General features: G+C 43.3%; 2 protein-coding genes across 2 annotated transcripts in view; both read left to right on the top strand.

Annotated features, from left to right (window-relative positions):
- Positions 1–19,528, top strand: part of Il2ra (interleukin 2 receptor subunit alpha) — a 23,208-nt gene extending 3,680 nt beyond the window's left edge. Inside the window, exons 2-8 of the mRNA XM_036188874.1 lie at positions 7,159–7,335; positions 9,166–9,276; positions 11,872–12,087; positions 13,946–14,023; positions 14,721–14,792; positions 16,036–16,102; positions 19,504–19,528. Coding sequence (XP_036044767.1) covers positions 7,159–7,335; positions 9,166–9,276; positions 11,872–12,087; positions 13,946–14,023; positions 14,721–14,792; positions 16,036–16,102; positions 19,504–19,528 — 746 coding nt within the window. The remainder of the gene's footprint in view (positions 1–7,158; positions 7,336–9,165; positions 9,277–11,871; positions 12,088–13,945; positions 14,024–14,720; positions 14,793–16,035; positions 16,103–19,503) is intronic.
- A 25,530-nt stretch (positions 19,529–45,058) lies between these two features.
- On the top strand, positions 45,059–71,438 carry Il15ra (interleukin 15 receptor subunit alpha). Its single transcript, XM_036189103.1, has 7 exons — positions 45,059–45,152; positions 57,490–57,684; positions 59,768–59,869; positions 63,495–63,692; positions 64,161–64,193; positions 70,520–70,598; positions 71,342–71,438. Exons 1-7 carry the CDS (start codon positions 45,059–45,061, stop codon positions 71,436–71,438), a joined length of 798 nt encoding a protein of 265 aa, XP_036044996.1.
- The last annotated feature ends 651 nt before the right edge of the window (positions 71,439–72,089 follow it).

Below are 72,089 nucleotides of genomic sequence, written 5' to 3'. Positions count from 1 at the left end.
TAAGTAGCCCAGGCTGGTGCCTTAGCTTCTTGAGGTCTGGGATTATAGGTATTTACCATCATGCCCCACACTGGGAGGTTGTTAATCAGGCTGCTAGAAGTCATCATGGAAACCCCCCATGTGCCCATCACTTCACTGCCCTTAGACAAAGACCTTGGGGTAAAGTTGCCAGACCACAGCATAGGTCTATACTTCATTCTATTTGAGATATTTTCTTTAAATGTTTTAATATTTATTTTATGTTTTGAGTATTTTGCCTACATGAATGTATGTGTACCATATCCATCTCTGGTTTCACAGGGGTTAGAAGGCAGCATCATTTCCCCCTGGGAATGGAATTACAGAGAGTTGTGAACCACAGTATGTGTCCTAGAAATCAAATGTGGATGCTCTGCAAGAATACCAGCTCTTAATTGCTGAGCCATCTCTTCAGCCCGTTTTAAGTACCTTAATCCAGTGGTTTCTCAACCTTCCTAATGCTGCGACCCTTTAATACAGTTCCTCATGTTGTGGTGACCCCCAACCATAAAATTATTTTTGTTTCTACTTAGTAACTGTAATTCTGCTGCTGTTGTGACTCATAATGAAAATATTTTTGGAGATAAAGGTTTGCCCTGTAGTCAAAAGATTTCCTATGTCCTGCCTAGCCCATGGTCAGAATAAATCCAATTGGCTTATAAAATAATCACTCAGAGGCTTAATATTAATTACAAATTGTATGGCCTATGGCTAAGAATTCTCGCTAGCTAACTCTTTTTCATCTTAAATTAACCCATTTCTATTAATCTATGTTTTACCACATGGCTGTGGCATTACCAGTCTGTTGGCATGTTGCTCCTTGGGAGGTGGGCTGGCGTCTCCTCTGCCTTTCATCTTCCTGTCTCTCTCTTGGATTTCCTGCCTGGCTATAACCTGACTCATCATAGTCCAGAGAAGCTTCTTTATTAACCAATCATAGCAACACATATTCACAGCATACAGAAAGACCCCTCCATAGCATTGCCCAAAGGGTCGAGACCCACAGGTTGAGAACCACTGCCTTAAATAGTTTTTCCCAAATAATTTTATTTTGTGCCCTCACTGATATGTAAGAGAATACCAGCAGCTCTGGTCCTCCTCACATTTCTTGGGGTTTCTTCTTTTGATCCATCTCACCCATTCTAATGGGCAAATTATGATGGTTTTCAATTTGTGATTTATTTCTTTAAAAATATGTTTTATTTGTGTATCAAGTGCACAAGACCACATGAGTGGAGGCCAGGGAACAACTCAGGAGTGGGTTTTCTCCTTCCTCCACGGGTTCCATTGGACTGAATTCAGGTCATCAGGTTTAGGCATAAAACACACTTAACCTGCTGAGCTCTCTCAAGTGCCTTTATTATCTCCATAGCTTGTTGAGTGCCATAAGCATTTGTGATAATCATGTATTTTCTTCAGAAACTTGACTATTCAAGTGTTTGTTCATTTATTGGATCATTTGTCTCTTAGTGTTGTTATATAGGTCTTTATGTATTCTGGAAAGAAATATTGTCATATAAACATTATAAATATTTTTTCCTCACAGTTTACTGTTTCTTTTCCATTTTCTCATGGTCTTTGGATTAGCCAAAGGCATTTTGTTTTTCTTTTTCTTTTTAAAAATTTTAATTTGTGTGTTGGTGTGGGAGGGTGGAGTCATATCTTCTGGAGTGGGAGTTCCAAGTGGTTGTGAGTATTTGGTTCAGGGACTGGGAACAGATCATCGGTGCTCTGCAAGAGCAGCAAGCATTCTTAACTGCTGAGCCATCTTCCCAGCCCTATTTTTCTTTTATATTAGCACATGCTATGTCCTCAGAAACCTGTACCTACCGCCAACTTCTGAAGCTATTTTCCTTTTTTTCCTTTTAGAAGTATCACCGCTTTAATTTTATGGTTGCATGTGTGATAAATAAAGCTAGTATACAGTTCTTTATACATAAGAAAAAAATTAATTTTATCTGTGGAAGGAAGTTCTTTTCTCTCTACACATTTATCCACAGGACTTAAGAGTATTTTCCTTTCTTCATGAAATTGCTTTGGCAAATTGGGGATGGGGGGGGCAATTAAATGTGCATGAGTTTCCAGAACTTCTGTTGTATTGTGGTACTCATTCTCAACTTATAGCTTGCTGTCTTTACGACTAGTTTATTGATGGTCTGAGTCTCCAAACATACACTTCATTTTAGCATTATCCTAGACATTTGCAAGGAAATTTGAAAAACAACTTGCCAATTTTACTAAAAAGTCCGTTGGATGTTTTGATTGTAATTACACTGAACTGAAGGTAGACTGACATGGGTCTTTAAAAATCAGTATTCTGAGCCGGGCAGTGGTGGCGCACACCTTTAATCCCTGTACTCGGGAGGCAGAGGCAGGTGGATCTCTGTGAGTTCGAGGCCAGCCTGGTCTACAAAGTGAGTTCCAGGACAGCCTCCAAAGCTACAGAGAAACCCTGTCTCGAAAAAACAAAACAAACAAAACAAAAATCAGTATTGTAAGCCAGGCAGTGGTGATGCACACCTTTAATCCAGCACTCAGGAGCCAGAGGCAGGTGGTTCTGAGTTTGAGGTCAGCCTAGTCTACAAATCCAGTTCCAAGACAGCCAGGACTACACAGAGAAACCCTGCCTCAAAAAACCGAAGCCGGGATAATAATCAATCTTCCAATTTATAAACATTGTATGTTCCTCTATTTACTTCTCTTGAAATTTGTCTCAGCAATGTTACAGTTTCCAAGTCTGGTCTTAGAGGTTTGGGTGAAATTTTTTCATGAATATTTTATGGTTTTGATGTGTAAATTCAATTTATTATAGATTTTTGTCTACTTGATGACAAGTGGTTGGAGATCACCATGCCTGATGCCTCAAATGCCATTGTGTAGAATCCTTGGTACTTTCATGGGAAGAGGCATTTCAGCTGTGACTCATGCCCTTTCTCATGGGACTACTTTCTGGTAGTAACATAGTCACATCAGCTTTATTATGCTCATCTCTGTGTACATGTTCTTACTCTTTTACTCCCAGTTTCTTGTGGGTTTTATAGTTAAGACTGTTCCTGGATGGATAGCATGTAGTTGGGCACTGCTGTTTGCTGTAGTCTGAAAGTTCCTGTTTTAGAAACTTGTTGTTTTTGTTTAATAGCTGATAACAGCTTGACTTCACATTTGCCTTCTTGCTCTTTCCTGGTTGCCCCATTTGTATTTTTATTTCTTTATTCTTCATCTTAGCTACTCAAATACATATTTAATACATATTGGAGTATTCTGTTTAATTTAGTCTATTACCTTTTTATATATGCCCCCTGTAGTGTTTCGTTATTTGGTCGCTTTCCTAGGGTAGTAACTATGCATTCTTAATTTTCCATGCTCTGTTCAGTTCATATTGTACCATTTCGGACATACTTAAGAATAACTTAAAAAGCTAAAGGCCCATTAACCTCAACCTTCTTTCGACAGTTGTCATGTTTTACATTTACATAGGTGGTAAGATCTACCATGTAGGGACTAGCAAGATGCCTCAGTGATTAAGAATGAATACTGCTTTTCCAGAAGACCTGAGTTCAGTTCCTGGCACTCCATTATGCCACTCATAATCCACCTGTGACTCTAGATATCTGATACCCTCTTCTGGTCTCTAGGGGTATTGCACCCATGAGTGCTCCACCACCCCCAACAGACATAATTAAAATAAAGACCTACCACACAATATTATATATATATTGGTTTTTTGAGACAGGGTTTCTCTGTGTAGCTTTGTGCCTTTCCCGGAACTCACTCTGTAGCCCAGGCTGGCCTCGAACTCACAGAGATCCGCCTGGCTCTGCCTCCCGAGTGCTGGGATTAAAGGCGTGCGCCACCACCACCCGGCCTCAAAATTATATTTTTAAACCAATTCTTTCAAGGAAAAAGGCGGCATTTTCACATGCATATTTAGTTACTCATATCCTTCATTATTCCCGGTAGATTTCTATTTCTGGCTAGTGTAATTTCCCTGTGACTCGAAGTTTTGTCTTTAGCTTTTTTTTTTGTTTGTTTTGTTTTTTTCTCACTTTAATATGCAATGCAAGTGTGCTAGTGGGATTCTGTAAACTTTCTTTTACCTGAAAATGTGCTAATCCCACCTTCATTTTTAAGGGCGTCATGTCTAATCAGGATTCCGAGCTGATAAGACTGTCTGAAGGCTGGCTTTGTTAAACTGTTCTTTTCTGGCTCCTTTTGTTTCTGTGGCAAAGTCGGCCATCACCCATCACTCTTTCCACTTATATGTGTAACCTTTTCCTCTAGCTGCTTTAATACATTAGGGTTTTGGTGGCTTCACAATGAATGCACACTGATCTGCTTTTCTTGGGGTAGAGAGCATCTTGGATCTGTCTTTGGATTTCAGAAATGGGCATGCAAGATGGCTCTGCCTGTAAAGCTGCTTACCACTAAGCTGCCATCCACCGCATGTTTCATCCTTCCCAAACAGTTCTACCAAATGAGACCAAGCTTTCAAATATATGAACCTATGGGGGCCATTCTCATTCAAACCTCCATAAAAAGAGGACAGGGAAAGAGGGGGGGGTGGAGAAGAGGGAGAGAGAGAAGGAGACCAGGAAGGGGAGGGTGATAGAGAGGACACACTTCATTGCCTTCTACTTCCTGTCCTAGCCACATCCCTGGCTGACTGGCTGACTGTTGGGTGCTCTCACAGAGGGTGGTCTTTTCTCTGTTACTTTGCTGACCCACAGTCAATCTTCTCTGGTAATATGCTTACAGATATACCCAGAATTATGCTTTGAATTCTCTAGGCATCCATAAAAGCATCCAAACTGACACCTTGAACCAACCATCACGATAGACGGCAGTCTGGTATATACAGCAGGTGCTGGGATCAGCCTCAGTGCTCCCCCTCGATGGAGTGGCTCACCACTAGGACAGTCTCCTGCTTTCCCCACATTTCCTCTCCTTATTGTTACCCCATCTCTTGTGCTGTCTGTGGCATTTTCCTAGTCACCAAATCTCTTCAAGCGGAAGAACGTGTTGCAATGAAATGATTTTCTTAGATCGAGACCACATTTCCTCCTCAAGAGTTGGGTGTTGAGAGTTAGCTGTGGTGGTATGCACCTATAATCCCAGCACTTGGGAGTGGAAGCAGGATGATAGGAGTTCAAGGTCACCCTCAGCTACATAATGAACTTGAGGCCAGTTTTGGGCTACAAGAGAAGACCCTGTCTCAAAAACATTACATGTGGAAACACTGTCTCTGGTGTTCATGCTGGGACAGTAGGTCTGTCTCCAGAGCTTTGACTTCCTGTGGCCCACCCTCTCTTCTGTGTTTGCTAGGCATGCAGTATCTTCAGAGCAGAACTCTACTTACTTCTACTTCTTCCTCCTATGATGTGCATTCTATACTGAAGAAGAATGTGAGTGACCACTGCTATGGCATCTCTGACACAAAGTTATCTTTTTAGTTTTATTAGTATATATAAACACACATAATGGGTTTCATTAAGTCATTTCCACACCTGCATATAATGTATGCCATCATATTCACATGCATACCCACCACCCTCTGTGGTCCCACTTCCACTGCTCCTCTGCCTCTTCCCAGCTATTTATTTGCTCTTCTATGTTCTTCTCTTTCTTCGTGGTGAACCAATGAATTTAATTAGAGATACTTATAGGAAAATGGTCACAGGGTTATTTATAGGAATATAAGCAATGTATCAGTGGCTATATCACTCAGAAAAATGCCTCTCCTTCTATCAGCAATCATCAATTGCCTATATATCTTCAGTGGTGGGGCCTCACTGTGGAAGTCTATGGGAGTCCAGCTCCAACCTGCTCCCACCTTATGAAGGGTTCTTGGGTGGAGGAGAGAGAAATGAGGAAATATTAGGTAGAAAGATACACCTAGACAAATGAGGAGAAAGACAGAGACACAGAATAGCTTCAGGAGGGCCCTGGGTCAATACCCAGCTACCCAGAGGTTTGTTCAAAGGGCTTTTTATAATATGCCAAGGGGAGAGGCAAAAGACCTCCTCCTTGCAAGATCAAAGCACACCAAACAGCCAAGTGTAGACCTTTCCAAACACCTGGTAAACATCCCTGTGGCCAAATCATCCCCTTATGCAGCCCTGCTGGGTAAAGCAAGCTCAGATTCTCTTACCCTGAGTAAGGTCTCACTAGATAGCCTCTGTGAGCTCCCACATCTCATGAAGTCCCCCTACCCAGCAACTGTTAACTGCCTATAAATCATCGGGAAGGGGTGGAACTCCATGAGCCCCTCCCCTTTTTATGATGAAATGTTGACAGACACAATCTTGTGCAGGTAATGAGAGTTGCTGGGAGTTCAAGAGTGTACACCCAAGTCATACCGTGTTCTTCCCCACCCCCACCCTTTCCTCTCACTCTTACTTTGTTCCCTTCCACTTTTCAGCAACATTCCCAAGCCTAGGAGGGAGTGATCCAGATGTCACATTTAGAAACTGAGCATTCAACAGTATTTTATTCTCAGCACGTAGATCATTTATACATCTGGGCAGTGACCAACACCCACTTCAAGTGGAAGCATCTCTGTTACAAAGATTTCTAAGAAACTGTCTTAGTTAGGTTTGAAACACTGTGACTAAAAGCAATTTGGGGAGGAAAGGGTTTATTTGGCTTACGGCGTAGACTTCATCACTGAAGGAAGTCAGGGCAGGAGCTCAAACAGAATTCTGGAGACAGGAGCTGATGCAGAGGCCATGGAAGAGTGCTGCTTACTGGCTTGCTCCTCATGGCTCACTCAGCTTACTTACTTACAGCACCCAGAATCACCAGCCCAGGGGGCATCACCCATAATGGGCTGTGCCCTCCCTTATCAATCATCAATTAAGAAAGTGCCCTACAGGCCTGTATATGGTCTGATCTTAGCCTGATCTTATGGAGGCATTTTCTCAGTTGGGGTTCTCTCCTCTCAAATGACTCTATCCTGTGTCAAGTTGACATAAAAACCAGCCAGGACAGGAACCACTGTGTGAGCCTCGGTTCCTTTCCTGAGAAAGTGGCATGCATACCAATCCTTTAAATAGAAGGAAGAAATGTGTGAGCAAGCCACTGCAAGATCAAACTCACATCTCACTAGGGCCTGCTCCACTAACATTCTTCTTGTCTTTGCAGAGATGTGTGGGCATAACCCACCAGAGGTCGCCAATGCCACATTCAAAGCCCTTGCCTACAAGAATGGCACCATCCTCAACTGTGAATGCAAGAGAGGTTTCCGACGAACAAAGGAGTTGGTCTATATGGCTTGTTCAGAGAACTCCTGGAGCAGCAGCTGTCAATGTACAAGCAACTGTAAGTGTCCCTTTGTAGCCTCAAAGGGACAGGAACCAGGGCAGGAGGAGACAGTCAAGCTTCCATGAACTCAGACCAACATAAAGTAGTGGTAGACAAATCTGTGAGTAACTGATTTTAGAGGCTTCTGTGACAGTCACTCACTTAACATTATTTCAGGAGTGTCTACTCATTCTGAGAACGAGGCTTGCTAAGCCCAAGTCAATCTGATTGAGCCCATGACTTTGTTGTTGGTCTCTATCCTTTTATCCTTGAGTTCAGCATGCTCCTTCACACAGCCTGTCTCTGTACTCAGTTTCTTCCCCATTCTGGGGGGGTGAGACTGTAGAAAAGTGTCAGTTTTACATAACATATATAATATAAAATATATTATATGTATTTATAAAAATATAAAATTTATATATGGTATATTATATATCTAAAAAATTTTCATTGCATATATCCATTGCACATAGTAACTGTATTACATAACCCCTCTCTCTCCTCTATTCCCCTCTCATTAGACACTTTTGGTTTCCTTGGACAATTTTCTTGTACTTTTGGGTCATATAGACATACTTAATTTTAGGTACCTATTGAAAATAGTAACTACAAATGAAAGGAAACAAGATATTTCTCTTTCTGAGGCTAGCTTAATTTGCTTAATATTATTATCTCTAGTTACACCCATTTTCCTCTTTATGGCTGGAAACTTCCCATCATGCAACTGAGCTCAGAGTGGTGGCACATGCCTTTAATCCCAGCACTCAGCAGTCAGAAGCAGGTGGGTCTCTGTGACTTTGAAGACAGCCTGGTCTATATATAGTGAGCTCCAGGCCAATCGGGACTGCATAGTGAGACCTTGACTGTAATGTGTGTGTATGTGTTTATGTATGAATATAGGCATGTATTAAAGAAAAATTCCATATATGCCACATTTGCTTTAATTATTCCTCTGTTGTTGGACACCTAGGTGGGTCCCATAATTTATCTTTTCTGTCATTTATCTTTATTTATTTATTTAGTTAGTTATTTAGTTATTTATTTAGAGGCGGGGTTTCTCTGTTTAGCTTTGGAGCCTTTCCTGGAACTCACTCTGTAGCATAGGCTGGCCTTGAACTCAGAGATCCGCTTGCCTCTGCCTCCCAAGTGCTGGGATTAAAGGCGTGAGCCACCACCACCCGGCTTGTCTTTATTTCTTAACCCTAAGGATGGAGTGGGTCATGAGCCCAACCATGTGTGGAGGGCTGAGTTTAAAGATGGCTGCTCTATTGAAGTGCCTGGTTAACTCACTTTGCGGCAGATCTCCCCTTGTGCTAAGCTGGAGTTCTGATGCCTTCTCACTGAGGTGCTCATCTGCAACTTCTCGTCATAGCTGGTGTCTTCTTACCATTGCCTTAAAAGCACATTTCTCCCGTTTGAATAGCTTTGAACTACTGCAGGGGAATGAAGGAATTAGTGCGGGCTGTGGAGTTAGACCACTCCCACCTGCAGTGTGCAACGCTAGCAGCACTGATAACAAGGAGAGACCCATTTTGATCATGTTCCAGTCACGTGTACACAAGGGATTTTCCAGTAGGAGAATCTCACGTTTCTTCTAGGAATGTGTTGAATCCATTGTCCATCTGCACATGAATGTGAATGTGCGTCTGAGAGGTCAGTGCTAAGGAGAGGGGTGCAGGACCCATCCAAGGGAGGGCTTGTTTGTTCAGCATCACAAACCCAGCACTCAGCTATTCATTCCTGGACGCCAGAGAGACGACCTGGGTTGTGAACGGATGCATGAACAGCTTTTTTTCTATTCTGAGCATTTTGCAAACTTATTTGCCTCATTCCTCCCATATTCTCTAGCCCATCGCAACTCAAGAAAGCAAGTTACACCTAAACCTGAAGACCAGAAAGAGCGATCAACCACAGAAATGCAGAATTCAACACCATCTGTGCACCAAGGGAACCTTCCAGGTAACAGATGCACATCTCAACACCCTTCCTCTAGCTGGCTCCTGGGAGCTGACCTTTGGTTACACGGAAAGGAGGAGCCAAAGGAGGGAGATCAGTCCTGTTCTCCACAGGCAGGAGCAGCTCCTCCTCCTTCTCTCAGAACACCATGCAGATGACAACATTGCCTAATGTTGGCAGACTCACTGCTCAGCATTTCAAACTCTCTTTCTGAAGGTAACAGACTATGGCATGGGAGCATAAAATTCAAGTGCAGTTCAGTTCAGTTCAGAAGCATGTGTTGGTAATAACTGTGAGCCAGGCAATGCCCACAGAAGTAACACATTGAAAAAGCAATAGTCCCTGCCCTCAAAAAGTCCTCCTATTTTCTCTTAAGTGCAAGACAACTAACTTCAAGCAAAACCATTGATAACAATTTGTTTCTTATAGAACAGGGTTATAAAATAGAAGCCACAGTGAGGTGTGGGTGAGTGGGCATTATGTCTGCCCATACCTTTCCCAAATGAAATAATAATACACAAATTAAGCCACCATGCAGGAACAGAGTATGCTGGGGTCACTTGAGAGTTGCAGGGACCGGTTGGCCATATGAAGACCCCATAATCTTATGAGAAAGCTATAACTTTACAAAGAACGTCCTTGGATCATGTATAATCTCATTTGGACCCCACAACCAAGTGAATCACCTGAGACACAGGGAAGTTGAGCAATTTAGCTAAAGTCACATCATAGGATGAAAGTAAGACCTCTGGTCTCCTAGATTAGATAAGGGATCTTTCTAACGAGGGCTTTTTTTTTTTAAACTATTTAAAAACTATTCATAGTATCCAATAATGGGAGGCATTATTGCGATTTGATGTTTTTAGTCCCTTTCCTCCTCCAGCTCCATCCTGAAATTCTGTTTCCAAATACCTTTAATGTTTGCTCTCCTGTTAACCAGTGCCAACCTCTACAGTTATTGGAAGGTCAATGTTTGTTGTTACTCAAGATACAGTCAGCTGAACTGGACATTATTGTACATGCCTGTTATCCTGGCATTTGGGGACCAGAAGCAGGAGGATCAGAAGTTCAAAGCCAACCTGAACTGTATGATACCCTCCTCACCCCCAAACAACAAAGAGAGAGAACCAGCTGTTTCTAGCTGAGGGATGTTTCATAAATTGTCATAGTTTTGTATTTCTGTCTTAAAGAAACAAATTAAATTCAAACAGGTTCTGTCAATTATGAGGTTTCCTGACCTTCAAATAATATTTTGTTCTGAGACTAAAACATAGTTCCAGTTCTGTTATGCAAAGTGCAATATTGTTAGGAACACTCAGCTTCCTACTGGGGTGGAAGGCTTGTAAGTGTTTCTGTTGGAGATCGTTTTGAAAATCTGGCAAGTTCCAAACCTATGAGTAATTTCATGATCCAGAGTTAGACAGTCTATATAGTTCCATCTGATCAGACCGAGGGTAGTGGGTAGGGAGTTCCAGACTAAATTAGAACAGGCCATGATCTCGGAGGCCAAAGTTCAGCCAAGCCTCAGTCAGTCCAGTGAATGTAAAGTTGCTGGGCACAGGGGATCTTTAGAAGGCCTGACATGGTCAGTGTGGCTCAAGTTTCAGATGTGGTTTAATTAAGATCATGATTCATTTCTCTGAGATTCTCTCAGTGTCTTCCTTCCTCCAGACATAAGTCTTATCCTCAGTCAGCTCAGCAAAGTCCAAGAATGATTGCCAACTGCCACTCAAATTTCTGCCTCCTCACTTATTCCGTGGACAGTGCCCTGTCCTGTTGCTACCTCCAGCGGAGCCCCCTCTTACACCTGTCTACTTCTCAAAACCCTCAGTGTCTTTACAGCATCAATCAAATGAAGATCCCATTTCCCTGCGCCCCTGGCAAGCATCCACTCTTCACCTGCAATAGCCACTTTCTGTCCACCTATGTCTTTCTCACCTAATCAACTATCTGACCCTTGCAGGAGTGACAGAGCACTGTGTGACTTTTCCTGGGGAGACATGAACAAGCATCTGTTCACCAGATGTTGCCAGAGCACTGACAACAACCAAAGAAACTTTTCTATCCAAGTGTCACGAAATAAACAATCAATTTATTGGGCTTACTCTTGGGAGCATGGATGACGCAAACATAGCTGCATCACCAAAAACCCACGCCAGTATGGATGACAACCCATGAAAGCTGCATCCTGGAGATCCCTGCAGGACGGGGAAAGAGCTCCAACAATTTGAGAGTCCCCTAAGTCATTGTTACTACTTATGTAACTTTGCACAGGGGGGTTGGTGAGTTTCAGGAACTTCCTGAGACCTGTGTGTTTTGTTTATTTTTATGAGTCCTAAGGAGCCTCCTTCCAAGAGGGAATATTTCAACTCACAGGAAATAGTTGCACAACACTGGGTTCTATGCCTTCTTACAATGCCTACATTCCTGCCTCCAGGACGCTCTCAAGAGTTGCAGCTTCAGCTAGAGAGTGGAACAAAAGAATAAGAACCAAGGTCCAATTTCTAGCGACTAGAGTCACTCTGGGTACAAGAAGCAACCTAGAGGTACTCACTACGCCGTCCCAAACTTGCCTTCAGAATTATTTTCCTCTTCCAGGTCACTGTGGGGAGCCCCCTCCATGGGAACACGAAGATACCAAGAGAATCTATCATTTCGTGGTAGGACAGAGAGTTCACTATGAGTGTATTCAAGGATACAAGGCCCTACAGAGAGGTCCCGCCACAAGCATCTGCAAACTGATCTGTGGGAAGAAGGGGTGGACTCAGCCCCAGCTCACATGTGTACATGAAAGAGAATACCATCAGTTTCTGGGTAGGTTATTCCTTTCTTATGCCCATCCCATTCTTTTCTCCATCTGGACCAAAGACTCCTCTCTGCCATGGGACCTTGGGAAAGCCACTTGACCCTCTAGGTCTCATCTTTTAAAACAGAACAGACCAACACTGAGGTCCCCTCATCTCTGCTCTACACATAGGTATTTAGAGGCAGAGAAATAGTAATCTGTCTAGTGTTGCAATGCAGCACACAGGATGCTTTCTTATTGTAATAATGCCATCCTGTGTCTAGCTGATCCTGAACTTCCACAGTTTCTGCCCAACTACCAAGACATCCCATAGTTCATGAGGACAAGTCCAGCTCTTCGCCTGCATGCTTCTTCCTTTCACTTGTGTTTAATGTAGGTGTGTCATTGTACAGTGCTCCATTGTCATTACACTCCCTGTAAAGGTCCTCCCTGATCTTTGATTAAAAAAAAAATATATATATATATGTGTGTGTGTGTGTGTGTGTGTGTGTGTGTGTGTGTGTGTGAAGTGGTTTGCTTTAGCATGTATGCTCACATACACACTCCTGCTCACATACAACCTGCCTGTGTTGAGATCTTCTGCCATATTTGTTTGAAATCTTACTACTTCCATAATCAAAAGTTACTCACATTCATTCATGAATTTTCCTAGTTTCTTTACCATTTGTCTACTACCATCTGTCACATTCTGTGACTTCCTCCAGGGTCTTCTTGGGATGTGATGTCTTTCTCATCACTCACTTCCAATGAGTCACCCTCATGGCCAGGGCATGCCAATAGTTTTCTTTGTAGGAGATGGAATGGCAAGTCCCTAGGTGTCTGTGATAAAATGCTGTGACCAAAAGCAACTTGGGGAAGAAAGGGTTTATTTGACTTATACTTCCACACATCACTGTTCATCACTGAAGGAAGTCAGAACAGAACTCAATCAGGGAAGGAACCTGGAGGCAGGAACTGATACAGAGACTATGGAGGAATGCTGCTTACTGGCTGGATCAGCCTACTTTCTTATAGAAGGACCACCAGTCCAGAGGTGGCATCACCAGTGATGGGCTGGGCCCTCCCCCATCAATCATTATTTAAGAAAATGATCTACAGGCTTGCCTACAGCCCAATCTTATGGCAGCATTTTCTCAACTGAAGCTCCCTCTTCTTCAATGAGTCTAGCCTATGTGAAGTTGACATAAAACTAGCCAGCACATTCTTTTATGAGAAATCCACAGAGTCTGCTTAGAGTGAAGGAATTTATTAGGGAGGAAAACTCCCTACAGCATGGGAGACTTAACATAGGGTCCTGAAAGGCCGAGTCTGTCTCAGCATCCAAGCCCAAGAGAGAGAAGAGGTAGTGGCATATGTACCTCTCAGGTCTTAAGGGTATCCCTGAGCCACGCCCCCGGGCAGGTACTTCAAGGTCATAGGTAGTAGGACAGTTACCTGCTACCTCTCTAGAATTGGTGCTTCAAGATCATAGACAAAACAGCTACTCAGTACAACACTGAGTCATTGATCACAAAGGGACTGCAAAAGCTAAATTTGGTGGTGGTGGTGGGGTATTGTGATTTTGACTCATTTCCAAGTCAAAGGTGAAAACCAGGGTTGAGTAGGAAGCCTGGAGAGAAAGGCTTGCTCACAGTTCCATAGATAGTCACTGTCAGGGTTAGAATTCCCCCTTATGTGCTCTACTATGGCCCTTTAGCTGCTTCCAGTGCCCCTGATGTGGAACTGTGTCCCTAAGACATGTCCAAACAAGGTGTCATGCCTTAGCAGGTGTATCTGGGGCCAGTGGCAGGTGGCAGGTGGAGGGAGGAATTAGAGTCTCATATATCCATCCTGGGTTCCAAATTCATTGCTTTTTCTCTTCTGCAGCCAGTGAAGAATCTCAAGGAAGCAGAGATCCTTTTCCTGAGAGTGAGAGTGAGACTTCCTGTCCCATCACCACCACAGGTATGGAGAGAGCTTCTGAGAACAGACATTTGGCCACCAAGCAAGGGCAGACAGTGCTTTGCAAGCTCCCCCAGCAACGAATACGATGAGGAAGGGAAGCTGGCCCTAGCTGCCTTCCTCTCCTCCAAAGCAAGAACATGGCCATAGCAACATAATCAACCCAAAACAGACTGGGAAGATGGCTTGATAAGGTGTTTGTCATGCAAAGCATAAGGACCTGAGTTTGATCCCCCAGAAACCATGCTCAAATCTGGCGGTGTTTGGCTATAATCTCAGCACTGGGGAGGCAGAGACATAGGATCTCTGGGGCTTGCTGGCCATCATCTAGTTTAGCAGAACCAATTAGCTTTAGGTTCAGTAAGAGACCCTGTCTCAAAAAATAAGGTGATTAATTAAGAGACATCTGATGCTGACTGTTGGCCTCCATAGGTACATGTGCATGGGCGCTTGTACACACATGAGCACACATATACATAAATGTGTACACCCTCTCTACATAAACCAACAATCTAAAGGAAGCGTCAGGAGAAATCACATGACTGAGACTGAGGTTTCCAGACAGATCCTGCTCACCAGGCCCCTCATATCCCTTCCCCCAACCGAGTGATGAATTCACTGCGAAGCCCCTCCTCTTCCGGCCTCATGCGGTCCTGTGCTTGCTATAAACTGAGTGTCTGCTTGTCTCTCTTTCCGACAGACTTCCAACTGCTGACAGAAGCAGCTACAACTATGGAGACATTCATACTCACAACAGAGTATCAGATAGCAGGTAGGTCGGACCGCTTCATTTATGGACCAATTGTGCAGCATGCCAAGACATAGGCAGTCTGACTTGTGGAAATGATCCCTCCTTTCATTACTGTTTATAAGGGGAAAAGATGACTATAGATTTGAACATTGCTCAAAATCCCGTCGATCAGCTGTGGTATACTGGGAGTCGGATTAGCTACCTTTTGAATTGCTCTGATCAAATGTCTGATGATACAAACTGGAGGAAAGAAGGGTTTGTTCTGACTCCCAGTTCCAGGATCCAGTCCGTCACCATGGGGGTGCATGGCCGAGGAGAGGGAGCAAGCTGGTCACATTGCATCTACAGTTAAGAAACAGAGAAAGGCTGGCTATAGTGGTGCAAGCCTTTAATCCCAGCACTTGGAAAGCAGAGGCAGGTGGATCTCTGCAAGCTTGAGGCAGGCCTGGTCTTCATAGTAAGTTCCAGAACAGTCAGAACCACACAATGAGACCCTGTCTCAAAAAGTAAAAATAGGAGGGGGGGGGGGGGAGAAATGCTTTGTTCAGTCCACTTTTTCCCCCTTTTCATAGAGCCTAGTATCTCAGCCCATGGAACGGCACTGCCCACTTTTAGAGTGGTCTCCCTACCTCAGTTAACCTAGTCTAGACAATCTCTCACAGACATGCCCAGAGTTTTCTCTAAAGTGACTCTAGGTCCTGACAGTCTATACAAACCAAGAGCCTAACAAGAGTTCCTCCCACATACATCTTCAAGAACAGTGCCCCCCAAACTTTAGTGAGGGACAAAGCCAGGACCCAGGGAGAGAAAAAAAAAATGTCCATAAACACCTTAAAAACAGGCTTTAAAGCTACATCTGCCTGGACCACTGGGGAAAAAATGGCGGATTCTGTAACGTTCACAAGTCAGCATTTGGGAAGTGCAAGCACCTCCAGGAAATATCAGTGTGTTTAGGATTTCTCATCTTGTTCCAACATTTCCTTCATGGAAGAAGCTGCTGGTGCAGGCTGCCTCTGGGACTTCCTTAAGTTTCAGTTGCACTCCATTCCAGAGGGCAAGTGCCAGACCCTTTGCTGTGCAAAGAAGAAGCTGTAGGACCCAGCTGTGCAGGAGCTCCATGCTCACCTAGGGAATTTTCTCACCTGCCCTATGGACCCAGCTCCTTTGCGCCAGCCCCCCCCCCCAACCCGTCCCCCCCACCACCACCACCCCGCCCCCAAAGCATGGCCCCAGTGCTCAACCTGAACTCCCTCTCTTTGCACAGTGGCCAGCTGCGTCTTCCTGCTCATCAGCATCCTTCTTCTGAGTGGGCTCACCTGGCAACGCAGATGGTGAGTCCAACATCAAAAGGCCTTGTACCCCCAACATCGGGTCCCTGGCCTGGCAAACATGAACACTTCCCGGAGAGCCTGAACTTAACGGACAGGCTGGGGAGATAACTCCCTCAGTCTGGTGCTTACCATGCAAGCACGAGCACTTGAGTTCCAGCACCCGAAGCTCTGTAAAACAAAAAAACAAACAAATCCAAACAGAAGCTGGATGTGATGGCACTACCTGCCTGAGGAGGCAGGCAGAAGTGGAGCCCTCAGACTCTTTGGCCACCTAGCCTACTGAAACTGGTGAAGTCTAGGTTCATTAAAAAAATAATAATAATGTGAATGGTCTAAGGAACAATACTCAAGGTTGACCTCTGGCCTCCACATACACATTTACTCCCCCCTCCACACACACACATACCCATACATACATACTTGCACAGGGCAGGGGAGGGAGGGAGAGAGAAAGAGAGGGAGAGGGATGGGGGAGAGGACTTGGCATGCTGGCACATACCTTTAATCCCTACACTCAAGATCTGGAGGCAGGAAGTTCATGAGTTTGAGTTTAAGAGCAGTCTGGGCTGCATAGAAAATAACATGTCAGCCTCAGGTACATAGTGAGACATATGTCAAAATAAATAAAGTGCCTAGGGGTGTAGCTCAGTTGGTAGAGTGAGTACCTAAGGATGTTCACAAAGCCCAGGCTTGAGCTCAGCATCCTAAGAAGTCAAGTATAGTGGCATACACCTACAATCCCAGCACTCAGGGGGCAGAAGCAAGGAAGTCAAGGCATCAGTCCTGGGCTACATGAGATCTTATATCAAAAAAACAAACTAAATAATTCTTTTTAAAAAGGTAAGAACGTAAAACCATCTTGAGAAAGCCAATCCGTCCTCAGTAGAGTCAGCTGGATAAGCTATGCTGTTCCTGTCCTGGTTTCATTTCCTGTGGGTATGATAAAAACTCAGACAGAAGCAGTTCAAGGGAGAAAGGTTTATTTGACTCACAGTTCTGGGTTGCAGTCCACCATTGTGTGGGAACTAAGGAACTTGAAGCAGTTACTCATATCACACCCACAATCAAAAGCAGAGAGCAATAAGTTAATGCATGCACACTTGGGCCCAGCTCACTTTCTCTTTTTTATACAGTATGGGACCTAACCCCATGGGTTTAGGCTGGGCTTTCCACATCAATTAACATAATGAAGACAATCCCCTGCAGACACGCCCACAGGGAACTTGATCTGGGTAACCCCTCTTTGAGCAATTCCCTTCCGGCAACTTTAGATTGTGTTAAATTGACAATTAAAACCAACCCTCACAGTCCCAAATGTGAAGGGCGTCTCCTTCCTGCCAAAGCAGGTTCTGGCCAACCCAGATATTCTTAAATCCTTTAATAACATAGCCGTAAGGTGGGTGGGTGGAAATCCAATTCCTTCCATTCTTGTGTTGTTCATCTGCCATGCTCCTAATTTTCCTCAGGTGAATCAGGAAGTAGAAATCAGTGCAGCCCAAATGAGGAGAACCCCAATGGTTGCTGCACTAGGAATTATTCATAGTCCTGGCAATCTATCCATTTCCTTAAGGTGTTCTCTTGGGGTTCTGGGATGAAGCATAATATCATATGCCTGACAGTTTAGGGGGCTCAGTACTTGAGAGATCATCCCCCTGCTCAGGGTGAGCATCTACCTGGCAATAGCCTTTTTATTTGGTAGCTTGAAGACCCAAACACTCAGAACCAGAGGATAGGCTCCTTGTGAGCCATAAAGCATAGTTTATAATGGGAAGTAAGGAAGTGCCTAAAACTACAGGAATTCCCAAGACTCTCCATTAGGGAGACTGCAATATAATTTCAATATAACCCCTCTGATCAAAGAACTTGATTAAAAAACAAAAAAACCCAAAAACAAAAACCATACCTGGGGAGGGGGGGTAATTGTGGAACATACCTGAAATCCCAGCACCGAGGAGTCCAGCTTGGGGCTACATAACAGGACCCTGTCTCTGACTCACATTTGCACCCCCATATGGACACATAATTAAAAATAAAATAAAAATTTTGCCAGGCGGTGGTGGCGCACGCCTTTAATCCCAGCACTCAGGAGGCAGAGCCAGGCGGATCTCTGTGAGTTCGAGGCCAGCCTGGTCTCCAAAGCGAGTTCCAGGAAGGGTGCAAAGCTACACAGAGAAACCCTGTCTCGAAAAACAAAAACAAAAACAAAAATTTTAACAAAAATTCTACTTTCTAAGAGGCTAATTTCACCTTGTGGGCAATTGGAAATCCTACCTCAGAATTACTGCAAAATCTGATCTTTGCCAGAGGTGTTCTGGCTGTTTTAGAACAATTACTAGGAGCTAGGAGTGTGCAATGAGAGACCCTGTCTCAAAAATATCAGAGTAGATGGCTCCTGGGGAATGACACCCAAAATTGTCCTCTGGCCTCCACATGCAACACACACACACACACACACACACACACACACACACACACAGAGTTCTTTAGTTGTATTAACCATATTTCAAGTTTTCACTACCAACATATGTCTGTTTAGTAGACAACAAAAGTACAAAGGATGTCCATCATTGCAGAAAACCTATGGGCAATCACTAGCTAGGAACAAGGTCTTTCAATTCATACAAATCACTCAGTACGCTTAATTGCTACTATTATTCCAGTTCAGCAGTTATTATTCCACAGAACTAAAGGAAGGAAGGAAGATAGACCATCCACAACTGTTGGATGTTGCACTGTGGACCACAGACAAACACACCTTGTACCAACTCTTGGGAACTTATAGACTAGTAGACAGGAAGAGACAAAAACCAAAATTTTGGGGGGCTGGAGAGATGGCTCAGTGGTTAAGAGCACCAACTGCTCTTCCAGAGGTCCTGAATTCAATTCCCAGCAACCACATGGTGGCTCACCACCACTTATAATGAGATCTGGTGCCCTCTTCTGGCCTGCAGGGATACATGCAGTCAGAATATTGTATACATAATAAATAAATAAATCTTAAAAAACTGAAATTTTTTGTGGTGAAATGTCAAGTTAGGGTCTCAGCCACCAAGCACAGCCCATTAGGACATCCACCTCCACAGACCCCACTCAGTCTCTGTATCTGTACCATCCAGCCTGGAGTTAGCTGGGATATGGGAGGGCTTCTGTAAGTTCTTTCTCAAAATGGTGAGTTGTGTTATCAATGCACAGAAGAGACTAAGTGGACAGTCAGTTTTGGCCTCTGGAGGGATGGGGAAGCCTTGCAGCTAGGTTTCATCAGGTAGGAAGGGAGCAAGATTCTGAGGTAGAATTCAAATTTAGAATCTCAGCGTTAAAATGGATGGTTCAGTTCACACGTGTTTGGGTGGGAACCATGTTGTACTATGACACGTGTGGCTGTGACTGAGTTTATCTTCCAGGAAGAAGAGTAGAAGAAGCATCTAGAAAACTTAGAGCAGTCGGAGGCCAAGAGAAGCTGATGGGAATCATGAAGCTCAAGCAAAATCAAAGAAGTCAAACACTCACTCAACAGGTGTCTCCTGTTGATCCCTTGGGTTCTGGAAAGTTCTGAAGTCACAGTACATAACAGCATGTCCATCACTAACCTGGACTTTGCCACTGAAAAATGGGATCTGACTAACCATTTCTAAAGTCTTTAATGGGAAAGAGGGCCCGACAGCACTCTGTGTGGTTTGTTTTTGTGTATATATGTCGATGGAAGCTAGAGTGGCATGGATACTTTTCATGCCATATAGAATACAGAAAAAGTTGCTTTAGGTGACTTCACTGTTAACTTCCCAGTTTGGAAAGCCTAGCACTAATGTAAATACTCCTCCGTCCTTCTCTGTCCTCCTTCCTCCTCCTCCCTTGCATCCCCTTTCTTCTCTCACAAACTCATCCTAGCCAAATAGCTCCTTTGTCAACCTCTGCTTGCCTAACTGGTTCTTCTGATTTCATCATTTACTGATCAGCCTTGAAAACTCTGGGCTGGTAACTAGGACTCCATATGTTCTTATCTAAGTCCTAGAAGGGAACCCCCTTTCTGCTGAGGCTTCACTTTTGAATTTCTAAAGGGCAAAAACTATGGCAGAACAATTTTTGAATAACATCAAACCAAAGTAGCCAAGTTGTGGGGAACTATGGAGCTTCAATATTTGGAAGCCTGTGTCTAGGATCAATGTCAGGAGCAGAAGGCTAGGTCCCAGGACATGAATTATATTTATCAAATGCTTTACTAATAGGCCACTTGAAGAGATGGTTCCTTTGGGACTGCTATCAATTGTACTCTAAATTTGGCCTGCACTCTTGATGCTTACAAAAGGGCACACAAGGTACCTGGTACAGATCATGAAAACACTGAAAAAAAGGAATACTTTCAATGTTTATGAAGGGAGGAAATAACAAAGCAGAGGAGGTGATTATACTAAAGATGAACTATAGATTGGATATTCCAGCCATCCTCAAATAATTCCCCTCCAAAAATCTCCAGGGTTACTAGGAAGCTTTAGGAAACAGGCTGTGGGGCCAGCCCAGTCTCTGAGTCACTAAATGTGGACTTTGGAATTCTCACAAGTTCCTGGGTAATGCCTTAATACTAATCTCTAGACCACACTTTGTGAACCACCGGGCTATCCCTGTGTGCTCTCACCTTCTACTCCTACCAAAAGCAACTAGGTTCTGGTTCCCACGCCCTCAAAAGCATTCTTGTTCAGTCTCTTGCATAAGATTTCCTCTCAAATGAGTTGAGTCAGATGTTCAAATTTAACAGTGCTTTGGGGGATTCACAAGAAGCATAAACTATCAGTTTTCATTTCTGAAAAGGCTACAAAATGTTATGGAAAATCAAAGGTCAGACAGAGCCTTTTTTGGTCATTTATATGACCAAGTATAAACCAGACTTTTCCTATCTATGGTCTTCCCCCACTTTCCAAAAGATACCTTTTTGGGGAAAAGAAAGGTTAAGTAGAATCTCAAATCACTAATTTTAGAAAAGAAAACAATGTTAAACATCTTTCTAAAGAGCTCTGGTTAGTGATACAGACTTGTAAGCCCCGCACTGAGAAGACTAAGGAAGGCAAGAGGATCACAGCAAGTGTGAGGTCAGCTTGAACAACATAGCAAAACCTTGCCTCAACCTCCACCCTCTCCATAAAAACATGCATCTTACACGCATAAAATTAAAATTGTGATGTATATCTGTTTACTACATGTATGCCTGGTGCCCAGGGAGGACAGATGATGATGTTGGATTCCCTGGAACAGCTGGTTGTGAGTTATCATGTAGGTGCTGGGAATTGAACCCCTGTCCTCTTAACCACTGAGCCATCTCTCCAGCCCACTCAATTGAATTGTGCCATCATTACTTACTATGGGAGATGGGGATATGATCACAAAATTTTTTCTTGAAAATACTAAGATATTGTTTAACTAGTTTAGTTTACTCTCCTTCACAAGTGTATGGTGGAAATTCCTAAAAGCTACATGTGTAATGTTGTCATCATTCTGGTGTTACATGCAATGGATTTATCTTATTGTTTATAAAATAATAAATGATATTTTAAATTTTTCTTGGTTTTAGTTTTTAAAGATGATTAAGATTGATAGATACTAGTTTACATTAAGAAAGCCTAGGCTCAGTGTGCTGGGCTCTGCTGACTCCCCATGGGAGACCTTGATTTGGGGGGTGTGGGGATGTGGGGTGGCTTGGGAGGGAGGGCTGGGAGATGGGAGGAGTGAGGAGGTGGAATCTGTGGGTGGTATGTAGAGTGAGTAGGAATTTTTTTTTTTTTTTAGATTTTTATTTTATTATGTACACAGAAGAGGGCGCCAGATCTCAATACAGATGGTTGTGAGCCACCATGTGGGTGATAGGAATTGAACTCAGGACCTCTGGAAGAATAGTCTGTGCTCTTAACCTCTGAGCCATCTCTCCATCCCAGAAAATTTCTTAATAAAGAAAATGAAAAAAAAAAAGAAAAAAGAAAGAAAGCGCTTGACTTGGAGGACAAAATTTTTTTTAAAAAAGCCCTTTGGGATCCTCAGTAGTTTTTTTAATGGTTTTAATAATTTTTAATAACATAAAAAATGTCTGACAAATTCTGCTACAAAGCTGTTATGGTTTGAATTGAAAATGTCCTCGACATGCTCATGTATTCAAACACCAGCTAGCAGAGCTGCTTTGTGTTACGGGACCTTTAAGAGGTGAGGCCTTGCTCATGGAGTCAGATCTTTGGGGGTGAACCCTTGAGAATGACAGCCCAGCCTTGTTTCTAGTCTCCCTCTCTGCTGTCCTATGAAGCCACCATGTGAGGAGTTCCCCAACGTACCTCTGCTGCCGCAGAGTCACTCTCCCATGTCTTCCCTGCCACTGTGGAGTGTACCCTCTGAAACTATGAGCCAAAGCCAACCTCTTCTCCCCTAAGTTACCTCTGTCAGCTCTTTCATCCTACTGAGGAGCAAAGTGACTAGGACAAAGGCAAGGCATGGTTTGGAGGCTCGTGAGAGCTTCACGGCCAGGCTCGGGTACAGCTGAGATGGTGGAATTATCAAGAGGGGTGTACAACAATGGAAGAAAAGGAATCCTTATGACAGAGACTGCTATGGCACCCCAATTCCATTCTTGCCTTCTTCCATTGGTAGTAAAATCGCCAGGTTTTAGAAGAACATATCTGGTTGGTGTTCTAGTCAGTTTATATTGTCAACTTGGTAAAACCTAGAGACACCTGGGATGAGGGAACCTCAATTAAACTCCCCTTGATCAGATTGTCTTCACTGATGACTGATATGGGAAGGCCCAGCCTACTGTGAGTAGCATCATCCATAGGCAGGTACACTTGGGCTATATTAGTAAACTGACTGAGCATAAGCCAGGGAGTAAGCCACTTACAAGTGTTCTTCCGTGGCTTCTGATTCAGTTTCTGCTTGAGTTCCTGCCTTGATTTCCTCAGTGATAAGATTGTGACCTGGCAAGATTTGAGGGAAAGAAAGCTTAGGGGAGCAGGAGATCCCAGCTGGATCAAGAACAGAAAGGGAGAATGAGGAATAACAGACCATGATAAATGAAGACCACATGAGAACAGGAATAGGCAGAGTGCTCAAGAGGTCCCCAGAAATCCACAATGATATATCCTCTGTAGTCTGCTGGCAATGGTCGAGAGAAAGCCTGATCTGACCTAGTCTGGTGATCATATGACTAAACACCCTAGCAGTCATCTTGGAACTCTCATCTGATAACTGATAGAAGTGGATGCAGAGATCCTCAGTCAGGCCCCAGGTGGAGCTCCAGGTGTCCAACTGTCGAGAAAGAGGAGGGACTACAAGAGCGTGAATTGTTGAATCCAAGATTGCAAAAAGCACAGGGACAAACAGCCAATAGAATGGAAGCACATGAATTATGAACCAAAGGCTGTGGAGCCCCCAGCTAGATCAGGCCCTCTGGATAAGTGAGACAATTGAATAGCTTGAACTGTTTGGGAGGCACCCAGGCTGTGGGACCTGGACCTGTCCTTAGTGCATGAGCTGGCTGTTTGGAGCCTGGGGCTTACACAGGGACACTTTGCTCAGCCTGGAAGGAGGGAACTGGACCTGCCTGTACTGAATCCACCAGGTTTAAATGAATCCCCAGGGGAGTCTTGGTCCTGGAGGAGATGGGAATGGAGGGGAGGGGCTGGGGGAAGGTGAGGGTGGGGGCGGGAGGGGGGAGGACAGGGGAACCCATGGCTGATGTATAAAATTAAAACACATAATAATAATAATAATAATAATAATAATAATAATAATAATAAAAGATTGTGACCTGGAAGCATAAGCTAAAATAAACTCTTTCTTACCCATAGTTGCTTTGGTCATTGCATGTATCATAGCAACGTAATAGTAAAATACAACAACATCTTTCTCCCAAGCTAATGACATTCTGCAGCCTTTTTCGCAGCTCCATGTGATCGTGTGAGTGAGTTTTGAACACAGAGATAGGAGTAAAAGCGATGTGTGCAATGTCTGGGCTGTGCCTTGAAGAGAATGTGAGTTGCATTTCCTCTCTTAGCCCTTCTCACTGGCAGGCACGTGATCTTAGAGTGGGAGCTAGGACCACCAGTGAGACAGAAGCCCATTTTAAGTTTGACAAGGGGATAAAATGGTCAGATGCCGTGAGGAGCTGCAACATGACTGACTGTACTGGACCGTACTTTGGCCAGATATACCATTTTATTGAGGCCACTATGACTTTTCCTTTGTTATGACAAAAGTAGCAATCACTAACATCTGTACTGTTAGCAGAGCTGTACATACCCTCTTCCCACTCCCCGATTTTCCCTTGTGGTAATATTAGCACTGAACTATTTTTACTAAAGAGAGAGAATCAACATCTGACGTAAGAGCAGACTCAAGTAACTACTTGTTCTGTGTGGTGTGACTCACGCCTGAGGGTTCCCCTCCAGCAGGTAAGTGCATGAGATGAAACACCATGAGTTCTCTTTCCCAATTGGACTACTCCCTTATTGTCTTTGGAGATGCAATCAATTTGCAACAACTCTGAAGGATTTACAACAACCCTGAAGGATTTCTGGAAATTGTTGGTTCCAATGGAGATATTCCCATCCGATGAAGTTTCTGGGTAAGTCAAAAATCACAATGAGAAAGTTGTTGAGAGATTTCTAAAGCCACATGCGCACACGCAAACACACACACACACACACACACACACACACACACACACACACAGAGCCTTTATAGGAAGGAAAACTAGAGGGAGAAGTTGGAGATACAGGTTTCATGAAGCTAAATTGGTCTTTAGATAAACCTAACACTACTGGTGACTACAAATTTGGTGTTTTTGTTGTTTGAGACAGGCCGTCATTAATGCAGTTTAGGCTAGCTAGACTTGAACTTGCAATCCTATTTTAGCTTCCTAGGATTGCAGGCATGCACCGACATACCCAGCTCTAACTTTTTCTTTTTTCCTTTTTTTTTTGGTGTGTGTGTGTGTGTGTGTGTGTGTGTGTGTGTGTGTGTGTGCCTTAAACTTCCTATGTATTGAAGGATACCCTTGAACCTCAGGTCCTCCTGTCTCTACCTCATTGAGTTCTGGGATTACAGGCACACACCACCATGCTCCATTTACACAGTGCTGGGGAATAAAACTCTGTTAGTGCAGGTTAGGCAAGCACTTTGACAAATCAGACAAAAAAAAAAAAAATTCTGAGACAGATACAGATCCCTTCTAATCCTCCCTTTTTCTTCTCCAAAATTACAATTAGAGTCCTAAGTTCTGCCCCATAGGCTGGCCAGACAGTCTAGATACACCTGAACCCTAGTGGTGACGGGAACTTCTGATTCACATACATGGAGATGCAGGTTTAGAAATGTTGCTCAGATATCCCATGCAGAAGCTCCATAGCTGATGTGACGGGGTGATGAGGGACGTGCTGCTTTTCAGCTTTCAAGCCAAGGAACTCAGCTGTGCCCACTTCCCTTATGACCTATGCATGCATTTGGGAACATAAAATCACTAGATGTTAATCTGCTGGGTTGAAAAACATTCTGCCTGATGTGTGACCAGAAAACTGGAGGAGCAGGAAGCAAACAGAACTGGTTTCCTTCCTACCTACTCATGGCCTTGCTGTGAAGGGGAGGGGAAAGATGGGTAGTGAGTTGGACCAAAGCTTCAATCTGCTTGCTGCTTTGTGATTTGAGGAGGAAAGATAGTTCTAACCCAGTTCCATGCTAAACTGAGGTGCCTGAGAATTTAGAGGTGTCTAGGTGTGTTTTGAGACCAATCACTATGAATGCAAGTCCTGCAGACAAGAAATGGGAAAACAAGGGAGAATTAAAAACACCCTATGAATTTTCCTCTAGTCAATGTGGTCCAAACAAGATCCAAATGTTTCCACTTGCCCAGCTTGTGAGAAATGGCTAGCTGAGGCCAGGAGCAGGCATACCTTCCCAAGGATTAATAAGGAAGGTGCTCAAAACCCTGCCACAAGCCCACAGGAAACTGGGTCTCCAGTGGGCATCCTTGCTGAGACTTGAATGAACACCTACAGATCTGCAGGCTGCTGCCTGCTACTCTCCCTCCCCATCATAAGAATCTTTGACACCTTTACACACATATGACAGAAAGGGAAGTGTGACTAGCCCTAGCCTTCTCCACTGTTCCTTCCCAGAGTGCCTGACTGCAGGAATTCTAGCAGTAGATACCCAAGGAAGAGAGGATGAGAACAGAGGTCAAATTATAAACAAAATTCCAATTGAGTTAATAATTGACTTAGGAAATTACTGAAGTGGATAAAGGAAACTAACTTGGGGTAAAAAAAAGTTCAAATGAGGATGCCTTGTAGACCAAGAGCTCAGAGTCAGATATCAACTGCTATGACTCTAAAATATGATTTTTACCCTCAGGTTCTTAGGCCAATCTGTTCCCTTATCTTAGAAAAAAAAACACATGGTATTTTTGATCCACAAAGGACATTCCTGGGAGTCATGGCCTTTTCCTCTCCTCATCAACAATTCCCATCCCTGGAGATGTCTTAGGGTTAGCCATTTTAAACTAAGAAAACATCTGCTACAATTCTGCATTGGTTACTCTGATCAAACACTCGACAAGAAACAACTTAAGGGAAGGGTGTTTGTTCAGGAGTGCTGTTCTAGGGGGACACAGCCCATCCTGGCAGGTTAGTTATGACAGCGGATATGAAAGGAAGCTGGAATGTCTAAAATCAGACAGCCAAGACCGATGGTGGTGCTCAGTTTGCCCATGAAATGGTACCATCCACATTCAGGGTGGATCTTCCCTCCTCAGTCAAACCTTTTCAGGAACATCTTCATAGACACACACAGAAGTGTGTTTCCATGGTGGTTCTAAATCCAATTGGCAATCATGATTAATGATTACAAATTCAAAGAAACCCTAGAAGACATATTATAGGATATATTAGCTACAAGGAGAACACATCATACTATCTCAAAATAGGTATAAATGTTCATAAGTTTTTGGTGGCCCACATGGGGAAAATACTCTTCACCACCCTCTTTTTTTTTTTTTTCCAGAGCTGAGGCCCGAACCCAGGGCCTTGCGCTTGCTAGGCAAGCGCTCTACCACTGAGCTAAATCTCCAATCCCTCTTCACCACCCTCTTAAACTCAGGCAAGGCCATATGATTTATGATAGATGCATGAATACCCTTTTCCCAAGCAGAAGCTTAAAGGAACAAGCTGCCTCAACAACCACTCTTTCTCTTTTCCTGCCTCAGAATTTGAAGATAATTATCTGTCAGTGTATCAGGTTGTGAAGACCAATTGGAACATACTCTCAACCAATTTTTGATACAATGTAGCTCAAATACAAAACATACTTAGTGAGGGATCTTTGTAACAGAAGCTCCACCTGGCTAATTGTGATTGAAATACATACTTCCAGATGCACACGTAAATTATAGCTGCTTCTTCCTCCATGCTGGCTAGCTCTCATAGTGTTAGAAGATGCTATGTAGGCTGTTGGGGAGAACTCTCATCAATAGTCTTACACAGCTATGGATCCTGTCTGCTATACTACTGGCCTGCCAGGCAAGGTATGCCCATTGGTGCAATGGTGGCATGATTACTGTGGGGGTAACCAACCACTTCATGCATAGTTTTAAGGCCTATTCAGTTCAACTCATGCCTGGTGTGGAAGTTTGAATGTAATGGGCCCCCATGCACTCATAGCAAGTGGCATTGTTAACAGGTGCGGCCTTGTTAGAGGAAGTGTGTCACTGTGGGGGTGGGCTTTGAGATCTCCTTTGGCTCAAGCTTCACTCAGTATGACACTCAGACAACTTCCTTTTCCCTGTGGGTCAAGATGTAGGACTTTCAACTCTTTCTCCAGCACCATGTCTGACTGCATGACACCATGTCACACCATGATGATGATGGACTAGACCTCTGAAACTATAAGCCACCCCAATTAAATGTTTTTCCTTTGTCAGAGTTGCCATGGTCATGGTGTTTCTTCACAGCAATAGAAACTCTAACTAAGACACCTGGTACTGTAAACCTGGTCAAACCCAGGGGCCAGGAAGGTCATAGGCTCTACTAGAGAAGCTATTGCTGTTGTTTTCCTAAATGGACAAGATTTCCTGTCAAATCATTTCCTAAATACTTATGGTTTTACCTATAAAATAGTGTTTGGTCAACTTTGGCTATAGAAAAAATGACAAGTAGATATTGTAGAGACCTTTAACTGTCTGACAACAAGAGACTGTTGAGCTGGGTGGTGGTGGTGCACTCCTTTAATCCCAGCACTTGGGAGGCAGAGGCAGGCAGATCTCTGTGAGTTCCAGCCCAGTCTGGTCTACAGAGTGAGTTCCAGGACAGCCAGGGAGGGCCACACAATCAAACACTGTCTTGAGAAACAAACAAACAAACAAAAAGGCAGTTGAATGCTCAGGCATTAATTGGCCAATTATACCACCCCAAAGCTCATGGAAAATCAAAGAACAGCAAGCTGAAGAATGTACAAGTCATAGAATGGAGTTGGGTAGAGTGTTAGGAAACACTGTCCTCTGGATATGATATGACCATTGTACTCTTGAAGTCTCAGAAACTGTGATCACCTGCTCCAGACCTGCATAGAGTCCTTCAACACTCCATTACAGAGGGTAAGGGGCTCCCTGAGTGTTTATAGAGTTATTGGTTGCTGGGGTTGGAAGGACATATTCTTCAGTGTTGTAAATACTGGTAAGTTGCCAGTGTTCCTGTAATAACACATTACCCATATTCCTGTAAGTAACCTTCAGTAAGTAATCTAAATTAAACTCATTGTACACATACACATACTTACACACACACACACACACACACACACACACACACACCATGAAATTAAAAAGGGAACTGTCTGTTGAAGAGGAAAGAGATCATCAGCAGGAGTGGAAAGGGGCAAGAGTGCATATGATCCAAGTGCTTTATATATACATGTATTAAAATGTTATAATGAAACTCATTATATGTACAATGAACATATATGCTAATTTAAAACTTTTTTAAAAAAACATGAAACTGTAGCTTCCTCATTGAATCTATAGTAAACCTGGTCTCATCCACTAGCTAGCAGGAAAGAAAAATGTCTTATCCAGTTTAAAAAATTCTAATAGGTGTCACTGCGTCTCTAACTAACAAAAATGCTGCTTCCAGACCAGCAAAATGGCTCAGCCAGAAAGAACACTTGCCACCAAACTTGACAACTAGAATTGGATTCCTGTGATCCATATGGCAACAGGAAAGAACCAATTTTCACATGTTGTCCTCTGACCTGATTTTTCCAAGCAATGTGGAGACAGATGGGGAGAAGATTGCCTCCTTCCAACTTCACAGTACTATAAAGAGTCAGATTCACAAAGGCAATGGTCCACAAAGGCAATGCTCCCATCTCCACCTTTCTCCAGATACAGACACTGATTTACCTGCTGGGATTCTCAGCTGAAGCTTGCCTAAGTTGTAAATGGTGGCCTGGCCTCTCTAGGGCTTAGCATAGCCCCAAATAGCACTACCTTGCTGTGGTGGTTCAAAAGAAAATGGCCCCCAAAGGGAGTGGCATTCTTAGGAGGTGTTGCCTTGTTGAAGGAAGTATGTTACTATGCAGGTGGGCTTTGAGGTATCATAAATGCTCAAGCCACACCCAGTGAGAAAGTTCACTTCCTGTTGAGTGCTGATCTAGATATAGAACTCTCAGCTTCTTCTCCACCCCCATGTCCCACCATGATGATGATGGATTAAACATCTGAAACTGTCAGCCACTCCATTAAATGTTTTTCTTTATGAGAGTTGCCATAGTCATGGTGTCTCTTCACAACAATAGAAACTCTAAGACAGAAGTCGGTACCAGAGACTGGGGTATTGCTGTGATAGTGCTGGTAGCCATGTTAGAGGTGCAGCAGGTGGTGTCAGCCCACTAGGAGGAAAATCCCTGATGGGTGACTCTCAGATAGGCAAGGCCCTGAGACCACAGACCCCAAAATGTCTTTTGATTCTGCTGTGCCTTTACATGCTTGCTGCTGCCATTTTCCTCTGCTATCTGGCATGGTGTGAATAGGTGTGGGGAGATCCCCACTGCCTGTTATGTAGTGTATTTATCTCATAGAAACATCCCAATCTACTGGGCATTTTTACCTATGGATTGTTATAAAGATGATTCCTCCATAAATTGTACTGTCTAATTGATAATAGCAATGTTAGATTACACAGAGTTTTGATGACTAAAAATAATACAAGGAAGTGTTACATAGCTAGGGCCTATGAGTTTTACCTAAGGAGCTGCATAGTTTGCAGTTCAGGTTAATGATTAAGAAAAACTACTGAGTCCCAGGAGCCAGGCTGGCTCAAATTCTAATTCTCTTAATGCTGAAAGATGCATTCCCAGGTTTCTGTGTGCATCATTACCTGAAACAAAGCCTTAAAATAACTTCAGGTTAGATAAGGTGCTTGGATAATAGTTTTAAGATGAATAACCCAAGAAAACAATCTAAAGTTCACAAGAACACATAGCTGAGTTATAGATTCATTAGATTAGAATAAAAACTATGAACCAGCCCAATTATTGCTTGCTAACATACTTTCCTTGGTAGGTTTGATTGGTGATCAAAGGTGATGATTAATTCCTTGTGCTCATTTTTGCCCTCAGTCTCCTGATATAAGAAACTATTGATGAGTGGCTATATACCCCAAAGATTTAAAGTAGAGCTGACTGATTCTTTTTCATATATAAAAGTTTAGGTTTGTGAATCCTTTTAAGATTCCTTGTAAGATTACTTTTAAAGATAAATAATAAAGTAATTGGCCCTTTCTTTGTAACTACAAAAATGCAGCCTACCAGTAAAAGAGAATAATATCTTGTTTGCCTACATGGTTAATCTATAACAAGTTGCTTGAGTATGAATGTATGTGGAATCTTGGGGTAATTTGTTTTTCACCTGTAATACCTAAAATGTTTAATCATCTAAGGCATATGGAAAACATGCTGTTTTTTACTGTTTGTTTTGTAATCATTGTAATCATTCCCTTGAAAAACAGAATGTAACCACATTGTAATTTTTATATTGGCTGAAAGATTTTGCTGGGGTATATAAGCTGTAAGGGAAAGAATACAGATAGGGTTAAAATGTGCTAGAATGAAAACATTGAGACTATGAGTTAGAAGGAAAACATCAGGAATGAGAGGGTTAGCAGGAAAACATCAAGGATGAAAGAAAGAAATCACCAAGAAAATAAATAGATAATGCCAAAGAAGAATAAAGAAAAGATCTGAAGAAAACCATCAAGAGAGTGTGTGGGTGTCTTTTTCCCTAACCCCCTTAGATAAAAAAGTCACAGTACACACTGATTCCATGGCTTTCCATTGAGCTCTGCACTGGTGGAGGGTGGTTCCCCTGGCAGCAATATGATAGTCCTGATCATGATTTTGTTTGAAGGAATATGGACCTTGGAAATGTATGTTAGAAAAGCAGTTAAACACTTTAAGTGCTGCTTAATGAAACATACTAGTAGGAGCATGGAAGATAGTGGTGCTGAGTGTGATTTGATGAATTGTGGTCTTTCTCAAGAGGTTTCAGAGAAGAAGAATATTAATATGTGGCCTAGACACTTGTCTTGTGATATTTTAGTAAAGAATGTGGCTACTTTTTGCCCTTGTCCAAGGAGTCTGTCTGAGGTGAAGAGATTTTGATTAATTCTATTGATAGAGGAAAATTCAAAACAGTCTAGTATTGACTCTGTTTTGTGTTTATTACTAGTTATTCTTATGTGGATCTATAATGAAAAGGAGAAAGCTGAGCAAGAAAAAATACAAAATGTACAATTTGAGGAGAAAAGGAGCACCAGGAAGTGGAATGGGGCTAAATCTTGTATTCAAGGAGATAAACAGATTAAGAAATGGAATAAAGGGGGTGATGACCTCAAGGCAAGATCCCACACAGCTAACTTTCCAACTTGTGAAAAGGAATTAAAGAAAAGCTTAGAGCCAGGTGTGATAGTACACACCTTTAATCCCAGAATTCCAAGGACAGAGGCCGGCAGATCTCTGAGATTAAAGCCAGCCTGGTCTACAGAGAAAGTTCCAGGACTGCTAAACTTAGGCAGCAAAGGAAACCATGGAAACCAGGAAGCTGGTGAAGATGTAATTGAATGAGGGGGCCATGTTCCAGCCCCAGCAAGCAGCAGAACTTTGGCAGCTTTGGCCATGTGGTTATGGCTTTAAGAACAGAAAAAAAAAAAAAAAAGGTTATGGAATTTGCCTCTGTGACTATGGAAAGCCACTGAGGTTAGGCATATATCAGGGGTGTCCCTGAATGAAGGCCTAGAGAGGCCATTATGTGAAGCTATGAAAGTAAAGCCTGGATTGCCTTGGAGACCCCAAGATGTTGGAGATGCCAGAGCACAAGGATACCTCGAGAGGAGAGCTGCTAACAGGGAGTGGAACCAGCTAAGAGAAAGAAGTGTGTTGCAGTCAGCAAGGCTGAAAGCAGTTGGAGATCTGAAGAGCAACTTGACATCAGACATGGAGATGCAGAGTTTGGAGTTTGCTAGCTGGTTTTTGGTCTTCCTTTGATCTAGTATTTTCTCCTTATGCTCCTTTCCCTAAAATTTGGGAATGTAATGTACATCTTGTGCCATTGTATGTTGGAAGTATGTGGTCTCCTTTTTTATTTTGATTTTACAGGGATTACAGTTAAGAGATTTCATTAATCTCAAGAGACTTTGAATTAGATTTTTTCATAAGTGTGAGACTGTTAAAGACTATGGGGACTTTTGAAGTTGGACTGAATGCATTTTTGCTTTATGATATGGCGACAAGCCTTTGGGACCAGGGAATGCAATATGGTGGTTTGAAAGAAAATGGCCCCAAAGGGAGTGGCACTATCAGGAGGTGTGGCCTTGTTGGAGGAAGTGTGTCACTGTGGGGGTGGGCTTTGAGGTCTCATATATGCTCAAGCAATGCCCAGTGAAACAGTTCATATCCTGTTGCCTGCTGATCAAGATATAGGACAGATTACATTATACAATGAATACTGTTCAACAAAGAGAAAATAACTACACAACAAGAAGATCCTTTAAAGCAAATGCTGCAAAAGAAGCCAGATAGAAAAAAATCATATATTGTGTGATTCTATTTTTATGATTTTAGAACAGGTAAAACTAATGTGTGATAAACAAAAACAGAAAGACATTTGTGTAGGACAGAGGTTTGTGCAACAATTAACTGAGAATGGATGCCAAAGAGCTGTAGTCCTGTTGATAACCACCCTTCAACCTGGACTGCTTGTGTGATTCCTATCTGCATGGTAGAGACTGCAGAACTGAAAATTATAGGAGCTCACACCAACCTTCCAGAAGTGCATACTCGTCAACCAGGACTGTACTCTAAAGGTGGTACTCTGGTTGCTGCCTGCCATTCCCTTACAATGTACTCAATAAACCTTTTTTCTTATTATGATCTAAGAGACACTTTCATGCATTGCCTACCTACCACTAACATAGACTTTTGTTTGTTTGTTTTTTGTTCTTTTGAGACAGGGTTTCTCTGTGTTTCAGAGGCAGATCTTGGTGCATTCTAGGCCAGCCTCCCTCTGCCTCCCAAGTACTGGGATTAAAGGCGTGTGCTACCACAGCCATACTTGACTTTGTTTGTTTGTTTGTTTGTTTGTTTGTTTTTCCAAGACAGGGTTTCTCTATGTAGCTTTGGAGCCTATCCTGGTACTTGCTTTGTAGAACAGGCTGGCCTCAAACTCACAGAGATATACCTGCCTCTGCCTCCTCAGTGCCACCACCGCCTGGCCTTGATTTTTTTTTTATGTAATTATCCAGCTGATGATCTTGAACAGGATCCTATAAATTAATGGTACTTTTTAGATTATTCTTATGTTTATATGTACTTCAAGTTATAAATCATGTCAGGCCATGTTTGCTAAAATAATTTATTAGTTAGGATTTCTATTGCTGTGAAGAGACATGGCAACTCCTAAAAAGGAAAGAATTTAATTGAGGCTGGCTTACAATTCAGAGGTTTAGCCCATTATTATCATGGCTTGAAGGATGGTGATATGAAGGCATATGTGGTGCTGGAGAAGGAGCTGAGATTTCTACATCCAGATTGGCAGATAGCAGGAAGAGAGAGACCCTGGGCCTGGCTTGAGCACTTGAAACCTCAAAGCACACCCCCAGTGACACATTTCCTCCCACAAGGTCACACCTACTCCAATAAGGCCACACCTCCTAATAGTGCCAATCCCTATGAGCCTGTGGGGGCCATTTTTGTTCAAACCACCACACTGTGTAAATGAATAAAAAACAAAACAAAACAACAAAACCATGTTTTCCAACCTGAGGTATTTGCATGCTACCAGGTCATTGCCAGCTTTTAGTAACATGGAGTTTTTATTTGCTTATTTAAAGTGGTTAATTAGTGTTTTCTTTTTAATGCTCTATAAATTTGTTTTCATGTAAAAAGATACAGTGATTGTAAATACACATGGTCCAAACATTGGTGCATCCAATTCTAAAGCCTACACTACTGGACATAAAGGAACAGATAGCTCCAGATACTACAGTAGAAGTATATTTCAATACCCTACACTTATTAGCAGATTATATATATGAAAAACTAATGAATAAACATGAAGGATAAACTATATAATAGATCAAATGGGCCTAACTGACATCTGCACAATATTCTATCTATAAACTGTTCATCTTACTCACCTCTGGAACTTTCTCCAAGATAGATTACATTTTGGGCCATAAAGTCAAAAAAATACACAAAGAAAACATAATGTAGTAATAATTCATCTCTCATCAAATTGTAATGAACTGAAACCAAAAATAACCAAAGAAATTATACAGACATATTGAGCTAGAATAATATACTTTTGAGTGATTAGCAAGTCATTGAAGAAATCAGGGATTAAATTGCTTGTATGTTTGTTTGTTCTGGCAGTATTGGGATAGAACCCAGGCTCTTGTGTATAGCAATTAAGTGCTTTACCACTGGTCTATAGTCTTCAGCCCAAGGGTGAAGTTCAATGAACTTAAAAGCGTATGGCCTTGCTCACAGCTGCACTCTACACTCTGGGATCTACAAGAGAAAATTAAGTCTCAACAACCTTAAATTCAACCTTAAAAGGTGTGATTTATACAAAGATACTTATTAAGGGGTATGTGTATGTGTGTACATGTGTGCTTGCACCTGCTTGTGCACATGTCAGAGGTTGGTACCAGGATGTCCTCTCTCAATCTCTTTTCTATTTTCTTTATTTGAGACAGGGTTCCCCATTGAAGCCAGAGCTCACCATTTCAGCTAGATGAGCTGGCCTGCTAGCCCGAGGTTCACCTCTCTCTGTTCCCCAGTGTTAGCTTTTTCAGGCATATTCCATCATGCCTAGCTTTTACTTGGGTTCTAGGGATCTAAACACAGCTCCTCAGGTTTGTGCAGCAAGCATGTTACCCAGTGAGCCATCTCCCTAGTCCTAAAGTATTTATTTTTCATGATGAATGATGGGGGAGGGGCAGTTAAACTATGGATACTCAGTCTTACTGACACCTTGATTTTGGACTTTTAGCCTCTAGAATGGAGACAGTGTGTTTCTCTTGTTGTAAGCCATAAAATATTTCAAGCCTGGGAACAAAATGTACATATAAGAGCATGGAGTTTACAAAGCATTTGTCACAATACTAAGGACGTAAGTCATACAGCAACAGGCATCTAGTTGCTGAGAATGGACTCCCCTTTCACAGTCATCAGCTTGCAAAACTGGAAAGTAAAACTTCAGCCTCTTAATTACTGGTCAAAGAATGGGATCCGAGACTTCTCTTGGCCCTAGGCAGGAACATTATGTTTTAAACTGCCAAAAACATCATAACATTACTTGTAAATGACAAAAACATGACCTTGTCCTCTCCTTTAAGACCTTTAAGAGTTAAGTCAGCTGGGAGGTAGTGGCTCACCCCTTTAATCCCAGGACTTGGGACAGGTGGATCTCTGAGTTCAAGGCCAGCCTGGTCTACAGAGTAAGTTCCAGACCAGCCAGGGCTACTACACAGAGAAACTCTGTCTGGGGGGGGGGGGGGGGGAGTTAAGTCAAGTGGACCAGCCAATCCCCTGGGCAGGAACCACTTCTCAGCAAGTTTTGTGTTCTGGAAAGTTTAAGAAGTAGTACAAAGCCTACATGTTACCATGGTGGTCTGTGACCATGCTCATATTCATCCTGGGAGTATGTTTTCCTCTTCAGTGGCCTCTTTGGCCATTGTCTGCTCTCATCCTATGAGAATGCCTTTCTCTAAAACAGTGTCTTTGGTCACTGTCCACTCTCATCCTTGAGAGTCACTCACACTATTCTATAATAATTCTGCCTAATTTCTGCACTGTGTTCTGTGTGTTCTCTGAAATAATTCCATAAGGACCACAAGATTCTGAAACAATAATAGGAAAAAAAACTCTACTTCATTAGAATATAGAAAGGAGTCTTTTTCCAGGATGGGGGTAGAGCAAGAAAGAATCTCATGTAGCCCAGGTTGATCTCAAACCCACTACATAGCTGAGGAGGATGGCTTTGAACTCTGGATTCTCCTGCCCCCATTCCCAAGTGCTAGAATTATAGGCATGTACCATTATGCTCAGATCAGAAATCGTTATATTTTTCTCATGCATTCAATAAAACCTGAATATGCTTGATGTTATTAAGAAATACTAAGTTTTCATTTTACTTTATCATCCCTACATACATGCTTAGCTATTTAAAGAGGAAATGAAGTGACATTCAGGCTGGCCTCTGTTGGAGGGGTTGTTTCTGCTGAAATGAAATAGTAGACTTCCTGTGGTCACCATCTGGATGGGTGATGAGTAGGTGAGTTTAATTATGGTACTGAGTCTTGTTCTGATCTGTCTCATGCAGCCCAGGCTGGCCTCCAGCTCTCTATGTGGCTAAAGTTAACCTTTGACTCCTGACTCTCCCACCTCTAGCTCCCCAGTGCTAAGATTGCAAGCATGTGCCACCACGCCAGGTTTATGTGTATAGAGGCTAAAATCTCAGGAACCATCCAAGCGAGACAAACACTCCGCCAACTGAACTAACTACATCCTCTGCCTATTTTGCTTTGGTTTTGGTCTTTAGTGCTGGGGGCCAGCCTTAGCAGTTTTGGGGGTTTGAAGGATGGAATATTTGGAAGGCACAGTAATGATTTAGATTTTTATGAGTTTTTTTTAGCTGAAGCATAGGAAGGGTTTGTTGTTGTTGTTGTTAGAGGCATTAATTTTTTATTTATTATGGAAGATTAGCTTGAAATGGGAAGTTTAGGCAGCTTTGCTTGAGTTATAGTCTGCTTTATTATAGACCAAAATAGCAGGGCATTTTTATAGGTATTTAAGGGGTTTTTTAAAATGCTTTGTTACCCACTTTTTGATATTATTGCTTACCCTTTTTTATAACTTGTAATTTAAAGTTTTTTTGGGGGGTAACCAAGGACTTGTTTTGCAAATGAAAATGATAAATTTTTTTAGACTTTTTTAAACTGAATTTTTTAAAGCAACTTTTTAAGGATTTTTTTTTATACATGTGATTTTTACTTGACCCTATTTGACCCATTATAATTTTTGTTTACCTTTTTTAGCTTTAATTTTGATTGAGGGGACCGTGGATTTTCTGAACAGGTTTTTTTTTTACTAGGTTTCAATACAAAATACTTACTGTTAGTTATTTAGCGCTCTTACCCCGCGAGGAACACGTCCCGAACACAACAAATCCACAGAAGAGCTGTTTATTAATATAGGATAGAAAGAGAATGTGACAGGCCTGTGTGAAGCACACACGAGTGAGGAGAGGAGAGAAGAGGAGAGACCTGTGCATGGCTCCGGCCTTTTAAAGAGTGGGCTGCGCATGCGTACAGGATCTCATGTGGCTACTCCACGCATGCACGTAGATTACATGGCCGCACGCTTTACGCAACCATGTAAAGCCACGGAGTCCTAGCCACGCGAGATTTTTGACTCGGAAATGGCTATTTTGAACCGGAAATGACTAGGTGGTCCGCTGGGCAAGCCCAACCATGTGGACATGCTGCGATTTCCTATCATTCCTGACTTGCTTTTCTATAAAAAAAGAAACAAATGTGGATGAGTGGGTATAGGGCGCCATTTCTCTCAAAGACTGCTTCAGGCTGAATGGTGGACATCGATTGGTCCTTGAAGGGATGGGGAGGCTGGCTCCTGAAGTCCTGGGATGAAGTCCTGCAGCTGTGTCCATCCTTCATGGTGCGGCTGGTCCTGGGATGAAGTTCTGTCATGCCTTGTCCTGCAGCTGTCCGTCCTTCATGGTGTGGCTGGGAACCTTCTGTCTGACAAGACACTGGTGACATAAAAGCTTAGAGAAAAGACTCATTATTATTTTATTTTTGGAGTTGACACTTATTTGAGGTAGATCTGGCCTGTCCGGATGGAGACATGTTAAAAAGGTGGCTGTGATGTTTTAGTACTCTGCTTAATTTTTATCTGAGACAAGCCTTATTCAAGGTAGTTTATTTAAGGCACCTGTTTGTTTTGTTAATTTAGCATTTAGGAAACACAGGTGATCAGTTGCTGAGTATTGAACAGTGTTAGATTGTTATATCCTTACCGCCTGGATATTTTGATGGTCCCTTTTGCCTCTGGCCCTGTGTGGCCCTAGTTGGGAAAGGAAGGGGTGATACCTTATTCCTCTGGAATTGGTGACAAGGCAGTGGATCCTGGTCCTCTGGAGCTTGAGAGTAGAAGAGAACTTATTTTTTGAATTAGGGACAAGGCAAAGATCATGGCTCTGTCTGTATGCACATGAGAAACACAGGCGGTAACCTTAAAGTGAGACAATGAGCTCTTATCTTAGTTGGAAATCTTTCTCATTAAGTAACTCTGAAAGTACAATTATATCTGGTGAGGTAAATAAGGCTGTCCTCTGTTCCTGACAATAGAAAGGAGGAGTGACATGCTAAAACTCCCAGGACTGAGTCAATGGCTCTGGTGTCCAGAAGGAAAGAAACTGATCGCTTCCCTGCTGAGTTCTGGGTTCCCTGCTGTGTCTGTAGCCAAGCCTAGGTTTGCTGGAGGTCTTAGCTTGATGTACCCATGTATCTTGGCACCTGGGGGCAGTCAGCTGACTGGTTGTCTTTCTAGGTGGCACCTTTAACAAGGCTGTTGATGGCCTAGCAGGGCATTTGCTAGCCCGTGGCCTTTTTCACTTAAAACAGGGACCCAACAGCTTTCGGGAGTCAGTGAGTGCCAGCACTTGGCAATTTTGTTTTTGGGCTTTTATCTCTTCCCTGGCACACCTTAAATGCCACAGATGACTCTTCTGCCCATGGGGTCAGGAGCCTTGCTCTCCAGATACTCAACTTTTAGCCGGGAACAAGAGACGTCTTTTACTCTGTGTCCTGAATTTTTTCCTGATGATTGGTGGCTTAGGGACAGCTTTTGGAAGATCTGCTAGTAGGCAGACTATAAACTGATCCTTTTGGAAGACTTGCCTGAGGCTATAAGCTGTTTTGTTTGTTTTGTTTTGTTTTGTTTTGTTTTTGTTTTTTTGTTTTGTTTTTTTTTGGCTTAGGAGCCATCCTGATTATTGTAAACTTAATTGTTTAGATCTCAGCTGCTTTTAGACCCATCTGTGCTTCTCAAGGCAGATTGAGAATGAGTGGGTGGAGTTAAGGTGAGTTGGGGCGAGTCTTAGAAACCTCCCAAGCTCGCGCATTTGAGCCCGCCCACCGCTGGCGTGGAAGTCAGACAGAAAAGTTACCGTGGCTGACGCAGAAGTGGGAAAGAAAAAAAAGGGGGGTTTAGAGCTTTAGCAGAAAGCTTAGAGATGAAGCAACTCTTATTTTCCCGTTTGCTGGCTGAAGTATCTGCCACACTGTTATGCGGTCAGGTTTACTGGTACCGCAAAGCTGTTAAGCAGCCAGATTTACCGGTACCCACCCCTATCTGCTAACGTAGGTGGTAAATGTATCTGCCTCTTTGTCCCATGGCTGTAGCCAAGAGAAAAATAAAAAATTAAAATAACATACCGGGATCAGACTCCAATCTTGGGTGTCCCCAAAGGATAGAGAGAGATCTAAGAATCAGCTCAAGTTCGCCATCCTCTTCGTCAAGGGATGGGAAGGGCTACGACTGTGCTGCAGTGGTCTACCTGGTAGACCCCAGACGACATTTTTGCTCCTTCTCGTCGGGAGCAAAAATGTGCCTGCCATTGCCAGCACAGCCTGAGGACAACCCCCGGGATTGTCCGTCGCAAACATATAGCTCAGATTTCAGCCATTAGAACATCAGACTCACTGTGAAAAATCGTGGTGGTATCAGTCGTGGAAAGCTACGCTTCTCATGGCTGGCCACCACCCTCGGCAGCCAGCTGGAGGTGCGTGCTGGTTGGCGGAAGAATCACAAGCCATGGTTTCCTTTCTAGAGCTTTATTGAGAGAGAGATAGGGATAGAGAATCTTCCAGTTTAGGCATAGCTAGGAACACATGAGCAGGAGAGAATGAAGAGACAGTTTAACATTGAGAGAAAGAAAGCTAAGATAAAGAGCAACTCTTTCCATTTGCCTGTTCACTGGCCAGAAGTAGATAACTCCCGTAAAAGATTGGGATTTTTTGTTATTTTTTAAAGCATACTTGGACCATCTCTCAGTACAGAGACGGATAAGCTTAGGAATCTTTAAGTAAAGCTTCAAGAAGACAGCCTAAGGGAGAGAAAGGACTGATCAGGTTGGAAGCCTTATTTCCCATGTCTGCAGCGGAGAGGCAGAAAAAAAAAACAAACGTGATCCGGAGCCAAGATCTCCCGGAGGCCGGACGGATCTCAGGCACAAGCCGCCTTATCAGCTCATTAGCTGATAAGGAGGGGGGGGGGCTGTGTGAAGCAAGGACTCCCTGGGATCCCTTAGCACCTAGCCGCCCCTTCGGGCGAGAGGAACGTGTCGGTTTCACACAGCCCCAGGACACACCTGACAGTGGTAGTCCTATCTCGAAAAATATCTCAAGCTGCAGAGGTGGGAGGTGGCTGGAAATTTGGGCCTGCGATAGGGGCTGACCGTAGCCGAAAAGGGGATAACTCACCAATCAGAGCAGCGGTGTTGCATGCGGATTTGTGCAACCAGGCAAATGGAGAGTGATCTGTCACGAACGGAGCAGAGTTCCCGGTTTGTGCAGCACAGAGTTTCTGTCCCCGGTTCCCGGGTTTCTAGGCGCAGGGCGCCCGGAAGTGTCCGTTCCTTCACAGCACCAATTCCTATCACTTACTTACCCTTTAATTTTTTTAAAGCCCCACATGCCAGGGACCAGCCTTAGCAGGTTTTGGGGGTTTGAAGGATGGGATACCTGGAAGGCACAGTAACGACTTAAAGATAGTGCTTGTGCAAGCTGACAGGTTACTTTGGGCTTTTGCAGCTGCTAAGTAGCTTTTTTGCTACAGTTTTTTTTTTTTTTAAGCTTTTTTTAGCTTTTGCTTTTGCCCTGGTAACCTTAGTTTTTTATTATTACCAGTAAAGGGGGAACAGAAAAAAAGGGGAAATTATTTAATACAAAATGTTTTTATGATTTTAAAGGTTATTTTTAGAAAATATATTTTTTAATTATTTTTTATTTAACACAGGAACTAATTTAGACTTAACACCAAAGCATTTTATTTTTATTATTAATGATTATATAATTTTTTGAGCACTTGACCCAGGGGCTAGCAACATGCAATTTTGCAAAAAAGGTAAAAATAAGAACAGTGGTCAATGTATGAGACAGCTATTTCTTTTATACAGCCTGCTTTGACCCCAAGACTCCTGCAGCCACCTAACTTTTTTTAGCCCTTTGCAAATACCAAGCCCCATGACTGGCATATTTGCCTTAGCCTTCTAGAGTCATGCTAAACAGAAGATCCACAATCTTGGGTCCCCTTTTTTTCAATCTTTGCTGGCAGCACATCAGCCATCTTATATGTTGTCCCTGGCATCTTAGTTTTTTTTTAGACAGAGGCTTGAGACAGGCTAGAAAGACTCTCTCTCTCTCTCTCTCTCTCTCTCTCTCTCTATATATATATATATATATATATATATATATATATATATATATATATACACACACATATACATACATACACACATATACATACACACACACACACACACACACACATATATATATATATATATATATATGAACATGAGAAGAAGGAGCCCCTCACTCAAGAATCTAGTTAAAGCTTTTACCATCTAAGAAGCAAGAATTCCAACACAATCAACATTTTCTGTAAATGCTGCCAACATAGGAATATCATTCCTTTCATACGTAGATATTTTATATTAAAGTAACAGTGAACCTGACTTAAGGCTTGAGTGTGTGTGAGCTGGGGTAGAGTCTCATTCCTTCCTCTGGACGTTGTGGGGAAATCTCAGGAAGACTGTTACCTTTGTGCCATAAAGGTGCCCTACCTTTCTATAATCTAAACCTTTACTTTTCCATGGGTTCCTCTGCCTCTTTTTGAAGAAAATAACTTCCACATCCAACAAAATTCTCTTTGTGATGATTGTAAAAGCAGTGAAGTGAGACGCCCTCTTAGGGTGTGCTTTTTATCTTTCTAAGCTCCTCTTTCTTTGAACCCTCTTTTGAAGCTTGCATTAAAAACAACTTTACTATAGCCTGACTCTGTACCGTATTGCTCAGTTGTGACACTCTCTTCTGCATGGAAGCCACAAATCCCAGTTTGGTTTTAGAAGACTAAGGATACTTCTCAGGTGGCAGAGGGGGACACTAGGATGCTATTTATGTTCCTGTCCCCCACACATCACTCACAGACTCTCATGTGACCACCCAAGCTAGCAATGAAGTTGTTGTGTAACAAGGCTGGCTTCTGATCCTTCTGCTTCCACCTCTCGTGTGCTGGGACTCCAGGTGTTTGCACCACCATGCCTGGCTACTCCTTGTTTTTGATATTTGAAAATGTCCATCATAAAAGAAGTGTTTATAAGTTTGAAGTACACTAAATGTTGGCATTCATTGTACTTAAATTTTTCACATTGTATTTTAGGTGTATGAGCGTTTTGACTATATATGTATGTCTGTGCACCCTGTGTATGCAGTGCCTGGGGAGGCCAAAAGAGAGAGATCCCCTGAAACTGTAATTATAGATAGTGATGAACCCTATGTGGGTGCTGGGAACCGAACCGAAGTCCTTTGAAAGAGCATCCAGAACTCTTAACCACTGAGCCATCTCTCTAGCTCTTTCATTGATTATAAGAGATTGGAAGGTGATCCTCTCTCCTGTAGCTAGAAGTTTCTCCAGTTCCATCAGTTCCATAGCCACTTATAATCACTCAGAGGCTTATATTAATTACGAACTGGATGGCCTATGGCTCAAGCTTCTTGCTAGCTACCTCTTATAACTTACTCATGTCTATTAATCTGTAAGTTGCCTCATGGCTGTGGCATTACTGGTCTACTGGCATCTTGCTGCTCCTTGGGCAGCAGCTGATGTCTCCCCTACTCCGCCCTCTTTTCCCCCTGAATCTCTACTTGGATTTCCTGCCTGGCTGTAAGATTTCTTGCCATAGGCCAAAATAGCTTTCTTTACTAACCAACGGAAACACCATATATTCACAGCGTACAGAAAGACATCCACAGCACTCTCTGAATTTTTATTGGGCATATTGCATATTTCTTGTGCCAATCTTAAAACTTTTTAGGGAAGTGGGGGCAAGTATAGAATGTTCACCTTTTCCTATTGTGCCTAGAGGATTGATTACTTCAATCACAAATGACTACATTTTCCCAAACAAAAATTCTTCCTGCATTCTTTCAATAGCTTCATTTTAATTTAATTAAGGAGCTACAGGCTGAAACTCAGGTGTGTCTGTCTTCCTATCACATCTACATCTAGATGGGGGCATTTCTGACTGAGCGCGCGCGCGCGCGCGCGCGCGCACACACACACACACACACACACACACACACACACACACACATTTAAGAGAGGTTTTCTTTTAATTTTTTTAATTTTCTGGAGCTGGGGACCGAACCCAAGTCCTTGTGCTTGCTAAGCAAGCGCTCTACCACTGAGCTAAATCCTCAACCCCTAAGAGAGGTTTTCTTAGGCTCTGAAAAGTTGTCTATTGTCTAAAGAAATTACATGTGAAATACAGAGATGACTAATTTACCTTCCTTCCTCCTTCTCCTTCCCTTCCTCTTTCCTTCTTCTTCTTTTCCTACTCCTTCTCCTCCTTCCTTTCCTTCAACGCCCCTTCACCCAGCTGGAACACTTGGCGTTTTCTTGAGTTGAAAAGGCGCAGCTGGAATAAAGCAGTGTCCTGGGCCTGGGCAGGTGTTAGTCACTGCCAGCACCACTGCAGGCAGGTAGCCAGGACTGTGTTCCTTTATTGGGGCCATAATACACGGAGAAAGTGACCTGGGTGTAGAATCCATCTGCTCAGAGCGGCCGCACTGGGGCGACACCTCCGCAGTCGTCCAGGGACGCAAAGCGTGGACAGTTCTTCTCAGGGCTACCTGGAGAGAAACTCTGAAACTTGCAACCCAAATTACCGAGGTCCAGCAGCCAGGGCAGGTGACGAGGGAACAAGGCTGAAGTTAGGTGTGCTCACAAAGCTGAAGAGTGGACCCAAAGGAGTTTGCGTCTTCAGTGAAGACAACATTAAGGAGCGAAAAGGGAGATCACTGGCTTGTACAGGTGAGGACCCCGCACTTCGTGGGACAAGAACAGCCTCACTGAGGAGGGGATGCCACTGTGGGCCGCCGGGGCTTCTTCCAAGCAGGGGTGGGGATGCTGAGTCACAGATCTGTCACCACTTTGCACCTCTTTGCAACCCCGGGGGCTAAAACAAAAGCGAAAGCGAATGCTCCAGGCTGCCGGCTGGTCCTGGAGCTGAACTTGCCACCTCCCAGAGACCCCAGCCTTGCGTCCCGGTGGGGTCACTCTGAGGGACAATCAGCCATGGCTTCGCCGCAGCTCCGGGGCTGTGGAGTCCACGCCCTCCAGGTGTTGCTGCTACTGCTGCTGCTGTTGCTCCCGCTGCGGGTGACGCCGGGTAGGGAGCACCGTGAGCCAGAACAGGGGAATGGAGGGGGGACTCGAACACCCAGCTGAACTTGACCTGTGGGGGTCACGACTTCACGGGACTGAGCAAGGAGTCCAGCTAGAGAGGATCACGGCGGGGCGTGGGGGTTGGTGGGGGGGGGGGGTCAGGACACGTGGAGGCAGCCGGGGAGCGCGCAGGTAAGATCCCCTTACCCTGCTGCAGGCTGGCTCCCGAGTAGAGCGACCCCACTGATGTTTCCCAGACTTAGGGAGGAGAGCAGGTCTGACAAGCTCGACAAGAGTTAGGGAACTTGGAGACATGTGTGACTGTGCCTCTGCCAGCCCACACGCGCAGCTATGGGGTGTCGCGCGGTGTGGGGTTCCAGCAGGGGCTCCAGGAAAAACCACCCCTCACGGCTTTCAGATCAAAGTAAATTAGATGGAAGGCATTGGGCAAAGGACCGAGCCGCGGGTGGAAGAAAACGTGCGGGGCAGGTTGCACATCTGAGCGTTGGGAAACAACTCCCAGTACTCAAGGGCTCAGGAAGTTCGGGGCTGGGATGGTCTGTGCTCCCAGGAAAGAGGGGGTGTTATATGTTCCAGAACGTGTGACTCATCGGGAAGAATGAGTGAGACCCTAGTTTGGTTCCTAAAAGTCTAGAAGGAAGGAGAAAGAATAGATGGGTCCAGCAATGTCCTGGCCCGGGATGCTTCATCTTTTTATAATCATGAAATTCTTCAGAGACTGATAAAGATCTATGTACTCTCTGTACAGAAATTACGTGAAAGCACATGTTTGCAAAATGTGCGCATGATTTGGGGACCGAGGCCTCACTCACTGAAGGTCATCCATGGACTTCCCTGTGTTAGCAACTGCTTATCCCCAAGTGTGTTTTAAAGCAAGATTTCCCAGTGATGGGCAACCAACCCAGTCTCCTTGGGACTTGGTCATAGCCATCCCACTCACACTTGCTCCTGGGGTTGGCTCTGTAGGGGTGTTATGGGGTTTCATTTTCCCAAGGCTGTTATTCTTGGGACCCCACCCTCCATCTTTTAAGCTGGGTTGTGTTGGTAAATTCCCTTTAACTGGATAGCAAAGAATGTTCCTGAGCTGCCAGAAATAGCCTGAAGCTACTTCAAATAGTCTGAAAGTGAATGTAGTTTTAGTCTTGCTCAGCCTTGAGGAAGCACCTCCCGGTTGCCTGAGGAAGGCCTTTTGCCAACTCAGGCGCTGCCCACACAGCCTCACTCTTGCACCTGAATTGTAGTTTTAAGAACAGCCATATTGGGTCATAACTGACTCCAGTAAACTGCATATATTTAAGTTGTACAGTTTGGTAAGTTTCAAGATAAAAGTGTACACTCTTGAAACTATCACCACAATCAAGACAGGTACATGCCCATTACTGCCAAGTTCCCTATGTCCTCCATAATCCTTATCTTCTGCCCAAGTCTGCAATGGCTTATCTTTTCCCTACAGATTTGCTGCACTTTCTAGAATTTTATATAAATGGAGTTACACGGCATGTGCTCTTTCTTGTATGGCTTCTTTAGCTCAGTAATTATTCTAAGGTTTTATTCATGTTATAACTTGAATCAACAGTAAATTCCCACCAAATCTGGTGGGCCATGCTTCCTTATAATTCCAAGCACTTCTAAGGCTGAGGCAGGAGGATCTCTAGTTCAAGGCCAGTCTCTGTTACATGGTAAGATCTAAAAGACAAAAATAAAGAAAGAAATAAAAGGGTGGCTACTGAGGAGATGGTTTAGGGGGCAAAAACATTCGCCACTCAGATTTGAGGACCTGAACTCATGTGAGCAGGATGACCAGCAGAATAGGGTGGGATGAGAGGCAAGGATGCGAGAACCCAGAAGGTCAGAGGTGGAAAAACTCTGTGTGTGTGTGTGTGTGTGTGTGTGTGTGTGTGTGTGTGTGTGTGAGAGAGAGAGAGAGAGAGAGAGAGAGAGAAGGCAAAAGGTGAGGAATGACTCACTACTCTCTTGCCTCAGCATCCCAAGTGCTGGGATTACAGGAATTTGTGTGCCACCATACCCAGCAAAACAGTTATTTATTGTTAGAGATGTGGTTGAGCTTTAGTTGCCTCTTGATTGTTGGGCATTTGGGTTGTCTCAGCATGTCTAATGTCCTCTAACAGCTCAAAACCAGCACTATTTAAGAGGTAACATGTTGGGAGATGATATACCCTCTTTTTCTTCCTCCTCTTTTTCTTTCCTTGAGACAGGGTATTATTATGTAGCACTGGCTAGCCTAGAACTCTACAAGTAGACCAGGCTCGCTTTGCCAGAGATCTGCCTCCCAAGTGCTGGGATTAAAGGTGTGCACCACAATGCCTGGACCTGGTGATTCTCTTTCTTCTACAATCCCTTCACATGTGTTCTAGGAATCACTTTGGTGTCAATCATCACATATGGCAGTAGATGTTAGTGGAAGGCTTTCTCCTTGAAGGACTGGATACTCTTTGAGCAATATGGTAGGGGACTGGAGGTCTGAGGAGGAAATATGTTGCTAGGGCTGCACAGTGGACAGGTGCTCTAAGAGGGTGGAGAGCAAAACTGTAGTCAGGAGAGCCTGGAGGCTGCAGGTGAGACGAGGCTTCTGCAATAGTTCAGGGAGTGGTGAAGTAATTCTCAAGCAGAGCAGTGTCTATGGGAGACCGGAGCAAGAGCTGTCTTCCCAAGTCCAAACAGTGTGGAACACGTCTCGTTCTTTTCCTGTCATTTGAGCTACAACTTTAACCACCCGGCCTCCTGCCTCTCCGAGTGGATCAGGAAACCTAGTTAATGAAACAGAGGGACGAAGAAGCGTGCATGAGTTCGGGGCAATGAGTTGAGTACAGCCTGTACTTATTGCACCATGAGGAAGTATCTTGGGTTGGCTGGCACTTAAGCCAGGAAGAAAAATAGGTTACTGGAAGCCTAGCTGTCCTGACTGTTTGGGCATGTCTGATGCAGGGTGAGCTTCTAGAGGGCCAGAGCTACATTTTCTCTTCTTGGTACCTTAGCACCTATCACAGTGTTCAAATGGGAGACTAAGGGAAGAAAATGCTGTGATGGATTCTGACTCCACTTAAAGAATGAGAGGCGTGCTAACCTGACAACTCTTGAACTCCAGATCCAAGAGTAGGTCAGGGCTCCTTGCCCATCTTAGACGCTATAAACCAACTTGATAAAGAAGCCTGATCCACAGGTTCTGGGAACCAGAAAGAGGTGTAGTCCTGTGCTTCATGCAAATGATCATTAGGACTGGCTATGTGAGAACTTTCAAAGTAGCACAACTGTAAGTTAGCTCCAGGTTCCATAACTTCATCCACTATATTATTCATAAGTCCCCAACTTAGAAATGCCTACTGTATATGGGTATATGTATATGGGGCTTAGAATTGGGAAAGGAGTACCAGGGAACTGTGAAATACATGTACCATCTTCATGGAGCTTATGATCTAGCAGACAAGATGAGACTTGCTTACACTAGATATCTCCCATCCAAGTACCAACCTATCAAGTTCAGTATGGTATGGCTGTAGACTTACATTTGATATCTAAGATATATATGGATATATATGAATATAGAGAGAAAGACTGTAGTATCATTATAGTGTTAAAGATGTAATTAAGGCTCAAGGAAATGAAAAGTTTTCAAACAATAAAATACATTGCTTCTAATGTAATTTCAAGACCATCTAGCTTTGTAAAATAAGTAACTTACCACCACTTGGCTGTTTGGGTTGGCTGCAGTATTTTGATATTCTTATGCATTAAAAATATCAGCTATTTTTAGGTTTATCTCTGAGGATCATTCATCATGGAAAGACCCAAGACAGACTTCCCTTTTTAGAAAAAAAGACAAAATAGATAATGCAAAGCCCTCTTTATACAAACACCCAGAAATGATTAGTATAACATAAAACTCTCTTTAAAGTGATGGTTGGTAAAAGACAATTTTGTTGTTCAAAGCAAAAATAATCATGCATTGGTGTATGTACAGTGTATGTAAAAGCAAAATACGTGATAACAATAACACAAAGGTTGGGAAAGGGTATATGGAGAATAGTTTTAAGGTTTTGTGGGGGGTGGTGGCGGTAGAGGGTATACTGTGTATGTGTTTGTTAAAGGGGAACGTTTGATGTCCTGTTCTATAATTCTGTCTTATTCCTTTGTGATAGGGTCCCTTACTGAACCTGAAGCTAGGCTAACAGAGATACACTTGTCTCCCCACACCTGGTTCTGGGGTTACACATGCATTCAACCACATCTAACTTTCTTACTTGAGTGTTGGGGATTTGAACTCAGATCATCACACTTGGACATCAAGAGCTCCTACTGGCTGAGCAATCTCTCCAGCCTTGTTTAAGGTTCTTTTGCTATATGTGTGAGGTAATATAGTATCACTTGAGGGAAACAGTGTTACCCTAAAGCAACCTCTAAAACAATGCAATACTGAAACAAGGTATAGTGGTTTATGATTGTAATCTCAGCAATTGCAAGACTGAGGAGGAGAATTGCTGAGTCTGAGGGAAGGCTGGGCTACATAGAGAGTTCTAGGCCAGCCTGGGCTACATAGTGAGATCATGTCCCAAACTAAACCCCCAATCAATAAAAAAATTAATTAAAAATATAATGCAATAATGATTTTATTAGTAAGACAATAGAGGAGATAAAATAGAATCATGAAATATGTTCAAGTGAGTCATGGCCTGATCATGTCCACAGGAAATCCCACAGGACCTATAGAATTTATTAAGGTAAGTGAGTTCAGAGAGACTGCACAATACCAAGTCTATATTTTTGTAAATCAACTTGCAAAATGATAACCAAAAAAAACCACTAGGAAATAAAATTTTCAATGTTATTTTCTTTGGCATCAACAATATTAAATCCAGAACTTGTGAGGCCCTAGCCCAACCTGAGTTCATGGCTCCTAATAGAGGGAGACTCATTTCTATTCACTGCTGTAGCCACTGATAAGTTGCCCATTCTCCAGTAAATAATTCCAAACCCAAGTTCATACAAGCAACTGTACTAAAACTCTGTGTGTCATGGCTCAGCAGATAAAAGCAGAGGCTGCTCTTCCAGAAGACCCAGGTTCACAACCACTATAACCCCAGTTCCAGGGTATCTGTCACCCTCTTCTGGCCCTGCAGGCACTGGTCAATCATATAGTGAGCAGACATTCATGCAGGCAAAAATACCATACACATAAAAAAAATAATGAAAACAAAACAAAAACAACAAAGCCCACTTTTTAAAAAAATTATGTATGTCTTAGTTAGGGTTTCTAATGCTGTGATGAAACACTATGACCAAAAAGCAAGTTGAGGAGGAAAGGGTTTATTTGGCTTATGCTTCCATATCACAGTGCATTATCAAAGGAATTCAAGACAGGATCTCAAGCAGGACAGGAACCTGGAAGCAGGAGCTGATACAGAGGCCATGGAGGAGTGTTCCTTACTGGCTTGCCCCTCATGGCTTGCTCAACCTGCTTTCTTATAGAATCTAGGACCACTAAATCAGGGATGGCTCCACCCATAATGGGCTGGGCCCACCTCCATCAATCATTAAGAAAATGCTCTACAGGCTTGCCTACATCCTGATCTAATGGAGACATTTTCTCATTTGAGGCTCCCTCCTCTCAGATGACTCTAGCTTGGGTCAAGCTGCCATGACACTATCCAGCACAGTGTGTACTTTAGAAAGACATGAACGTAAAAGGAAGACTTGTTCAAAGAAAAGGGGATAGAGGGACTGTGAAGGAGATAAGGGGCAACTGGGGAGTAGCTATTATCAAAACATTGTATACATGCATGAAATTAGCAAAGAATAAGTTTAAAAAATACTTTTAAAAAAGTTAAGCCCTTAGCCGGGCGGTGGTGGCGCACGCCTTTAATCCCAGCACTCAGGAGGCAGAGCCAGGTGAATCTCTGTGACTTCGAGGCCAGCCTGGGCTACCAAGTGAGTTCCAGGAAAGGTGCAAAGCTACACAGAGAAACCCTGTCTCAAAAAAAATAAAAATTAAAAAAAAAAGTTAAACCCTTAGTACATCTGACAAATGATATACAAGGCTAGCATGCTGAATGCTCAAGGTGAGATGGCTTATCTGGTAAAGTTACTTATTGTTAAGCCTGATGACCTTTGTTTGAATCCCCAAACCAAAAACCCCATGGTGGAGGGGGAAAATTCCTGCAAGTTGTTCTCTGACTTATACACACATACACACACACACACACACACACACACACACACACACCAGCAGAAAATTTAAAGTACTATAAAACACTTCTTTTTTTGTTTTTTTGTTTTTTCAAGACTGGGTTTCTCTGTGTAGCTTTGTACCTTTCCTGGATCTCACTCTGTAGACCAGGCTGGCCTTGAACTCACAAAGATCTGCCTGCCTCTGCCTCCTGAGTGCTGGGATTAAAGGCGTGCACTACCACTGCCCAGCTTATAAAACACTTCTTATAGAAATCATAAAAGACTTAAATCAAGGCAGACAGTATGTTTGGGTTTTGAGAAGACTTAACATGACTTAGATATCTGTAGCTGAAGGTTTTTCTGTGCTCACCCAGCACCAAGGTCCCACAGCCACTTATAAAATTCCTATGTCCCACCTGGTCCTGCAACCACTCAGACCCAAGTAAACACACAGAGGCTTATATTGTTTATAAACTGTACGGTCTATGGCTCAAGCTTCTTGCTAGCTAGCTTTTATATCTTAAATTAGCCTATAACTATTGTAGCTGGAAGTTTTCCTGTGTCCTGCCCAGTCTGCAGCTGCTCAGACCCAAGTAAACACACAGAGGCTTATATTGTTTACAGACTGTATGGCCTATGGCTCAAGCTTCTTGCTAGCTAGCTTTTATATCTTAAATTAGCCTATAACTATTGTAGCTGGAAGTTTTCCTGTGTCCCGCCCAGTCTGCAGCTGCTCAAACTCAAGTAAACACACAGAGGCTTATATTAATTAAAACTGCTCAGCCATTAGCTCAGGCCTACCACTGACTAGCTCTTACATTTAAACTCAGCCCATTTTTGTTAATCTATATGTTGCCACATGTTCTATGGCTTTACCTGTGTGCCATTACGTGCTGCTCCTTGGATGGATGGATGGATGGTGTCTCCTGCCTCAGCCTTCCTCTTCCCAGAATTCTCCTTGTCTGCTTATCCCACCTATACTTCCTGCCTGGCTTATTAGCCAATCAGCATGTTATTAAACCAGTGTACAAAAGCATTACTCCACAGCAGATATCAGTTGTTCCCTGAGCTGACCTACAGTTATAACACCTTTCCAGTGGGGATTTCAGCAAAAAACTGGTGTGCTAAGTCTATAATTCAGTAAAAAGGCACTGAATGGAAGAGTCAACCTTAAAGGTAATTAACAAAGATTTGCACACACAGTTCAAGACTTGTTATGAGAAGGGAATGACAAGTTGATAGACAGATGAAGCAATAGAGTGGAGACACACACAAGCACACACTTGGTCCTGGCTCAGGATCCTATGAAAATACCACTGGATATCTACCTGCACTGAGAGATATGTGTGAGAGCTTAGCTGTCAAGGAAGGAAAGGTCGCTATGACAAAGCTCACCTGACTTTGATCCCTAGGGCCCACATGATGGAAGGACAGAACTGATTTCTGCAGGTTGTCCTCTGATCACACAAATGCCATGGCATAAATGCGGCCATGCAGACACACACACACACACACACACACACACACACACACACACACACACACACGGAGTAAATAAATGTTAAAAAAAAAACTTTTAGCAAAAAGGAAGGTTTGGAAATGTCAATTTAGATTTTGGGAGGAATGTTCTGAGAAATAAATAGCACCTGCTCAGAAAACTACAGTGGTGAGCTCTTGGGGGAAAAAGTTTGAGACAGTCTCATGTAGCCCAGGCTAGCTGAGGGTGTCCTTGAATTTCTGGTTCTCCTGTTTCTACCTCCTGAGTGCTGGGATCACAGGCATGCATCACTGTACCTCGCTTTAATACAGGGCTTGGATGCAGGCCATGCTGAGGACAGAGGAAAGGATGTGGAAGCATCATCAGACGTGGGATGAGTACACTAACTAGCTCCACGTTCACTCCTCTATTAAGCGTTCTGTTTTCATCATTCACTCATCTCTTCACCTTTTTAGTATTTATTTTTTATTTGTGTGTATGTCCATGTCTATGTGAGTGTCTGCCATGTGTTGTGTAGGTATCCAAGAGGGCCTGAAGATGTGGCAGATCCCCTGGAGCTGGAGTCACAGGTAGTCATGAGCCACCTGATGTGGGTGCTGGGAACCAAACTCAGGCCCTCTGGAAGAGCAGCATTTACTCTTAAACACTGAGCCATCTTTTCAGCATCAACTTTGTTTTTTTAAACTCCCATCACATCAGGCAGGTCTTCACAAGGTTCTGAGAGTGGAAGGAGATTCCCCCACTTGCCAGCATGTTCTGCAGGGCCACAATGACTGAGTCTTCTCACAGGAACATTGTGGAAATGCACTGGTCCTTGTTGACCAGATTGGACTGCTTGCCCTGTTTTTCCCTTACTCATCTGGCTAATCCTTGCTCATCCTTGAACTTTTTCATGGTGGCACTTTTTCAGCAATTGCAATTAGACAGCAACATCTATCAGTCCCAGCTGTGTCCATCTGGTCTATCTACTACACTCTGTACACCATGTTCCAGGAGCAAAAGCACTCCAGATGTGTAGAAGGACCAAGCCGAACTTACAGCAGAATTAGCCTTCAGAAAAAGGGTGTTCCATGCCCAATTTGTTACCTCTGTAATTGCACAGGCAGGACATGTCCTGTGCAAGGCAGGGCTTCTTAGGCTCCTTCACCTCCAAGGTTTCAGAATGACCCATGGTGGGGCCTGCCAGTTCTCTGGGGGAGGAAAACAGACTCTGTGATCTCACAGGACTCTGGCATTAAGGAGCAGGCTTGAGGCAAACAAGAGAAGGGTAGTTCAGCTAGATGCCTTTTCTCTAGCCTTTTCCCCTGGGGAAGACACAAGTCCCTGGAGATACTGATCTGTGGCTAGAGACTGTCCATCTGCAAATGATGTAATAGCACTCTCAGAGGTCCAAAAGTCCAAGCATAGTTCAGGCTTTCTCAGCAGGAGGGAACGTTTTATCAAAGATCAGGCCTAGTATTTTTCACTGGACTCTTCATTCTGGTCTGCTGCCAAATGTTCTTAAGGTTATTGATTTTTATGATTGCTCCTCCCCACCCCACACCATTACTCCATCCCTAAGTACTTTCCAAGCAATGTAACATATAGCAAAGTACCACAGGTGCAGATTTAAAAGTTTGGAAACATTGAGCTAAACACATGGAACTTCCAAGCTGTGCGTGCATGTGAGCGCACGCGCGCGCGCGCACACACACACACACACACACACACACACGTAAATAAATAAATGTAATTTTTAGGTAAAGCCTTAGAATAGAAATTTAGAAGATCATATAAAGATGAATGTGTAAAAGTAATCCTCTTCAATGGAATTTATACCATGCCATGGTCTGAAAACGGTGTGAACAGGCTGCTGTTCACACCAGTGGGTTGTAAATGACGTGCCATTTATTCTGCTGCACTGGTAGACAGAGCAGCAGTTCCCAAAGTATGGTTCCTAGACCTACAGGGCCTGCACCATCTGACACTTGGAAATATAGATTCCTGGGCTCTGCCTCAGACAGACCTACCAGCTCAGTGGCTCTGGGTTGGAGCCAGCTAGTTTTAACAAGTTCTTTAGGTAGGTTTAATACACATAACTCCTAAGCATCACTGAAAACGAGGACCCAAAGTGACAAGAGGCAGGAGACAGCAGAGCAGTGATTCCACATGGCAATGGTGAGTGAGCTTACCTTGGGAAACAAAGCTACAGCTAAAACACCAAATACAGAACAAATGGACACTGTGCACTTGCAAATAACAACACTGGATGGACCCTGGCATGGAAGCAGGAACTCTAAAAGGTGTGAATAAGTAATTAATAAAAAAGGATGGAAGGTCAGCATTATGAAAACCACAACTAGAGAAATAACCAGAGGAAAATGTCCTCACCAACTGGTAATCTTGGCCTGAGCTGTCATTGGCTCTTAGAGTTTCCTTCGAGAAGAACCCTGGTAGAGTGCTTGTCTAGCATGTCCAAGGTCCTGAGTTTGATCCATAGCACTGAAGAAGATGAAGAGGAGGAAGAGGAGAAGGAATCCTCAGAGGTCCTAGTCACAGTTAATTTTCTGTTGCATAATAGAATACCTGAGACTTGCTGGTTTATAGAGTCAAAATTTATTTAGCTTGTGATTCTGTAACCTGGGACATCAGTCAAGGGATATCACCACCTATTCTAAACTATATAATGCATGTACAGCTGTATGTAGGATAGTCGTATAGTGTTAAGTGGAATTATGATCTAGTTATTTTTTTCATTTGGAAATTAAGCATGATGTGAGGAGATGAGATTGTGTGTCAAGTTGACAAGATGTGGACTTATGATAGAGTCAGCTTGATTATATCTGTAATCAACTAAAATCCAAGCAGCTGGGCACACCTGGGAAGGATTTTCTTAGTTGGATCATCTGAGCCACACCTTCTGGTGGTAGCCCACATAAAAGGACATGGAAGAAGGAAGCTTCTGCTTTTTTGTCAGCTTGCCCTCACTCTGACTGGCAAGTTTGTCTATTCTATTCCTGAGGCATTCCTTTGCTGGTATTAAAACCCAATTCTTCAGGATTCCAATGTAGACTGAAGACTGGCAGATCTCTGGGACTCCAGGACCAGAATGAGCTGCTGAGATATCCAGTCTCCGTGGACTGAACAACTACCTTTCTATCAGGAGACAGCCATTGATGACTACATTTTTTAAAAACAATTTATTTATCTTTATTTTATATGCATTGGTGTTTTGCCTACATGTATGTCTGTGTGAGGGTGCAAGAAGCCCTGGAACTGAAGTTACAGACAGTTGTGAGCTGCCATGTGGGTGCTGGGAATTTAACCCAGGTCCTCTGGAAGAGCAGCCAGTGCTCTCAATCACTGAGCCATCTCTCCAGCCCTGATGAGTACATTTTAATTATTGCTAGCGTGCTCTCCATTTTAAAGCCTCTCAAGTGATAAGTCCCAAACGTTTCATTTCTACGTGTGCAATGAACGCCGAGAGTTGAAGGAATCCTAGAGGAAAACACTTCAAGACTTAGAAGATGTGAAACAGCTTGTTGATAACAATCCCTTAGTCTGAAAACGACAGAGAAAGCAGAGACCCTGAAAAAATAGGTGGATTCCCAGTCAAGCCATATCAAATTAAAACTAATTGGACTTAAGTAAACATCAAATTAAAACTAGTTGGACTTAAGTAAAGGTGTTCTAAAAAGAAGTTGGGTGAGCAATGTGCATCCAGAGACCAGGGGGAGATAAAGAGGGAAGAACAAGGTGGGTGGAGCAATGGCTCAGCAGGTAGCAGCACTTTGCTCTTGGAGAGGACCCTGGTTCGGTTCCCAGCATCCATGTCGTGGCTCACAACCATCTCTAACTCTAGATGGGACCCAACATCCTCCTCTGACCTTCACGGGCATCATGCACACATGTAGTGCACATACAAACATTCAGGTAAAACACTTAGACACAGACAATGATTCTGGGAAAACCTTACAGGCTTCTTAGGTATTTGGGGTTTTACTGTGAGAGTAGCAGGCTGCCTAGGAAGAGTAAGGTTGTTAAGGATGCTCGGCTAAGAATTATGCTGATGGCTGGCAGTGGGATACAGGGACACCAATCTGGAGACTATGGATCAAATACAACAATGTGACATCCCTCAAACAATCTTTTTTTTAATTATTTATTTATTTATTATGCATACAATGTTCTGCCAGCGTGTATGCCTATATGCCAGAAGAAGGATGTCATTACAGATGGTTGTAGCCACCATGTGGTGCTGGGAATTGATCTCAGGACCTCTGGAAGAGCAGGCAGTGCTCTTAACCTCTGAGCCATCTCTCCAGCCCCCCTCAAACAATCTTGATCCAGAGTGGAAAAAGATGAATACCTGTGAGAGGTATCATGAGCTTAGAGATGGATGGGCAATGGAGGGTAAAGGAGAGAGTGTGTTGGTGATTATTGGGTATCTAACTGCGCTGAATGGCTGGCATTTAAAGGAGACTCCTGGAAGACTTGTAGATGATGGGTGGGTGTCCTTCCTCATCACATCCAACTGTTTGGACCTGGAATCTGTCTTATGGGCCCCCGGGAGAAGCTCTGCCCTACCGACTAAGCTATTTCTTATCTTCCCATAAGTAAACCCCAGTCTTCTCATGTCTCCCCCTCATGCACTTTCCAGGCACCACATGTCCAACCCCCATATCTGTTGAACATGCAAACATCCGGGTCAAGAATTACAGTGTGAACTCCAGGGAGAGGTATGTCTGTAATTTTGGTTTCAAACGGAAAGCCGGCACATCCACGCTGACTGAGTGTGTGATAAACAAGAACACAAACAGTGCCCACTGGACAACTCCTAACCTCAAGTGCATCAGTAAGTACTGGGTCCCCACACTGTCCCCTTGCCTCCTGTCAAGGCTGAACAGAGAGGAGAGATGAAGAGTGGGATCTGTGGGAGCCAAGGAAATCCGTGCTGCGATCTGGGGCTAACTAAACCAGTGGGACACAAAGCAACCCCTCCTGGGGTGGGGAATACACGGGCACTGGGTTCTGTCACCCGATCTCGGTTCTTATCCTAGCTCTGCCATGTACCCATTTTGTGTCCTTAGGCACATCCCTTAGCTCCTTAGAACTCTGCTTGGTCACCAGAAAATGAACCTGGTGACTACCGTGGTATGAAGAGTTAAGTGGAAGCTGATACATGTTAACTATTATGACCAGCAATGTTTGTTTTGGCATGATAGTAGCCAGAGGATTGGCTATGGTCTAGGGTGTGGGATCTCTCACAAGGCAGAGAGCTGCAGGAAAACATATACTGTCCTTGTTTGCCAGAACCAGGACGTTGGGCAGACTAACACACAGAATATCCCTGGTTTACTCGACAGTGTTGCGTCCAGTTAATGCTCAAGAGCAAAGGGGAAGGTTGTAAGGATCAACTTTTCTAAAAACTCACCCATGGTTGCACGAAGGCCAGAATTCCTGGGGTAGAAGGCACTTGGTGGTTCTTCCAGGAATACTAATCCCCATTCTGCTCCCTAGAAAAATAAAAAGTGAACCATAATCCTCCAGGAGAGGACTGTTCAGACAGGCACCCATTGCATATCTAGTGCATAGCTAGCAGCAGCTAATGCAAGGTAAGAACTTCTGTGGAAATGCCCTGCTCCATCTTCTGGGAAGTCCCCCGCCACCCACACACATACTTCTCCCACAGCTTCAGTATGAGTTTAGCAGAGGAAAGGGAAGGAGGAAGTCCTGATATCTTTGAAGGAATGCTACAAGCTGGGGACCTGGCCTTCACAGCATGATACTGGGGGCCACATTCCAGATCCAAACCATAACACTCAGGTTTCCTCAAACACCTACATCTTTGGGTGAAGGAATCCAGGATGGACAGTTACTCTGAATAGGGGCAAGAAGGTAAGGAGGAAAGAAAGAAGCTGCAATTAGGATATTTTCAAATTAAATTTATTTATTTAATTTATTTGGGGAAAGAGCATCACAGTTTGTGTGTGGAGGTCAAATCTTCAGGAGGTGTCTCTTCTTCTGCCACGTTGGGCCCAGGGATTTGAACTCAGATCTTCAGGCTTGATGGCAAGCATGTTCACCCACTGAGTCCTCAGTTTTTTGTTTTTGTTTTTGTTTGTTTGGTATTTTTTGCTTTTTGAGATGTGTGTGCACTTGTTTATGTGTATGTGCATATGTGTTGTATTTGTATACACATACATGTGGGTGTGCAGCGTGCATTCACAATGTACCCATGCATGTGAAGGCCAGAGGTCTATCCTGAATGTCCATTTCTGTCACTCTACCTTATTTTTTAAAACAGTGTTTCTCACTAAACCAAACACACACTGATTGGCAAGTTGCTGACTAGTGACCTCTGCAAAGCTATCTGTCTCCATTCCCTCCCAACAGCACTAGGGTTGCCGATGAGTGCCATCATGCCCAGATTTTTACAACATGCATGCATGACAGGCACTTCACTGACAGCCATCTCTCTAGCCTTGTAATCAAAATTTCAGAACCCAAAGGCTGGAGTCCAGAATCTTTAAGTCTCATCTGGTCCAAAGGTTTTGCTCCTTGGTTATTTTCCCTTTGCAATTTTTCCCTAGCTCCTGTTCACTGAATGATATTCTATATAAGTGGACTCTGCTGAGTGATATTTTATTTTTCCCATGAGAAACTAGTATGATAAAATTGAGCTGATAGTACATATATCATTCCATACAAAAACTATTTGATGACTGACCTGTAGAAAATACTAGAAAAGCAGTTTACAGTCTGTGCATTTGAGTTGGGAAACCGGTATTCATTTCCTGTGTTTCTAGCCTTGTCCCAGGAAGCTAGAAACAGATGTGCACTGATGCACTAATTATTTTTTATTTGTAACTAGTTCTGAAACTGCCCCAGATTCTGCCCTCAAAATCATAAATGCCATGTGACTATCCTCTCTCTAGGAGACCCCTCCCTGGCTCACCAGAGTCCAGTGCTACCTTCCACAGTAGTGGCACCAAAGGCGATGACCCCACAGCCAGGGAGCCCCTCCCCTCCTGAAAAAGGTAGGAATACTGGGGAAAAATGTGAAAAACTATCATCTAGGATCCATTCCCCTATCATAGATATCATGGCCCACCGCTGATGATTGCTGCAAATCCAGGCAACAGAACTTTATATTAATGTCAAGATTCAGAACTTATAATGACTTAGTTTTTTCAAAGTTATTTGATATCCAGAATTGTTAGTGGCTTAGAATCTACCATTAACATATTAGACCATAGTTAGTTGTAGACATTCACAGTTATCAAGAACTGGGGGGCACCTGGGAGTTTATCTCATTTGTTCTCTCTTTCTTTCTCTCTCCCTTCCTTCCTTCCTTCCTTCCTTCCTTCCTTCCTTCCTTCCTTCCTTCCTTCCTTTCTTTCTTTCTTTCTTTCTTTCTTTCTTTCTTTCTTTCTGTTTTCTTTCTTTTTTTTTCCAAGAGAGGGTTTCCCTGTGTAGCCTTGGCTGTCCTGGAACTCACTCTGTAGACCAGGCTGGCCTGGAACTTAGAGATCTGCCTGCTGGAATTAAAGGCATGTGCCACCTGCCTGGCTCTCACTTGTTTCTTAACCTGTATCAACATTATCCATGGGCTTTCCCACGTGGCACAGGGAAACAGGAGCATCAACTCATTATCTCTCAGGCCCATAGGGGCAGCAGGATAAGGCAGAATAGACCCCTGTATGTATAGCAACTATGCTGTGCCCAGGAAGCCTGGGCTCATAGAAACTGAATGTCTTATAACTGGCAACAAACATGCCTGTTCTTTGCTCCAAGGTAGGTACCGTCACTTTCTTCCAAAGCACTTGGTATTATACCATGTCCTTGGCAAGACAGTCCAAAGAAGTGTGGGGGGGAGGGGTGGATGGGACCCTCTTTGGGCAAGATGTGAAACAATGTGAGGGACTCATTGGAGACTTTTTTTGGTGATGGGTTGAGACAGGTCTCACTAAGCAGCTTGGGTTGTCCTGGAACTCACTATATAGACCCAAGTGGCCTCAAAATCACAGAGATCTGCCTACCTCTGCCTCATGAGTGCTGGGATTAAAGGCATGTGCCACTATGCCCAGCTTCCCAATCTTCATCATTAGCAATTCAATTTGGATGCTTGTTCTACTTTCTTTTCTGTTGCTGGGTTAAAAAATCATGACAAAAAGCAACTCAAAGGAAAAAGGGTTTATTTTATCTTACATTTTCAGGTTATAACCACCACTGGGAAAGTCACAGTGGCAGGAGCTGGAAGCAGCCAGTCACATCCCAGCCACAGTCAGGAGCAGAGAGACAGGAATGCATGCGTGTTCACTTTCATGCCTGTGCTTGACTCAGTTTCTCCACTCTTAAGACAGTACAGGAGCGCGTGCCTATGGCATGGAGCCACCCACAGTGGATGATTCTTCCCAAATCAATTAATTTAATCAAGACAATCTCCCACAGACATGCTCACAGGTCAAACCAGTGTAGACAATTCCTCATTGAGATTCCCTCCCCCCAAGGTTATGATGGTTAGTTAAAGCTAACCATCATAATGCTATAATACAAAAACACTACATGAACGTCACCCCTCTCTCCATCCCTGCCTTCCTTCTTTTCATCCTTCCTTCTGACAGGGTCTCACTATGTATCCCTGGCTGGCTTCAAACTCACAGTCATTTTATCTCAGCCTCCAGGGTACTCAGATTACAGGCATGTGCCGCTGAACCCAGCTCACTGTTTTGTACTCCATTTGAGTGTTATGTAATCTCCTCAGTGTCCTCCTCACCATTTGTCTCATTTCAACCCATGCTCTCCACCCTATGATATTCTCATTTTCTATTAAGTCTTAATGTCACATCATCCAGTTTGTGGTTTTTCCCTGTTCCCTCCGTCTACCCCCAATTATGGGAAGCTCTGTTTTCAATCATTCTGAATTGCTCAATTGGTCACAACTTCCACTGTGCTGGGTCTCAGCCTTTGAGACACAGGAACTCGCTGAAGAACTCTGGTTGGTCTGGGGAAAGATCTGAGAATCAGCAGCTTTGGAAGCTTCCCAGATGGTTCTTAGGCATCCCAGGGTGAGGACTTCTCTTCTAAGGAGGATAGAGAGGTTTGTGAATTCCATGCCATTGCATAGCATGGACAGCTCCAGCTCAAAAAATTAATAATAAAATAGGGCTGGGGCTGTAGCTCATTGGTAGAATGCTTGCCTAACATGCATAAGGCACTAGGTTCAACTTCCAATACTATTAGGAAAAAATAATAATAAAATAAAATAAAGGAGGGTCTTTTCTGGTGAATAGGTTGCATGTAAACAGAAGAAAGTGGTAGGTACTTGACCCATTTAAGACAGAAGCGATTCCCAAGCCCCTTTGGTATGAATCACACAGTGGTTACTCAAGAGACAAGAATATTCAATTAATCACTCTCAGTCTTGTGTCGCAAATGCTTGGTCAGATGTTCCTCATTGAGACAAAAATGTGCAGACACAGCCCATCAATGGTGATGCACACCTTTAATCCCAGAACCTGGGAGGCAGAGGCAAGCAGATCTCAGTGAGTTCAAGGCCATGGTCTACAAAGTGAGACCCAGGACTGTTATACACACACACACACACACACACACACACACACACACACACACACACACACACAAAAAAAAAAAAAAAAAAAAAAAAAAAAAAAAAAAAAAACCTGTCTCAAAAAAAAAAAAAAAACATGCAAACATAGCCTTGGACACTAACTGGTATGCTCATGGGTGCTTGTATGTGAATGCTCTGCAGGGCTGGTAGTTTGTGGAGAGAGGGATACATCTGAGTAGTACCAATGGACTGAAGGGTATGCACACATCTTACACGGTGGATGGCTAAGAGAGTGTGGGAACAGGATACCATGCTCCTGGAGCACCAAGATGCCCAGCCTTCCAGCATGCTTTCCTCAGACTGTATTTCCCAGGTGTGATATTTGTCACAGTAGAAGACCCATTTTCATTTGGAAGGGAATACAGAATAGGGAATGGGTAGGCTGCTTTAGAGTTTAGGAGCATCCATCTACCAATGACGAACAAGGAAGACAGGAACCAAAACCCAGGCATCCTCTTGCCAGAAGGAACTAAATCAGAATCCTCTCCTCAGATACTACCTAGGACATTCAGGGGACCTGGATTCCTCTTATTTCAAAATGTCATGTCAACATGTAAAACAGAGTCAGGTATGGTGGTACACACCTTTAATCCCTGCATTCAGGAGGCAGAGGAATGGAGCTGTGTGTGTGAGTTTGAGGCCATCCTGGTTTACATAACAAGTTCTGGACCAGCCAGGGATACATGATAGACCCTGTCTCAAGAAACAACAAAATTGAAAAGGAAAACTAGCATCCCAGCTGTCTTTCACAAGTACAATTCCACCTGTATTTTGGCATCAAGTCTTTGAAAATATAAGATACTTTCTTTAGAAAACAGGCAGATCTGCTCAATCTCTCAAGGGTTTTGTTTTTAATGCACATAATAAACAAACACTTTAGAGTTATCAAAAGTCCCATGGACCAGTGGATAGTGATGCCACCTACTCAGAGGACAGTTTGCTGGGAGTAGGCTGGCCAGACTCCCTAAAGTGGGTACCTGGGTTCCAGACACTAGTCTGAATTTTGATGTCTGTCTTGGAATTTCCTGCAGAGCCAGAAGCCTTATCTCCCAAATCAGATACCACATTGGCCACAGAGACAGCTATTGTGCCAGGCTTCCGGCTGACACCATCCCAACCAGCTTCTGCAGGAACCACAGGGACAGGGAGTCATGAGTCCTCCCAAGCCCCATCTCTTGAAGCAACAATGACCTTGGAGCCTACAGCCTCCACTTCCCTCAGGACACCAGGTTAGCCCAAGCTTTGCACAAGGACAGTCCAGTTCCCCCACATACTGCTTCTGAGACCTGGGTTGAGATCTTGCAGAAGGGTTCTTCATTAGCTTTGGACCACTCAGACTCAAGTCAGAACTTGAATGATCTCTAGAATTCCCCACTGTAGGGATAGCCAGGAAGGAAACAACACTTTTCAGATGTGACATGGCTTATTGATGTGCATGCCAGAGAATGGGAGCGACATTTGACAGTGTGGAGCTGTGGTCTGTGGGGTAGAGAAGCAAGCCACTGGCAATTGTTCCTCTCAAAGGCATGGCCGATGCTTAGCAGCAAGTTACCCTGTTTGTTTTTGCTAAGACCGGTTTGGTTATGTCAGCTCCGTGTCCTTTATGGTTCTAAGATGGTAGCTAATCTCTCCAGCTTCGTGAGAACCTAGTGCTCTTGGGGCCCAACCCTGACTCAGCTTTCCTCTCTCCTCTTCAGAGATTTCTCCAAGCAGTTCCAAAATGATCAAAGGTGAGTATTTTCTTTCATCTGATGTATTTATAACTAGGGACTATAAAATAAACCCAGCATGCTCATCAGCCTATCCCAGGCCACTCTAGCACAGTCACCAGCAGTATACCTTTGCCTCTCTGAAATGTCTCCACCAGAAAATAACTTGTATAATACCCTGTTTATAGAATTTGTCATTGGACATGATCACTTATCTAACTGTCACACTAGTGGTGTGCAAAGGAGGGAGTTAGTACACCACAAACGAGTTTGATGGCTCAGCTACTCACAGATGAGCCCCACCAGGGTCCACTCACATCCAGGGTATATTAGGAAACCACAGGAGTCTGCTGCCGCCACTAAGACACAGCCATTCCGCCAGAAGCTTCATAGACCTCACAGCCTGGAGCACTGTGCACTGTACAGAGAGATAGTCCAGACCGCTCTGTCCAAATGGTTTCTGTTGATAAAAAGACACAGAGCATTACAGTTAGAAGAAGAAGAAAGAGGCTGTAGAATCAATGGAGGAGGAAAACAGAAACCAGAAACAGAAAAGTGTTTGTGAAAAGAAGGAAGAGAGCCCTTAGCGAAAGAGCAGAGCAGGAGAGAAGGGAGGGATTGGGTGCAGCTCAATGACAGTGGGCTTGCTTGTCAAGGCCAAGGCCAAGCTTGATCTCTGGTGCCATAAAAATAAGGTGTGGAGTGCAGAGAGCAGGAATCTAATCCTTCAGCCTGACAAACTTTAAAAGGAACAAAAGGCACTAGAGAGATGGCTCAGTGGTAAAGGGTACTTACTGCTCTTGCAGAGGACCAGAGTTCAGTTCCCAGCATCCCAGACAGGTGGCTCACAACCACTTGTAACTCCAACTCCAGGGGATACAACAGCCTTTTCTGGCCTGTGGGTACCTGCATACTTGTATGTATGTACACATAAGTCTGTATACACACACACACACACACACACACACACACACACACACACACACACATTTTTAAAAGGTGGCACATGCCTTTAATCCCAGCACTTGGGAGGCAGAGCCAGGTGGATCTTTGGGAATTTGAGGCCAGGCTGGGCTACAGAGTAAGTTCCAGGACAGGCACCAAAACTACACAGAGAAACCCTGTCTCAAAAAAGATAGATAGATAGATGATAAATGAAAGCAAGACATTTTAGAAAGGCTCTTTGAAGAATATTTTATTGGAAAAACTCACTTAGTGACAAGGACCTTCATGATTTAAGAGAACAACATATAAGATTTAGGCAAACTAATTTTTATCTATGACACATAGCACATTAATCTTTCCACATAGTTTTGAATTTTTTGTTTTTCAAATTCTTAATAATTTGCACATGGTCTGAAAATCAAAAATTAAACAACATGGATGCCTATGTCTGTAATCCCAGCACTCAGAAGGCTAGGGCAGAAGGATTTAAATTTAAAACAAAAAAAACCGTCCAAAGTTAGCACAGAATGAAGAGAATGAAAGTCTTGGTCCTGACTCAAAGCCTTCCTGGAGACAGACAGCCAACTCCTTTGCTTCCTTCCGGTTGGCTGTGTAAAAACAAACACACACACAGGAACAGTGTAAGGATAGGCATTTCACAGGGCTGTCCTCATTTTCTTTCTGTTGCTGTGATCAAAGACTCCAGCCAAAACAATTTGAGTAGGAAAAGTGTTTATTTGGCTTATACTTCCAGGTCACACACAGTTCATCACGGAGGGAAGTCAGAGCAGAAACTCAAGCAGGATTTTGAAGCAGAAGCCAAGGAGGAATGCTCCGTGCTCATTCACTCTCTGGCTCATGCTTTGCTAGCTTTCTTTAAAGTTTCTAAAAATGTTTTTCTAGAAGACTATTTCTTATTATTTTTAAAACTCTGTGTGTGTGTGTGTGTGTGTGTGTGTGTGTGTGTGTGTGTGTGTGTATGCACACATGCATGCACATGAGGGCAAGTGCTCTCGAAGGCCAGAGGCATCCCAACCTCCTGGAACTAAAGTTGCAGGCAACTGTGAACCACCTGGTGGGATGCTCAGAACCAAACTCAGATCCTCCAAAAGAGCAGTATGTGCTCTTAACTGCTGAGCCATCGCTCCAGTCCCATCAGCTGGCTTTCTTCTACAGCCAGGACCACCTGACCAGGGACTGGTGCTTGACACAGTGGGCTGGACCCCCTTCATCAGTTAACAATCAAAGAAATCTCCCATAGACATGCACACAGACCAACCTGATCTAGGCAACTTCTCAGTTAAGGCTTCTCCTCTCATGGCTCTAGACTGTATCAAATTGACAATGAACGTTCACCAGGACACTGACATATTTTAGTAATCCTCCATATCTGCACATAAAAACACCTTACTCTCTTTAATGGCTACAGAATACTCTACCTCCATATAGACCTGAACACAATTTATTTAGCTAATCTCATCTTTGGACATGTGATTATTTACTGTCTTGAGTTATATTATCAACAGTAACTAAGTGGAAACTTGGCTGCAATTATACTTAGTGGATGAAAATCTACATGTAAAATTTTCTATATAAAGCTTCGAGCAATTTAGGATCCAATACTTATTTTTCCAGTTCATGGCTTTCATGACAAAGATAATTATGTGCAAGGGATGGTGAGAAATACAAAGGTTTTTAAATTTCAAAAATCACTTTATGTATAAATAAGGTGTTCTTCCTTAAATATAGACATGAAGATGCCAAATTATGAGAGAAGTCAATTGGTTAGTAAAGAAATGAAAATGGAATAGTGAAAGTTCTTATTGCCTGCTAATAAAGTGCAAATTGAAATTATAACCAGTCTGGTTTTGTAAAAGCATTTGTGACAGTGCCTTCAAAGTTTGCCATTTACACCATGCATCCCAGCCACCCAAGATCTTCAAGTACCCCACCATTCATTTGCATAGTGTGGATACTCATTGGCTCCTTGGACATAGGGTGGGGTGCTTTTTCTTCATGCATAAGCAATCAGCTCAGCGCATCTCTGTAAGGCAGTATTAACAATGTTCAACCATAGTGATTGCTTAGTCAATTTACTGATAATCAACCCTCTGATATTTTGTTTTATTGTTTTAGTTTTATAATGAGGATGGAACAAAGGGCATGCTAGACAGGTACTCTTCACTGAGCTGTATCCCCAGTCTATAATGGTTAAAATAAGTTATACAAATGGTTCTCACTTTTATTTTCTTTAAAAATTTTTATTTTTATGTTATAAATGTACCTGAGTGAATGTATGAAAGTGTACTTTGTGCATACAGGAACCTGCAGAGGTCAAAAGAGGGCATCAGATCCCCTTGGAACTGATTTTAAAAGCTATTGGGGTTGGGAAGATGACCCAGTGGGTAAAGGCAATTGCCACGCAATGTGAGAACCTGAACTGCTCGGTGGGTTCTATGAACTGGACCTGGGACCTTGGCAAGAGCAGTATGTACTCATACTAACTACTCAGCTACCTCTCCAGCCCCAGTTATCACTATTTTTTAAAGTTGTTCTTGTTTATTTGTTTGTTTGCTTTCCAAGACAGGGTTTCTCTGTCTAGTCCTGGCTGTTCTGGAAGTTGCTATGTAGACCAGGCTGACCTCGAACTCACATAGATCCACCTGCCTCTGTCTCCCAAGAGCTGGCATTAAAAGTGTGTGCCACCACCACTGGCTTAAAAGTTGTTTCTTTTAATTCAACAGAAAACAGCCAATAGCTGATGCTCAATCCATAATGAATGAGTTAGCAAATGAGTACCAGAACTTAAAGACTTTAACATTTTAATAGTGAAGAAATGTGGTTTCATTGTCTTAATTATCAACTGCTTCATCTGACAGTCTTTCCAGCCAAGGACTTATTCAGTTATCCTGATCTTCACCTAGGTGGTTATTAAAGACTCCTGATTTTATTTTTAAAATCTTCATTATTGGGCTGGAAAAATGGCTCAGTCATTAAAGCCTAGGCTCACAACCAAAACTTTTACAGTTTGGTTCCCAGCACCCATGGCTGTCTTTCCAGCCAGTTAAAAAAAAATCTTCATTATTGTGTGTGTGTGTGTGTGTGTGTGTGTGTGTGTGTGTGTGTGTGTATGCCACTTGTGGGAGTAGGTTCTCTCCTTCCACCATTGAACCGAGGCTGTCAGGGTTCCCAATTGTCATTGAACCCAATGAGCTAGCTTACCAGCCCAAGACTCCTGGCTACAGAATCCAAGCCTAGTGTGCCAACTGCAATAGCACTTATGGTGCTGTACTTGGCTCAGTAGGAGTGAAAGGTTATTTTCCAGAATGGTACTGTGCCTGAGTCTTTTCCACATGTGAAAAGAGTTTGTTATCATCGACAGGCTCTGTCTGCATTTGATGGGAACTCTCATTCATCTACTTGTCCAATGAAAACTGAAATCTTAACCAGTGATGCTCCTAAGTTGCTATGAAACACTGATTTCTGATCTTCAAAGATCTTAGGGTTGGGAAGATGGCTCAGTGGGTAAAAGCAGTTGCCATGCAAGTGTGAGGACCTGAGAGGCAGAGATTTAAAACCCCTTACAAGATCTTGGGCCAGCCAGCCTGACTTCACAATAGAGAACAACAAAGAAACCCTTTGGTGGATAGAGGACCTGAGGTTGTCCCCTGATCTCCTCACATGTACCCTCTGGCCTCCCACTGTGGTCCAAGCATGCCCATGTTCATACAAAAGAATGTATACACACACACACACACACACACACACACACACAGAGAGAGAGAGAGAGAGAGAGAGAGAGAGAGAGAGAGAGAGAGAGAATCACCTTTAATTTACGAAATTTTAAAAGCTGAGCTAACACAATCCTTTTTTGACTATCTGTTTTGAATACAATACTTCTTTTATTTATTTACTTTTCAGTTCTAAGGATAGAACCTAGGGTCTTGCTGCATGGTAGACAAGTACTCTAACTACATCCTCAGGTCCTGAGCACAACTCTTCTTACGAACCTAGGACACAGTAATAGACCAACAAAAAAGCCTCAGCACAGGAGTAAGAAGCAGATGTTCATCCTTCAGCACCTGAAGCAGATTCACAGTCGTTTGCCTGCAGGACTGGCCTGGTCTGCCTGGGTCCTGCTAAGGAATCTGTTTCCCCTTGTGTTCACACACAGTGATTTATCATCCCCCATGAATACCGGCCCTGGCTGTCTCCACTGCCTTCTCCATTCTAGCCCCAACCTACACTGTAGGCTGAGGAGGAAGTGAGACCAGGGGCTCTCATGGCCTCCTGTACCATAATCATCTGCTCCCCTCCATCATTTCCTTCCTCCCCTCTCCTTTCTCACATCAAATCTCCATTTCTTCCTTTTCCCTCCAGAAAGGGTGGAGAACTTGCCAGATGATCTGTTAATTCCTTGTCTCCAGAAGTCTGGTTTCAATTTCTTGTCCAACATTATATGGATGTAGTTGAAAAGGAAACTGGAGTTAAGTCACCAGTTTTGTGATATCACTGGCCTAGGAGACTCCTTTCCTGATGATTCTGCAGTTGTTTCTTCTCGTTCCAAAAGCAATAGGAAGAGCATTGTGAAAGCAGAGCTACTCCTTTCTACCACTAATTCCTCTTTTCCAGTAAGTCACTCCTTGGCAGTAAATGGGTGCTAAGCCTACCAGCCAGTGTGAACACAGTTTACATGCAACACATCCTTCAAGAAAAAAAAAATCCAATCTGAGACTTCAAGACATCTTTCATTAATTTATTGTGTTTCCTAATGTTTTTGTAACAACTTTGCCATGCTGATTTTTTTTTCTTTCTGTAAAGATGTCTTCTTTCTGGGATTTTACTGCTTCTTCTGACTTTAGTGTCATTTCAAAACTCTGAGGGCAACAAAAAAGAAATAATTTTAATGAAAGTAAAGATTATTTACAGTTTCATCATGACTTAATACTTTGTACCCAACAGCCATTAGACTCAAGAGTTTTCTGTGCATGCGATTGTGACTTGTTGGAAATTACTTTGAGTGTATTTTCAGCCAGCTTTCCTTTTTAGTTTATACTTTTGAGATTTATTCTTATTGCTTTTAATTATATGGAAGGAAGTATGTGCATGTGAGTGCAGGTGCCCACAGAAGCCAGAAGAGGGCATTGAATCCCCTAGAGCTGGGGTTACAGGCAGCTGAGTTGCCCAGTGTGGGAACCAAACTTTAGCCTTCTGTAGAAGCAGTATGTGCTCTTGATTACTGAGCTTCTCTCCAACCCCAAGAAATGCTGATAATGGCAAGCTGGCTAGAAGGGCATCTGTCCTAGGCAAGAATGGAAATTACCAGCAATTTGCTGATTCTTGGCAGTGAATGGCTTCATGGGACTTTCAAGTGGTGCTAGCTTAGTTCTGTTCTTTTTCAGTGGCCATCTCCACATCGGTCCTGGTCCTGTTGGTTGGTGCAGGAATTGTGGTTTTCCTTGCCTGGTACATCAGATCAAGGTGAGTGGCACAGGAGAGCTGCAGGACCAAATTCTTCCTTTCCACCAGAAAAGAGATTTGCCAGTCAACAAATTGGCTTTTGATGAGCTGACCTAGATTTCTGATTTCTAGTTTTCTGTCTCACACAAAACTGTTTACTTAATCATGGCTTTAAAATCTGTTTATCCTTTAGAAGATATTATATGAACCATGGAAGACAGCACTGACATAGGGCCTAAAACTCAGGGAACTCCAAGACAAGTAGACATACAGACAGAATACAGAGCCTCTCCCTGTTCCTGCTACCCTCCAGCTCATTACTGTATTTGGTTAAAGCTAAATGCTAAGAACTGTGTTTAAGGCCTCGTCGTGGATATTCAGCCATTTTCCTCAGTATCAAGTCTGGTCTAGCCAAGGTCCCAGTCTCCTCTCCCGCTTCCTTGCTGTCTGTGCTGGTTTTTAGCAGAGGATCAGCAGTCTGGTGTGAGAGTGGGATGGCATGATTTGTTCCAGCAACACTGGTAAACCTCTGGTGGATCGATGGTGGGGTTGAAAATACCCACCTAGGATTAAAGTTCTTGCTATCTACACATCTGAGCATTCTGGATTTTCCTAATCTGTGAGCAACACAGATGGATCTCTGAGAGCCAGGCTGGTGTCTGCTAACAATGCTCGGTACAGGGCATGCATGTCCAATAAGAAGTATGTTGGACCAAGAGTGGCCCTGGTCTCTTTTCAATGCCTGTGAATAAACTATTTTACAGGCATGCTTTGCAGCCACGAGGTGTTGAGATGGAAACCATGGAAGCATTGCCAATGACTGTGAGGACTAGCAGCACTGAGGATGACCCAGGATCCTAACTTCACAACCTCTGAAACCCAGGGTAACCTGCCCGCTGAGTCTAAAGAGAAGACCTGAAGGCCGGCGCTGCTGTCAGCTATGGAGCTCCAGGACCCAGGGAGCTGGGCACCAGGAGAAAGCGCATCGTGATCATATAAGGCCTCCAGAATGATCTGTTTTACTGTGTCTGGGTGCCTCCCATATGCACACCTGGGTTCTCCAGCATCTGGAAGGACACCACCCTTCCAGCTGGCTCACTGTCGAGGCCAACTTCCCCAAGTGCAAGCAGCTTGAGCTCTTCTGGAAGACTCTCACGGTCTCCATAAAAGCCTCTAACTTCACTCCAACATCAACTCAAAATAGTGGACAGTGGTTCTCAATCTGTGGATCTTGACCCCCTTGGGGATTGTCAAATGACTCTATCAAAGGGATCACATATCAGACATCCTGTGTGTCAGATATTTACATTATGATTCATAACAGTATCAAAATTACAGTTATGAAGTCATCATAAAAATAATTTTATGGTTGGGGGTCACCACAAGATGCGGAATTACACTGAAGAGACACAGCATTAGGAAAGTTGAGAAAGTTGAGTCTACTGTGGTAGACTCTCTTCCATGTCCCCACCCTGATTTACAGTTTACAGAGCTCAGCAACACACCCAAAGC

This window comes from Onychomys torridus, chromosome 5 (assembly GCF_903995425.1).
Source record: "Onychomys torridus chromosome 5, mOncTor1.1, whole genome shotgun sequence".
NCBI lineage: Eukaryota > Metazoa > Chordata > Mammalia > Rodentia > Cricetidae > Onychomys > Onychomys torridus.
The sequence above is the reverse complement of the archived record's forward strand: the minus strand, read 5'-3'. Positions and strand labels throughout refer to the sequence as shown.

Bases quoted from the DNA above. Each gene is read 5' to 3' on its own strand.
- Il15ra (XM_036189103.1), top strand. From the start codon at position 45,059: ATGGCTTCGCCGCAGCTCCGGGGCTGTGGAGTCCACGCCCTCCAGGTG. The intron at 63,693-64,160 runs GTTAGCCCAAGC...TCTCCTCTTCAG, and splicing joins CACTTCCCTCAGGACACCAG to AGATTTCTCCAAGCAGTTCC. The intron at 70,599-71,341 runs GTGAGTGGCACA...ACTATTTTACAG, and splicing joins GCCTGGTACATCAGATCAAG to GCATGCTTTGCAGCCACGAG.